This window comes from Pseudocercospora fijiensis, assembly GCF_000340215.1.
Source record: "Pseudocercospora fijiensis CIRAD86 unplaced genomic scaffold MYCFIscaffold_10, whole genome shotgun sequence".
Taxonomy (NCBI): domain Eukaryota; kingdom Fungi; phylum Ascomycota; class Dothideomycetes; order Mycosphaerellales; family Mycosphaerellaceae; genus Pseudocercospora; species Pseudocercospora fijiensis.
The window spans coordinates 935,888-1,007,976 of record NW_006921541.1 but is presented as its reverse complement, the minus strand read 5'-3'; the positions used below and the strand labels follow the sequence as shown (position 1 = coordinate 1,007,976).

Here is a 72,089-nt window from a genome sequence, read left to right as displayed (position 1 = left end):
TGTTCGTAGTTTCGCTAGCCCTAATTAGTTAGGTTTAGTAGCCTTTAATTGTTAATTAATCTTATCTTTTTAAAAACGTAGTTCGTCTAGTTTCTATAGGTAAAGGCTATTATAAGTATAATAGTTAAGGTTCGCCTCGCTTAAAGGGTCGGAAAGATCGAGGAGTAACCTATTATCCGCAAGATCTACCCTAGCTAGCTTAGCTCTATATTTTTGCCCTTAGTTAGTCTATTAGTCGCTTAATCTTTTAACTTAGTTAGCGTAGTATAGGTGAGATTGTTTTTATAGGTATAGTAGCGATAAACAAGTAAGATTAGCAACAGTAGCGAGTAGGTAATATTAATAATAGCGGCGCTAGCCGTCTTAGCGCTAACTTTACCTTATTCCTCGTTTCCTTTCTTAACTAGCAATACACTCCGTAATACCGTTACTAATATAGCCGCGCCGGCCGCGCCGTCCTTTAGTACAAGCGCTAGCCGTCTTTATTATTATTATTACTATTTACGCGTACGCGCGCCGCCCTCGCCGATCGCCTAGGCCTCGAGGGCCGAGGCCTCGGTAGAATAAAGGAATAAGAGGGGGACCTAAATACTAAGAGGAGGGCCTTATAGGGCGTATTAGTAAAGAGGTAGAATCCTTAAAAGAGTAGGCGATTAGTTAATAGTTATAGCGCGCTCGTTAACACTCGGTATGTATTCGCTATAGTAGTATAGTCTTATTGTCCCTTACTAACAATTGTCTTACCTCTAATTAGTTAGCTAATAGCACCCTAGGGATAGCATTGTTCCTAGGCCCTAATAGTAACATTATAGGCCCTTAGCCTTCTTCTTATTCTTTATACTAGTCTAATACTCGTCTAACAACTTAGCTATATCCTTAAAAGCGGCTTTAGCTTCCTATAAGTCCTATTTAGGTAAATAGCCTTGCTACCTTAATAGGTATTCCTTCTTGCCTTACCTAGTTCGGTACTTTAGGATGCGTTCTATAGACTATAGCTCTTCGCCGTCGGTTAGTATCTCTTTATATTCCGTAGGGGCTTCTTTAGGGCCTCCGCGGTAGTAGTATAGTTTAAGGAGGGAGATATAGAAGGTATTATAGATAGTGTAGTATAGTAGGAGCTATAACCGATAGGCCTAACTATTACCCTTCGGTTCTCGGATACAGAATAGACTAATAAACCGTAGTGCTAGTTTAGGGCGTGTTTTGCTATTAGGCGACGGGTGTTTACGGATACGGAGGTTCTTAGTGCTTAGTATAACTATATCGCCTTACTTAAAGGCTATTAGCGTATAGTACTTGTCGTAATAGGTCTTTTAGTATTCTTAAGCCTTTGTTAGCTTCTCGGCTATCTTAGCGTAGATTTCCCGCATCTTTTAAACCCTCTTAATAGCCGCTAGTGTTTTAGGGGCTTAACGCGCTTCCCTTTCCTTACGCTCGGCCTCGAGCGATAGGGGGTCTTATAGCAATATAGGGTTGCTACCTATTATGGCGAAATAAGGGGAGACCTTAGTAGATAAGTAGACGCTATTATTATATACGAATTCGGCTAGTTATAGGAGGTTAACCTATCTATCGGGGTCCTTATTAATATAGCTTCTTAAGTATTGTTATAGGGTAGCATTTTGCCTCTCGGTCTAACTATCTGTTTATAGATAAAATACTATAGATAGGCGATGCTTGAGTCTTGGCTGTAGGTATATCTTACTCTAATAGTAAGATATAAATGTCGAGCCCCGGTCGGAGACTATTCCCTTAGAGGTTCCCTAATAGCTATAGAAGATGTTGCTCTATAGCGCTTTAGCTATATTAATAGTATCCTAATCCGTCCGCGCCGGGATATATCGAGCGCCTTTAGTAAATCGGTCTACTATAATAAGGATAGCATTATGTGTATCCTTGCTACCCCTGCGCTTAGTAGGCGGAAGGCCTATAATAAAGTCTATTATTAGCTCTATAAATAGCTTCTTTAGAATAGGAAGTGAAGACAACTCGCCGAATAGTAGGTACCTTAGTGCTTTAACTCGTTAATATACGGCATACGGCGTGTTTACGTAGTCCTTTATATCCCGCTTACTATATAGCTAGTAGTATATACGCGATAGTAGCTCGTACGACCTCTCTATGCTATAGTAACCGGCAAGCTTCCTATTATAGTGTCGCTTAAGAAGTTCTTATCGGATTGAATACTCGGTAGGGATATACAATCTACCCTTATAGCGTAAATAGCTATCGGTATTAATTAACTAACTCTTGCTAGATCTAGTCTTACGGCTACTTCTAAGCTAATCTATACGAGTAGTAGCAAAGGCGTCCCTTTACTAAGCACGTAATAGCTTATCTATAAACGCTCGCCTATCTCCGTCTGCAAGTTCGCTTAATAGCACTCTCGCTATTTTGCGTAGTACGTACTATATATATCTAGTAGCACTAGTAGCTAGATTAACTATATTAGTGCTCTAATCGCTATTACTATATATAGCGATATCGACTAGGGAGTTATTATAGCTCTTCCTATTAGTATTATTAGCCCTTGCCTTAATACGTACTATTAATATAGTAAGAGCATTAACATGCTTTAAGCCGTCGCGGAGTCCGGTAAGCCGCTTATCCTACGCTTACTTATTAACAATACGGGCTATAGCAATCTTATACTATAGGGTTAGAAACAAAGAATTAATCTGCTGGGTCTCGCTATTGTAATTAGGTCGCCTCGATAGGCTATTAGTAGGGTTACTTACGCCTAGCCGATATAATATATTAAAATCGAACCCGGCGAGGTAGACGGCCTATCTAGCCTATCGACCTATAACCCTAGTAACCTTCGTAATTCTGCGGAGGTTGTTGTAGTCCGTATAGACCTAAATAGCGTGCTATATACTATCGAGATAGTAGCGCTAGTACTTAAAGGCTTTAACGATTGCTAAGAGCTCTTACTCGTAGGTCTCGTAGCGACGCTCTATATCGATTATCTTTCGTAAAAAGAAGGCAATCGGGTGCTAATAGTAGTCCTTGTCCGACTACTAAGACATTATAGCTAATATAGCGAACTGCGAGGCGTTAGTCTTAATACGAATCTGCTTGTTCGGTACGAAATAGTGTAACAAGGGGACTTTAGTAAAGCGTTGCTTTAAACCGTTAAAAGCGGCTTATGCTTTGTTAGTCTATTTGAACTCCCTAGTTAGGTTAGCCTCAGTTTTAGTAAGCTTAGTTAGTAGCATTACGTGCCGTAAATAACCCTCGTTAAATTGACGGTAGAAGTTAGCAAAACCTAGAAATAATTAAAGCTCCTTAATACTAGTAGGCGTTAGCTACTTAGTAGTAGTCTTAATCCGATTAGGATTAGCCTTAACACCCTTAGTTAATACGAGGAGGCTACCTCCTTAGTAGTAAAGGTATATTTAGAAGGCTTGTAATATAGTCTATAGGCCCGTAGGCGGTCGAGCACCTTGCGTACTATAGCCTAGTATTCTGCAATATTAGGTAAATAGATATAAACTAGGATGTTATCTAGGTAAACTATATAGAGGTAGTCTAATAGGCCTAAAAGGGCCCGATTAATATAGGACTAGAATATAGCAGGGGCATTAGCTAGGCCGAATAGCATAACTAAGTACTTAAAATAGCTATAACGAGTGCGGAAGGCTGTTTTCTATTCGTCGCCCTTACGAATGCAGATACGGTAGTAGGCATCCTTAATGTCTAGTATAGTATAAAAGTAGGCGCTAGAAAGGCGATCGAGGGTCTTACTAATAAGCAGAAGTAGATAGCGGTCTTTAATAGTAACAGCGTTAGGTCTACGGTAATTAACGTATAAACGCAGGCTACTATCCTTCTTTAGAACAAATAGGATTAGTATACTAGTAGGGCTATTACTATACTAAATTCGACTATTAGCTAGGTTCTTATCTAGGTACTTACGTAGTATAGCAAGCTCGCGTTTACTAAGGTTATAGAGGGGCCTAAAAGGAACCTCCTTGCCCTATATAATATCGATCTTATAATCTGTCTCTTTAAATATAGGCAATATCGATGCTAGGTAGTGTTTAAATATATTAATATAGGCCTCTCGAATAGGCTATAGTATACGAGCAAGCTAATTAGGGTCTATGCTATTAGGGGGCATAGGTTTATCGTTATTACCTAATAGGTCGATTGTTAGGTTAGCTACGGCAGGTGTTAGGTTACCGATAAATAGGACCCTAATATCGTTAGGGCACTCGCTAACGTCGATATACTTAATATCCTCCTTCCTAGCAATCCTAAATCGCTACTATTAGAGGCCTAAGTCTATAGTTATAGCGTAGTACTTAAGGACAGGGTTGCTAATAATAATAGTAGCTCCCCTATATAGGTTGTCTATATCTACTACGTAGGCAGTAAAGTCTAGTAGGCGCTTATTTCCGAGGTCGTCTCTTAGTACTATATAAACATAGTAGGCTCTATAGGTTAGGTGCCGAGCGTTATTAAACCAAGCAAGGACTAGCATATTAGTCTTAGGCAATTTTCGAAGGTCTAATTGCTTAGCTAGTCGATAGTTAATAAGGGCGCTAACTAAATTTCCTAGATCTAATATAACCTTAGCTTTATAGTTAGTATCGTGCCTAGATATAAGACAGGTACGTATAATAGCTAGCACAATATCGATAGTTTTACGCTGCACTAGGCTAATAGTTAGTACGGCGCTTATTCTTTTTTCGAAGGTTAGCCTATAGGGGTAGCGTTAGCTACTAAGAGGTGCTTTCGGTGCTCGGTAGTAGCACGGTCGATTCGGGCCTAATCCCTAGGTTTGTTATATTAGCCTAGTAGATAGCTAGTGCTATTATAGTTAAAGCACTTCAATCCGGTTAGGAGGTTGCTATATCCGCTCGGATTAGCGCTAGAATTAGAGGAACGATTAGGGGTATATAGAAATAAGCCCCTTCCTTATCCTCTTCTTCGCTAGGGGTTTCTACCGCGGTATTAGCCCCTACCTCTTCTACGTTAGTCGTTACTGTTTCTATTATTACCAGTGTTAGTTTAGGGAGTACTTCCTTAGTTTCTACTACGGCTACGGTTGCTACGGTTAGTACTAGCTAGTCGGATCCTCGATTCTAGTCGTTACTAGAGCTAAACAGCTCGTTTAGCTGTTTCTACTTCGACTATAAATTAAATACATATTAGATTAGCCTATTCAAACATACAGCGGCGGTCTAATTTAAGGACTAATTCCTATCTCAATTTAGGGCGTATTTCGGAGATCTAGATAGAATTAGTCTTAGCTAGAAGGTTATCTTCGAGGGTCTTTAAATAGGCCTTAAATAAGCGAGCCGATTAATTAGTCTTTTATTTAGCTCGAAGGTACTAGTCCTAAGCGTATTATTGCCTTAGTATAGGGTTTCTAAGGGTATCTAGTATAATAGCTTTGTAGGTTTGCTACTAAATAGCGGTCTAATTATTAAGGGAGTTAAAATAGTTATCCTAGGTGCGCTTTAGGTCTCTATTAATGTACTATATAGCATAGACGACTAAGTAATAGTTATCTAGCAGCGCTCTCGGTATATTGCGCTCGTTAAGCTTATAGTTACGAATATAGTTATTATGTTACTTTCGACTAGAGCTATTAAACACGGTGCAATCCTTAAGTTTAGTATCCTTCTTTTAAATAGTTAGTAAGGAAGGCCCTACTATTAGCTTAGTATTAGTTGCTAGGGCTTCCTATAGGCGGTAAATTTCGAGGAGGTTGTCCTTTAGCTATTGTTCTTAACGTAAAGTGGCGAGCCTGTTTTAGGTAGCTTCTTAAAGTCTCGCTACTAGCTAGGGGCTAAAGGCTAGTTAGCTATATCGACGGTTAACAATATTGCTAAGAATGTCGTTAACGGGCAACGATAGGTTATCCCCTTCGATTATAGGTTCTTTAGTAGGCCCTCTAGTAGGCTCTTTAGCGGGCACTTTAGTAGGCACTATACTACTAGCGTTGTTATTGCTAGCGCTACTAGCGGCGCCGCGATTGTTGTTACTTCGTAATAAGCCGGCTATTATAAGGGGTAATACTAATAATGTATTATAGGCCCCTATAGTACGGATATAGCGGAATTAGTAGGTATTAGCTTAGTACGATTCATTTAGTATAATAGGCCGTATAGAAGGCCTTGCTTAATAATTGGTACGGTTGTTTTAAATAGAATAGTACGTATAGGTCCCGTTCTTCGGGCGTAATATAGTTAAATCGATAGTTTTCGTAGCTATACCGCTAAAAGCTTGAAATAAGGACTATCTAGCTACTGCCCTTAAAGGGTAGATCGAATACTATATAAGAAGGGTTATATTAGTAGGTAGATAGGGTAGTAGTAGGTATAAGTAGTATTCGATAAGGATCTAGGAGGAGAGAGAGGAAGGTAGGCTAGTTAGCCTAACGCTAAGCGCTAAGCCCTGCCTAAGGCACTAAGACCCTAGCTTTACTCGGCCTAATTATATACTAATTACGTATAGCCTCTTTAGCCCTAATACTAGCTAATAAATAGATAGCCCTCCTCTCCTCCCTCCTTTAGAGATATATAGCTACAATGCTCTACTACTAATAGAACGCGATAATAGCATAGTTAATTAGGGACCTTAGCGACTGCCTACGAAAACAGAAACCTTCCTATAGAGGCTAGTAGCTAGTATCTTAGGTATAGGTTGCCCTTTAGGCTAGTTGCCCCCCTCCCCCTTCTAGCCTAGATCCCTCCTATAGGAGGTATATATAGTATATATAAGAGTAGGGGATACCTTAAATAAGGAAAGGACTCTTAATAAGAGCAATATAGAACTCTTAAAGGAGATAGGAGACCCTAGAGTAATTAGGGTTAGGAAACTATATAGTATAGATACTACTATATTTGCAATATTATAGATTGTAAAGGCTTAGCTCTAGGGGAGTAGGGAATAGATATAAGAGATTTTCCTAGGAGGAGAGATATTATAGGTAGCCTACTAGATACTAGTTTATAGGGTATATATAAGAGACTATAGCTCTAAAAAGAAGGTAACTATAGAAAGACTCTAGGAAGACAATACTAGATAGTGCCCTAACCTTAAAGTAGGAAGAGCTTTCTAGCTAAAAAGCCCTAAGGCTAGGGAAGGACAAGTATACTCCTTATATAGAGCGCTAGCTAGGTAGAAGAAATTATAAGGAAGGGACTACTAGTCTAAGTAACTATCCTCCTTATAGAACCCTTTACCTAGCAATAAAGGATAGTATAATACCTTAACTGCTATAGGGTTAGATATATAGCAAAATACTATAATAAGAGCTAGGTATACGGAAAATACGTAGCGGGATATAGAATAGACAAATGCCCTAGTAGTAAATATACGTACTATAAAGGCAACTAAGTCTAAGATATATAGTATAAGGCTAGCTATCTAAGTAAAGGTAAGAGGATTCGGTAACGCAATAGTAGAGAAGTCTAGACTCTAGAGGGATACAGAGGAGCTAAGAAGACTAGATACTAGTATAAAGTAGAAAGAGGCGAGCCGAGTCCCTAGGAGAGTAGAGGAGAGAGACCTATTAGGATACCTAAGAGAGAAGACCCCTAGGGAGACTAATAATACTCTACCTAGATATCTTAGGAGGCTTTAATAATATATTATACTAGAGACTCCTCTATAATATTAAACTAAAGGGATTCCTAGAAGAAATCTACCTCTTTATATAGTCTTTCTTCTAGGATAGAAGGATAAAGCTTAAAATGGGATAGTTTCTAGATAGAGAAAGACTATTTAAGATAGGATCCCCTAGGGCTCTACCCTCTTACCTATACTATTCCTTATATTTACCTCTGTACTCCTCCCTAAACTAGAAGGCCCTTAGACGGTAGTAATAGGATTCGTTAATAATCCTAATGTTATTATATATAGTAATTCTATAGAGCAAAACTATAAGGGACTTAAGGAAGCCTATAAAGAGTATATAGGGCAGGCAAGGAGGGGTAGAGTAGTATTTGTCCTATAGAAGTACTAACTTATCTACTTTATAAGAAGTAGGAGGAAATATAGCCTATAGGCTACTATCTAGATCCTAGGATACAAAGTATAACTAGAACTAGATATTAGACTCCTAGGGGTCTAGCTAGATAGCAAGCTTAAATAGGGGCTATATATTAGAAAGGCCTAGGAGAGGGGCCTTACTAATACATAGTCCCTCTAGGGACTATATAAGTTAATATAGAGTACTAGCTTCTAGAGAGTAAAGCACCTATTACGATATAACACTATTGCATATACGATAGTAGGCAGCGGTTACTATCAACCGCTACGGTCGCTATTGCTACTAATAGTAGGACTATTATGTAGATAGCTTGCCTCGCGGCACCTTAGAGAATCTATTAACTTTTATACCGCACAACCGTTACGATACCTTCGTACTATAACCGTGTGCCTAGCAACTTAGTAGCTTCGCTTAATACTTAGTTGGCTTCTATACTAACTACTAGTCCTCTACCCGAATCGACCCTGGTCGTTACGGCTACGACGAGAATCGACGCGATTAGCTACGGGTCCTACCGATCTTCCGCCGATTACTACGATTTAACTCCTACCCGTTACGACGGTACCTATTCGATTTACTACCCTTCCGTACTATACCCTACCGACGCGCGAGCGCCTTATCGGCGATCCTGTTAGTACCCCGAGGAGACAGTAGTAGTAGTTTCTACCTTTAGTAGCAATTGCCTACTATACCTAGGTCTAGGGGCAGCCGCTTTCCCTAGGAGGACCTGCCCGATAAGCTACGTTCCTCTACCTTTAGTCGGTTCTCCGTTATTGTCCTCCGTTTAGAGACTATCTCGCCTCTACCCTCTTACTAATAGTTTACCCGCTTACCGTAGCTCCTTCGGACTCGCTTCTAACTCTAGTAGAAGCCTCGAAATTAGCTAAGCTAGCGGTTTAACCGCTGCCCTAGTACTACAATCTCGGATTGCCGGATATAGAGCCCTATATCCTACGTATCTGTTCCTACATTTAGAACTACGTCGATTATAGCGAGAACTTCGCGACCTAGCTTAGGGCAAAGTACGGCCGAATCGACTTACTTACCTTATACGTTCTATATTATTACCCGCTCGTAGGAAATCCGCCGCCTCTATAAGCTAAAATCGAGGAACTCTACCTAGACGCCCTTAACGGTTACAACTTCCTAGGATAGTAGGTAGCAGATAAAGGAATCCTAACTAAATCGGTTAAGGAGCTTAAAGCCGCGCTCCTAACGGTGCGCGATTTACGCTATTACCGTTAATTCTACCTAGAGATCTATCTACTACCTATAGTAGAGTAGCGCCTACTAGCCCGACTGCCTTAAGTCCTACCGCGGCCTACGGTTTCGCCTATTACTACGGTAGAAACAACCGTACCGCCGGAATAGCGTCCCGGTTCGCCTAATAGCTCGCTTAAATCGGTTTTCTTACGAAGGCTACTTAAGCTACGATACCCGGCGGACGAGAATCCTTAGAAGCTAAGAGGGCCTCTACCTAAGACTTCCCCTAAGGAACCGTTAACCGGGCCTTCCGATCTGTCGACGTCGCCGTTCTAGGACATCGGTCGCGGCTAATTGCCTCTAATAAACGACGGCCTCGCCGACCCGTAGGCTAACGAGCCGCGTAGTCGTTTCTAATATCGTACCCCGGTAGATGCCTTATAGACAACCGAGGAGATCGATAGGGCGAATATCGCTATATAGCAAAACCGTTAGCGTCGTAATTATCTTCGCGAATTAGCTAGACGGAGAGGAGTCTATTTTAACGAAGTCGTATTAGACTTTCTAATAGAACAGGCGATTTTACCGCTATCGGCTACGCGTAAGCTAAGTCCGCCCTAGCCGAACCTAGGTTAATACGATTACTAGTAGAGGGCAGACGTATATATAAATGCCTATAGGCATAGCTGCTTACGTCGGGGCGGGTTTACGCTAGGCGATCCGCCTAGTAATCCGCCTAGTAATCCTCCTAGTAATCTACCCGGAAATCCTCCTAACGATCCTCTACTACCGCTACCTAGTAACTTCGATCTGGGTAATTCCTCTCGTAAGCCGACGTAGGGTTAGCCTTTGCCCTTTCCGCTATTAGACTTATAGGGTCTACTACGGGAAGGCAAGAAGCAACGCCGGAAACACCGTCGGTATAGGGATAATCCGAGTAAGGATAGATCTTTATCTAATAGTAAGGATTCGGACGACTCCGATTAATCCTCGTCGGATAACGATAGCTCCTTAGATAGTAGTTATTATAGACACGCCCGCCGTCGCAGACACTATTAGCATTATCGGGACTACGTCGCGGAAGCGCTAGTTTCTAAAGCGAGTTATATCTAGGGGCACTACGCCCGCCCCTAGCGGCTACGGTTCGATCTAGCGTATCTTAGGTTCTTCGATCCTCTGCTTAGCGTTACGGATTACGGCGAGAGAGACTACGCCTTAGTCGGGAATAAGATAATATACTGTTCGGTATATGCTTTTATCGAAGCGGCTAAGGATTATACTTATATTATAGGGCGAGAGACGGTTCGTCTTAACCTCTCCCTTTGCTTTCGAGGGGTAGCGCTTAGTTAGTATTATAGTTACCTTTCTAGCCGTAACCGAGCAAAGCTCCGCGGCGGATATAGTCTAAAGCGCTAGGGACGTTGTCTTAGTAAGAAATAGAAGGTCCCTCCGATAAAGGCGATAGATCTCCTCGATAAGTAACGCTACGACCGGTAGGATATCGCTTTAGGGCGTTTAGTAACGGACTTTATTATTAAGACGGTACGACTCGCTAAGGATGCCGGCGTGCGGAAATCGAACCGGCTCTTAGAAGCTTACTATCGAATAGACCCGCGCCTCTAATTAAATATAAACGAGCTAAATCGTTGTATAAAGGTCGACAAGTAGGTTACGTACTACGAGAAGCAGGTATTAATCTAGGAGTATATACTTTCGTCCTCGTCTAATCGTCGCTAAGACGCTACGACTAGGAACAATAGCCGCGCTAGTAAGGCTGCCTAGTAGAACCGATACGAAGGGAACGCCTCTTATACTCTAGCGAGCTTCGCTCTAGTAAGAGTATCCCCTAACTACTAGAACCGCGATACCGACCGACCGAACCTACTACGCCTTACTAACGCCTATTAGTAGAATCGCCTGCCTAACGCCCCTTAGTAGAATCGCCTGCCGCCGGCAGGAAATAGTAAAGGACCGTCGAAGGGTAGTAGCCCTACCTTCCTCCCGAAAGACCTAAAGCGAGTCGATTCGCGCTTATTTAATCGATAGGATAGAAAGCGTAACGATCGAGCTCGTAAGTAGGCTAACTTTGCCGATAATAGTAAGAAAGCAGGCGATACTGTAAATAATGCTAACTAAGCCGACGACGTCTATCGGGAGGATAGTTAGGAAGGTAATAGGAGAACCGACGCGGATAATTATAGCTATTTTAGTAACGCTAGAGAAGACGCCGACTACTTTACCGACCCTTACGACTCCGATCTAGGCTTAGGAGCTTACTTTACGGGCGTAGGCGATCGCTCGCTATTAGCGTTAAACTCGGTACTATAGGCTAAAGCGTCCCTACTAGCGGCGATCTAACTATTTACCTCTACGAAGTACGCTTATAAGATCTATAGGCGGCGATTTAAGTTAGGCAACCTTCTATACTAGTATGTTTGTAAGGAGTACGTAGGGGCGACGACGCCTTCTACTATTATCGAACGCGTATCGGCAAACCTAGAAGTAATTTAGTCTAAGGCGCCTCCGTTAGCTTAGTAAGGTTACGTATTCTAGAATTAGCAATATATAACTTTCTCCCTTTAGTTGTTACTATCCGGTATATCTATATAGGTCTGCCTAGATACCGGCTATACGCTTACTATTGCGGAAAAAGACTTCGTTTTAAGCTATCGCCCGGACGTAGAGGTATATAAGCTACGCGAACCGATCGAAATCGGCGGCATCGCCGGCGCGTATTGCTCTAAGGAATACGTCGTATTAGATATGTTTATCCTAGTAGCGAAGACGGACGGTGCAGTCTCCCTAGTGCGAATAACTCGTAAGGTTTACCTAGTTCCTAAACTAAAGGCAAAAATCCTAGTCGGTATAGATACGATTACTCTAGAGGGAATAAAGATCGATATTCCCGTACGGACGGTTACCGTAGCTAGTTAGGACAACGCCCGCTTTAAAGTAGCCGTTAAGCGTAAGAAAGGGAAGTCGGTTTAGCGCCCTATAAGGCTAGCGGAGGACGTAATATTAGCGCCGCGCACGGTCGCCCTCGCGCTAGTTAAGTACGGCGGTAACCTCCCTAGGGGCCGGGATTTCATTCTTAACGCCGGTTTCTTAGTCTAGCTAACTAGTAATATATAGGGATTGTCGTTATAAGCTCCGCCTTTAGTAACGGCGTATAATTAGGTCGTAGACGCTAATTTTTCTTATATATACATTCGTAACGATGCGACTACTCTAGTAACGATTCGAGCCGGATAGCTACTCGGTTCGTTAAGTAATAGGACTATTACTAGGGCCTACTATATCGACGTAGCCGACTATAGACTAGTAGGATTAAGTCCTAACGCTTTTACGGCTATACGGGATATACTAAATGCATAGCGGGAACACTAGCACGCGTTAGGCGTAACGATCTACGGTAACGATAACTAAGTAGACCAAATTGCTATAGCAGTCGAGCGGTACCCGGAGCTCTTTACTAATCGCTAGACGGTCGTTAATATTCCCGAGTACGATTATATGCCTATCCTAACCGTACTAAATTACCTAGATCTGTTGCCGCCCCCTCGTATAATTAACCTAGGCAAGAGGGATCGTAAAGTAGTAGACAAGATATATAACGACCTACACTGCTAAGGGAAGATGTAGTACACAACCGAGCCTACGCCCTTCGGCTTTCTAGTATTTATCGTATAGAAGCGCGTTACTAACGGTAAAGGTAGCATAATTAATAAGCTGCGGGCGGTAGTCGATATACGCGCCTTAAATAAGGTAACGATCCCCGACAGCTATTAGATACCGCTCTAGGCGGACCTCTTTATATAGTTAGTAGGGTGCTAGTATATTAGCACTATAGACTGCCTAACCTTCTTCTACTAATAGGGCGTAAAGCCGGAGGATCGTTACAAATTAACGATTAATACTTATCGTAGCTAGGAACAGTACAAGGTCGCTATTATAGGATATTCGAATAGTGTCTAATTCGTATAGCGGAAGCTAGATTAGATCCTTCGCGACTGTCGCAGCTTTGCGCGGGCTTATATCGACGATATCGTAGTGTTTTCGAAAACGTTACCTAAGTATCTCGATTATCTAGAAGCGGTCTTCTAGAGATTAGACGCCGTAAGGATTAGTATTAGTCCGAAGAAGACTTTCTTAGGCTTCCCCTCTGCGACCCTTTTAGGTTAGTACGTTAGCGGCCTCGGTCTAGCTACGAGTAAAGAGAAAATCGCAGCGATTACCTTACTTTAGTTCCCGGAGAACGTATAGAAGCTAGAGCATTATCTCGGTCTAACTAATTGGTTGCGGCAATACATTCTATACTACGCGCAGATAGCGGCGCCTCTATAGGCGGAGAAAATACGCTTATTAAAAGGGGCGCTAGTTACTAGCAATAGTCGTCGCTAGTACGTCGCCGTTACGACGCTAGGTAAGAACGATTAGCACCGTAACGAGCTAGTAAAAGCGTTTCGCTTATTGCAATCGATATTCTACGAGCCCTCCTTCCTATACTATTTCGACCCTAACCGTCGCTTATACGCTAATATAGATTCCTTAAAAGAGTTTAGCTATAGCGCGGTGCTCTACTATATCGATAGGGACCTAGACCCTATTCTGTCTAAGGGAAAGGCGCAGTTGTTTCCTTACTACAAGGTTCAGCCTATTTTGTTCTTAAGCCGAGGCCTAACTTAGGCGGAGATACGATATTAGCCGATAGAGCTCGAATACTCGGGAATCGTATAGATAGTAAAGAAGGTAGGCTATTTAATACATACTTTATCGAGGCCGACAACTATCTTTATAGACTACTATACCGCGGTCGGTCTTACTAACTCGGTGTCGATAACTACGACTACCGATATAGGCAAGCAGAACCTAAAATTAGTAAGAGCATCGATATTCCTTTCCTAATATCGAGTTAATATAGTTTACTGTCTAGGGCGGATATACCTAGTTCTAGACGCCCTTAGTCGACTTCTAGGGGATACGGAGTCGCCTAAGTTAACGCCGGACGAGGAGAACTTAGACCCGCTCTCTTACTATACCGACGTTATACCCTCTTCGGCTAATCTAGAGGAAGTAGCCTACTTCTATGCGATGTTAGTAGAGCTAGATCCGGATTTTCGACGTCGGTTAAACCGAGCGTACGATAACGACGAACATTAGTCTAGGGTTTTGCGACTAGTTCGATAAGCGTAGGCGCGGAATGCTTTAGAGCGTCTCTATTCGGAGAGAGCTAATATGCCTTCGGTAACGAAAACGCTAGTTCGGTATAAGGGTAGCAAAAATCCGGACCTATTCGCAGGTAATAAGTTTAATAGTCCGCTAGGCATTCGATTCTTCGAGAGGGATAGCCTCTTATATTTCCGTAACTAATCTTTAGGGCGCGAGCGGCTCTATATCCCTCGGGCCTTAATAGGCGAGATCTTCGAGTAGGCTTACGATAACCGTTACTACTAAGGCTTTTAGCGCGTCTTCGACCGCATTTAGGCTTCCTTCTTTATATATCGACTCGCTCGCTACCTTCGCCTCTATTTAGATTATTATTACTAGTATCTCCTTTTACGTACCCCCCGGCACGCTCCTTACGGCGAACTTTACCCGATCTAGAATACGGAGGGCCTATACTATACTATAACGATAGATCTCGTAACCGCCTTGCCGGTTACGACCGATAGTTTTAATACACTATATACGATTACTTATAAGACGTCTAAGCGGGTAGTAGTCGTCCTAGGCAAAGAGGACTAGAAGGCCTACGACTAGGGTATCGCTCTAATCGATAGGCTTTGCTTAATAGATATAAGTATACCGGCAGTGCTTATCGCTAATCGTAACCCTCGCTAGCTAAGCGACTTCTTTAAGGGCGTTTTCTCCCGCCTACGTACGAAGCTAGCTACGTCTACGGCCTACTACCCTTAAACCGATAGTTAATCCGAGCGGACTAACTAAACGGTCGAGACGGCAATTCGTTACTAGTTAGCGGATTATCCTAGCGAGGATTAGACGACGTTTATCCTATAGCTATAGGCTACGCTTAATAACTCCTGCAATACGACTACCGGTTAGTCGCCGAACGAGGTTGCTATAGGCGTAAGGACGAATCTCGACTCGCTCGATATACTATACGACTACCCGTATAATAGGGCGGTAGCGCGTAGTCGTATCTAGAAGGAAGTCTAGGACGCGATTGCTTAGGCGAACGTAAAAATAAAAGAACGGTATAATAGCAAGTATAAGCCCCTATTCCTTAAGCTAGGCGACCGTATTATACTTCGCCTATACCGTAGTTACGAAGTGCTAGGTTAGTCGTACAAGTTTAGCTACCGTTTTAAAGGGCCTTTTACGGTTCTCGAGAAGGTCGGACGACTAGCCTACTATCTCGAGTTGCCGCTATTAATGCGTATCTATCCGGTAATATCGGTTTCGTAGTTAGAAAAAGCTCCTAAAGACCTAGATCCTTTCGAGAGAACTGTTAATTACGAGCCCCCGCCCGTCGTAGCTAAGGACGGTCTAGGTTCTAGCGACGAGGGCGATTCTTACGAAATTAAGCGCTTTCTCGGGCGACGGACCGTCGTCCGAAGAGGCCGGCCCGTTCTCTAATACCTAGTAAAGTAGAAGGGCTATAGGAGCGCCTATAATATATAGTATAATATCGACGACTTAACAGGCGCGGACGATCTACGTAAAATCTACGATAACGTATACTCCCTAGAGGAGGCACCGCTATCCCGTACCCTCCGTAGGGTAGTAAAGCGGACGAGAGCTCGCTAGCCTTTTTTAGAGGTTACTAGCTCCGCCGATAAAGGCGAGGCCGGGTAATCCCTCGCGGTTCGTCGCAAATCGATACGACTCCGCGGCGCGACTCCTCCTTCGGAGTCGTAATCCGCCTAGGCGTGCCCTTATATCGTTATCGTAACTACGTTACTTAGGCAACCGTTATACGTAGACGCGGGCTATCCCTTATTTAGTATCGATCTTTCCGGTATCCTACGATAAGAGAGCTTTCTATTAATTACCGACGACTAATAGAAACGGCCCTTAAGCGCGATAACCGCGTCCGTCGCGGAGAACGTAAAGCAGTAGCTTTTTAGCAAAAATTTCTATAGTACCGATTACGATATAAGCGCCTAAACGTTATATTATTCGAGGCAGATTTACAACGCGCGTCTCGCCTATACCGTAAGGCCGATACGTTCGACCTCCTCTAAGGAACGATAGCTAAGGAATATCGTAGAGGCGAGGATCGAGACCCTTAGGATACCGCGATAGGGAATAGTAAGATTAACGCTCCTCGCGGGGAATCGCTACTATTAGACGATCTAGGATCGGCCGGATAGTCCTTGTTTGTTACCGGCTTAACGCCTACGCCTAAGCTAGAGGACCTAACGGACAAGGCGGATATAGTATTAGATACTACGGTCGAGAGTCGCACGGCCGCGCCGGAGCTAGAGAATATAACGGATAAGGAAGATACGGTATTAGACGAAACGGTCGAGAATCGTATAGCCGCGCCGGAGCCTAAGGACGTAACGAGTAGGAAGGAGGTAGCCTTAGATACCCTAATCGAGATTCCTACGATCGCGGCTAGGGCTAAGGATATAATAAGTAGAGAGGAGGTAGACGTAGACCCTTCGATCGAGGTTCCTACGCTCGCGGCTAAGCTTAAGAATATAGTAAACAGAAAGGATATAGCGCCTAGCGCTACGGTCGAGACACGTACGGCTACGCCTAAGCTAGAGGATATAGAAAACTCGATAAAGGATTTAGTAGGCAAAGAAGATACGATAGCGGATTAGATCGGCGAGCATCGTAGAGAGATAGATAACGCCGCGCTCGACCCGTAATAACCGCGGCTAGAGGAAAACGGTACTAACCTAACGTAGACGCTAGAAGGATTTGTAATTCTCGCTATAGTAGAAGGTAATATCCGATAGATCTTTCGTAGGGCGCTATAGCTTATTTCTACCGACGGCAGCTTAAGTACTAGCGAGGTTTAGACGGTATTAAGCTATACCGCCGAGGATAGGTATATACGGCCTTTCCTAATATTTACCGAGGACGGATCCGATATAGAGCTATACTACGCATTAACGGACGCCGGCCGGCAACTATTGTAACGATACGTACCGTTATTCCTAGGTCGTAGTCGCATTAACGAAACGCTAATAGCAAGCTTAGCACTATTACCCCTAGCTAATAAGGCAGACGCGTCCGATTAGGAATCGCTCGATATAATAGCTCGGCCGCAATCGTAGGGAACGCCGGGTAGTAAGTTTAGTATAGCGCAGCGTTAGACTATCGCTAACCTATCGATAGTGCTTCCGAATCTAGACTATCCGCTCTCCGATATTAGACGGTTTTTATTTCTAAAATATTGCGTACTAGCGGTTATCGCGGCGGTTAATCTAGACTACGTTTTCGATAGTAAGTCGTTTATATAGGCGGTTACAGCGCTTACTACGAAGAAGAAATAGTTAACGGAATTAGCGAAGGTGTTATTAGGCAAGGGCCGACAGACAGGTCGAGCACTCTATAAGGCTATAGCCGACTATTTTATTAACAACGGCGACCCGCCGCCGTACTATTTAGGTAAATAGGAGTTTGTTTAGAAGGGCAAAGCGTTAGAGGTTAGGATTCCGGAGGCCGAGAAGCTATAGGACGCTATACCTAGCTTCTTTGCCCTCTACCGTAACGCTACGGCCTACGCGTCTAGTAGCCCGGTTAACGGTACGGAAAGCGGCCCGACTAATCCCGTCGGCGCGTAGCCTCTTTATGCGCCTTCGGCTTCAGAATCGGCACTACCCTTAATAACACCCGCAAACCGACCGGCTTCGCTAAAATTGCTATCTTTACTAGCGTATACCCTTCCTAATTTACCGCTATTATAGGTACTAGCCTCCCTAACGTAGGCGCCGAGTAACGGCTCGCTATAAGCGCCCGTACTAGCTCCCCCTAAGCTGCTTACTACTCCGATCGAGTCGGTATACGAAGAATACCTAGACTCTTCCCCTAAAGAACTTAAGTTCGAGCGACGGCGGCTCCGAGGGTAGCGCTCGCGCTAGACTTTAATTAATAAGCGTCTTCTTCGTACTAACGAGACACCCGAACAAGCGGCAATCCGGTAGTACGTAGAATACGAGGACTATAATAAGAAAGTCGATACACTAATCGCCGCTAATCCTATAGAGCGTAATAAGGCTAAAGATATACGCTTTATCTAGGCTACGAAACTCGTACGTAACGCATACGCCGAGGACGTAGACGGTCGACTACCTAACCTCTTTCGCCTACGCCTATACAAGCGACTCGTCGAACACTATCTAGTAAGGCTTTAGTATTACCTATACTATCTGTACCTTACCGCAGGCGATCGGCGCTTCTAGATTCTACGCGAATTGCATTAGTATATAGGTAAGCTAGTTACCGATTTTGAAAGCCTACTCTTTACGTAACCGTACTCCTTCTAAATCGTAAACGACGATTACGCCCGTAAATACTCTATCTTTAGGACCGACCTCTACTCGGACGGTTACGATACGTAGTAGGAGATTTATGCGATACGCTTTAGCGAGTATATAGCGCTTACAACTACGGGCGAATTAAAGGAGCTTCCTAACCTAGCTAACCTCGATACGAATTTTCTACTAACTATTACTTTCTACTACGCGAAGTTATAGTACCGACTCCTAGTAAACATTACCCGCTTACGCGAGAACTTCCTTAGCTTAAGCACCTATACCGGCGACCTACGATTCTAGCTAGCACTATCTCTAATCTGCAATAGAGCCGTCGGTCTTATAGTACGCGCTATCCTATACTTCCTATAGACGGTCGACCTCGTATAAGAGTAGTTCTACCGCTTCGTCTCGAAGGAACATTAGGATAGTATTATAGTAGGCGGTTACCCGGTCCTATATAAGCGTAGCGAGAACGGTAAGGATATATCCTACCGCGACTACGGTAAGGAATACTAGAAGACAGGCAAGCGACCTATTAGCGAATACGTCGGAGCGACGAAGTATTACGAGATCGACCTAACTACCTACGGCGAAGTCTAGTTCTTATAGATAGTAGCTATCGGACGACTCTCTATAGTGCGCCTGCCTCTACTAGACTCCTAGCTTAAGGATTACACCGTTTAGCTACTACTAATCGGTATAGAGCTTAGTACCTAGTCGGCTATATAGCTCTATAAGTAGTACGAGTCCTCCCTTAACTCTAGTAGCCTATCCTACCTATACCGTCGCAACCTAGGTCGCCTAGCTATTACCTAGGACGTCGTCGCTTACACCTAGCGGTATGTTACAGTCTGTAACGTATACACGCTTCGCGGCGAGGGCTATATATCTGCCCTCTATACTAATAAGGCGCTTGCGGATACTAAGGCTACTAATGCGTCGCGTACGGAACAGTACACTTAGCTTACTAGTAGCGGTCGCTACTAGAACGGTACCTATGCTGCTAACAAGGGTAAAGGCATACCTCTACTACTCCTTAACTATTAATGCCCGGTAGACTTTAGCCTAGTCTACTAGCTAACTTAGATCGATCCGGTATACGCCTTATCTACCTTTATCGCCTATATCTAGACGCTTAAGGACGGCGCTATCCCTAATAGATTAGAGCCTACGCTAACGCTACAGTTCTATAATTTACCGAAGACGGCCTCTACCGATCTAGTCTTCGATCCTTTAGGCGTCTAGGAGCGTATTATATAGGGCAATACTATTTTCAAGTACGATAAGATAGTAACGAATAAGAATTACTAGTAGTACAATATCGACTATACTTAGGATCCTATAGGTGCATTCCTAGTGCCGTTACCCGACTACTCGCTAGACGAGACCGACCTTACTAACGCGCACCTTTTCGGTAAAATTATCCCTCTAGAGCTCGCGACTCGGGCTAAGCCGGTTGCCCCGCTAACTAAGGCGATCTAGCTAAATTCCTCGCGCGCGTTACTATCGACTAAGTTAAACACTCGCTAGAAGCCGACCGCTAGCCCGTTCTTAGCGCCTCGCCTACCGTCGAAGATGCCGCTACCGTCTAACCTATTCTCTACGCCTACGAAGGCTCTAGTTACGGCTTAGCTACTACCGCCTAACAATACGGTTGCGTAGCTATAGCACAAGCTCCTATCGCTTCCGATACGCTTGCTACCTTTGCCCGCCCTATAGGAAAACACTATAGGCGCCTACGGACAATACTAATACAATGCGACGGCAATTAGTATACGTACGCTTAATTTATAAGCTCTCTACTATATGCGCTAGTCCGAGTTAGCAGTAATCGAGGTATACTAGCTATAACAGATACTAGCTAAGGTATAGATCTGCGAAGCAACTAAGCGCTAGATAGCCTAGCAGTGTCGTCTTTCCGCTATAGTCTTAAAGGAGTCGCTTACGCTATCGCTAACCTATCTTTACTACGATTTCTTACGCGTCGCGTTGTAATAGGCAATCCCTATACTATACCTAATTAACGAGGACGCTTTTAAGCTACTCGGCGGCGTATAAGGCAATGCTACTAAGGATAAGATCGCAAAGCTTAACGTATAGATAACCGACTACTTTAAGCTATACGGTGCTATATGCGACGCCGATACGCTACTATTGCTAGGTGCCGACTTCCCTAATATCCCTATCGATTAGTTAGACCGCGCTGCTACTATAGCGGACGCAGTTAATACCTCGCTATCCGATAACAAGACTATAAAGACCGTCGCGCCTTAGCCGTAGCTAAAGGCGGTTTAGACTATACCGACTAGCTTACGCGACGCCCTTCGTAACTATCGCAACAAGCAAGTATAAGACCGACGCAGTTATTACTAGAGAGACACGATTCTGTACCTAGTATTACCGTTCTAGCATACTGTTTAGGCTTAGCCTTTGTGCGACGCTATTACGCTCTTTTGCCTTAAACCTTCCTACGGTGCGGCCTACTAAGGACCTTTGTTTTAGGACACTATAGACAGTGCCGACCTTTTTTATAGGGAGGGAGGCTGTTACGATATAACACTATTGCATATACGATAGTAGGCAGCGGTTACTATCGACCGCTGCGGTCGCTATTACTACTAATAGTAGGACTATTATATAGATAGCTTACCTCGCGGCACCTTAAAGAATCTATTAACTTTTGTACCGTATAACCGTTACGATACCTTCGTACTGTAACCGTGTGCCTAGCAGCACCTATATAGTATAATAGTTAGACTAGCCCTAATATATAGTTACTAAACCTAGGTAGTACTAGAAGGGATCTAGGGATACTAGAAGCACCTTTAGAAGCCCCCTAAGAAAGTATAAAACACTAGGCTAAGATATATCCTAAGAGCCTATAAGAGTATACCTAAAGCTATCCTCTAGAAGAAAGCTAATTACCCCCCTAACTCCCTTAAACTCTAAGCCTAAGATATAGTAAGGCTCTTAGTAGTAAAGAGGGATAATCTCCCTATATAATAGTATATAAGGAAAAAGTATAGAGAAATAGAGAATAGGATTAGGGGCTCTAGGGGACAGAACCTAAAAAGAAGAGCTACTACCTAAGAATAGGTTGCTAAGTTAGTTAGCTAAGAGGCAGGAATATAGGGAAGAGTAGCCCTACTCTACTTAGGAAAGATATAGTAGAGTATAAATACTTAGATAGAAAGATAGGAAAAGGAGAGGATAAGAAGAGAGGCCCTATAATAGGGTTAGAGTAGACTAGTAGTCTAGTAGATAGGGCACTAGGAGAGAGGAATCTATCTCTACTTAGAATACCTAAGACTAGTTACCTTAGAAGTTATACAAATTAGGACAGAGTATATTAGCCTAGGGTAGTGCCCTATAGAGAGGAGAGTCCTAGGGATTACCCTAGAATACTAGTATAGCTAGCCTAAGGTCCCGTTCTATTATCCGGATATCGTAGCCTACTTTATTATAATATAGGCTCTTAACACCACATATCGCTACTGTTCTATTCTTGTCTATATCGTAGCTCTATAATCGTTATAGATATCGTCTCTTATACTAGGCAGAGTAGATACTTATTAAACCCTCGCTTCTATGCCTTTATCTAGTATAGCGTACGATATCGACTAGATCTCGCACTCTAGCGTACGGCCTTCCTACTATATATAATATTGTCTTCTGTTTAGCCCTATTAAGAGCGCTAGTATGCCGCAAGACCGCGAAGAGGTAAGGCGTAGTAAGGAGGTAGATATAGCGGCGGTTAACGTCGTATCTCGAGCGTAGAAGATAGCGAGGCGGAATGTAATACTTCTCGTAGTAATAATATCGCTGCTAGTAAAGCAGTACGTAGAAGCAATACCGAGCGGTATAAAGACGGTTTATATAGATAAGACGAAGGGTAAGGACCTTCTATACGACTTACTAGATAGCGACGAGGTACGAATATATCGATATTACTAGTTTACGCCTTCTTAATTCCTAGACCTATATAATATAGTTTAAGCCTACGAGCCTAGCATTAAAGACGGCTATAGCATTAGCGCTATATAGAAGTTCTTAATGTTTCTTAATCTCGTAGCGAAGGGCAGGCCTTATCGTAACCTCGCTAAAGACTTCTATTATATACCTTCGAAGATATCGTCTATTATCTACGAAGTGCTAAACGCGTTAATGCTACTATACCGGAAATTAGTAGTGCCTACGAGGGTAGAGGACTCGCGCGGTATAAAGGCAAGAGGGCCTAAATATTAGCCCTTCTTTAAGGACTATATCTGCGCTCTTAATAGTACGAAGATTAAGGCCTTTATTAGTATAGAAGAACAGCATCGCTATCGAGATTATAAGGGCTAAATCTACTAGAATATACTCGCTATCGTCAACTTCGATAGGCTCTTTATATTCGTATTGCCTAGACAGGAGGGCTCTACGTACGATAGTATAGTATTCGACGATACGGTAGAGAGATACGGCTTCGGTACGCCTAAAGGGAAATATTATCTCGCTAATACCGGTTATAGGTATACTAATATAATACTCGTGCTATATCGTAGCGTACGCTATTACCTTCGTAAGTAATACGAGGCTCTCGATAAGCCGTAGAACGAGTACGAGTTATATAACCTTCGATACTCGTCGCTTCGCAATATTATTAAGCGAACGTTTAGTATCTTTAAGCGGCGGTTTATAATCTTCTAGTAGGCGCCTAAGTTCTCGATTGATATATAGATTAAGTTAGTATACGTCTATACTATACTCTATAACTTCCTTACAAAGAGTAGTAGTCTAGATTAATAGCTAAGGGCTCCTACGCCGGAGAGAGATAGGACAAACTATTTCGAAGGGCGTAGCGAGAGTATTAATAGATACGACGTTAATCGCTAGAAGAATAAGATAGAAACGTTTAGAGACAATATAGCGGAAGATATATTCTTGAAATATCGTAGGTATATCGAGGTCGAGGGCGAGAGTAACTACGAGAGCGAGTAATAGAGTAGGCGGAGGAGGAATATATAGATTTATTAGTAGTTTTGTTAGGCTAAGTCTCTAATTATCCTCCTTCTACCCGATTAGTCGCTCTCTCGAGTATATTAATCGTTGCCGTCGCTTACCTCGAAATTCTATACGTTATATTTCTTAGCGTTTTAGTATAATCTCGAAGAGGAGTTAGAAGCTTAGGTAGAGCGAGAGGGTAGTTTAAAGGAGGATTTAAAGCGAGTTTAACGTAGTTTCTATACTATAATCTCCTCTGTTCTACGATCCTACTACTCCGCTATAGCTTTAACCTCCTCGAGGTTATTATCTCGTCTAAATATCTTTACGATTATCTCTTTAATCTACTCTATCTATTTATCTCTCGTACTACTAAGGAATAACCACACTTCGCTACGGTTAATTAACTTCCTTGCCGCCGCTCTACGCTCTCGCATCTTCGGCTATCGTTCTATAAAGGCCTTCGTTACTAATAGCAATCCGAGTCGCTCTTATATATCCGTAGGCTATACCGCTAACAGCTCGTTTGTCTTATTAAGAACACTAATAATACCGTCTATAGACTCGCTTATTTACGCCTATAAGGTCTTCCGCTTCTTTTCTTTCTCTTTACGCGCTAGATTAATAGCAGTACGCTTTCTTAACGATAAGTTAAGCGCGCCTTCTATAGCCGGATCGATATCCTAACGACTTTCGAAAGTAGCTAAGCCGCGTACGTACTTACCTATAGTAGTAGTCTCTTTAAATAGGTCTTCTAACTGCTTCCTATACTATAGCGGTTTATATCTAAACTTGCTATACTTCCTAGCGTAAGCAGGTGCAGTATAGAACGCTTCTATAGTAGCAGGCGTAGTAATTAGAAGGCTAGTCGCTTTATCTTCTTCCTATCCGGATATCTCGCAGATCGACTTCTACGCCTTCTAATCCGCCTATAAAGCGTTCTTCTTAGTTATTATCTTCTCTTTGCTAACCTTTACTTTCCGATCTTTAGGCGATACCTTTAATACCTTATCTACCGTACGCGTTATAGCCGCTAGCTTAAAGCCGCCCTCGAGGTCCCTCTACGAGTTAGCTAAACTCTAAATAAGCGAGTTAAGAAGCGCTATTATTATCGGTTCCGTCTATACGAGAGTATTGCTATTCGGATCCGGAGTCGCTAATCTACTACTTCTTCGACCTACGCTATTAAACGAGACAGTCGATATAGGTAAAGCCGCGCCTAGCGATATAGGTTTACCCTACGGCGTACCTATTCGAGAGCCGACTCGAGGGAGAGGTAACGATATATTAGTTGCTATAGGAGACGATAATCCTACTAGACTAGAAGGCTATTACTAAGCGTTAAACGGTATAGAGTTAGCCTAGAATTGCGCTAACTCGCGCTAGAAGAGAGCGTTATTAAGAAGGCTATTATCTTCGATTAAGAGATTAGATAGGTCTATAGCTATATACTATACTATAGAGATAGCAACAATACTCGAAAAGCCTTTAATCGCTATATTCTAGCCTCTAAGCTAGGCTCCGTAGAGGCTTATATAACCGGCCTTATAACACGAGATAATAGATACAGAACAGGCTTAATATATCGTACGATAAGAGCGCCGAGTCTAATACGATATATTGTAGACACTAGACACGAAAGTACGGCGCTATAATAACATAATCTATAATACGATATTCGGACAACAGAACGGGACCTAAGAGAACCTAGTTACTAAAATATATTGCTATCTTCTACCCCTTAAGAAAGGGTAGGTAGGAGATATATAGAAAGGTAGGAACAAGTAACTAGAATGCTCTTACTACTATAGAGAAAGGTCTCTTAGTAATAGTAAGGTAGCTAATATAGGAAGGGGTACTTAACTAGTTCTTACTAGTAAAGGGAGAGATGCTAGTATAGTATTAGGATAAAGAGAGGGGAGGTAAGGAGGGGGCCGAGGAGAGAGAAGGCTAAAACCTACCTAGTAAGAGGAGCAGGTTAGGGTAACTAATATTATATAAAGTAATACAAGTAGGAACTAAGCCCTATAGAGGATACTACTTAGCAAAAGAGGAGTATTTATACTACTAGCTTTTCTCCTTAGATATATAGAGTAAGGCTACTTATCCTAGTTAGGAGTAGACTAGTAATAAAAAACTTTAATATATATAAGATAGGAGGAGGCTAAAATAGTATAGACCTAACCCTATTAGATAGAGGTTTTAGTATAGACTACTAATTATATCTATACGCGTCTAGAAAAGTATAACGTCGATAAGGTCGATAGAACCGACTTTATTAACTCTATCGACTTTATTGCCTTTATTGCTTTCTTATTAAGTTTTTCTATTAATAGAATAACTAATAAAATATAGTAGAAAAGGGATGTTTGTTAATATATTATATAAGTATAACACACCCTACTAATTAGCTAATAGCTTGTCTATAGCCTTTGTATATTTACTACTGCTTTGTAAGGCATCTAGGATCTAGGTCTAAGTATTAGCTTTAGGTATTAACAACTAGCTAGCAAACTATAGCTACAAATAGCGGCTAGTACGGCTATACGTAGAATCTTAGGTTTAGTAAGTCTAAAGTTATTCAAATTTAAAAAACGTTAAGGTTTCGTCGAGTATAGCCTATATTCGCTTAATTCTAAGCGTTAGTAACTTAGATTTGTAAGCAGACTACTAAAATATCTAAGAAATGCTTTAGTATAACACAAAACAGAATCTGTTGCATTCTCTACTATACTAGGGTTATTAATAGGACTATTATGCTCAAACACAATTAACTAGTTATATTCTCTAAAAATAGATGATTATATAGTTAAGCTAGTAGTAAGTAGCAAACAATAAGGATACAAAACATGTCTTTATAGAAAGAATTTTAAAATTTACAGGGCCTACTCTCTAAAAACAGCAATATAAATCTATTTTTAGATACTTATAGTCTACTTATAGCACAAACCAATATTACTAGCCATTCCTCCCTATACTAATAGAGTAATCTATTTTTATTTTTTTCAACTAAACAAATTTACTAGATACTTTTAGTAGCTATATACTAAAATCAGACTGTCTGCTATCTTCTTAAGATAGTACTAGATGCTATAGTAATGTGTGTTGAGAGCTAGGACTAGTATAGCTATATATATATACATATAGGAAAAATTGAATAAACTTAAAATTGTAGCTATATAAATTCTATAGATACAACAACGATCTAGAAAAACCGATATATATCTAACAATAGCGATATATATCTAACAAAGTAAAGATAAAGTTAATAGAGTAAGAAAGCGATTCTATTACTCTATCGTCTTTATACTTTTAAGTTTCTAGACGCGATATATAACCGGATAGTATAGCGGAGTAAGAGCTATATCTTACGAATATTTTTAGCGATAATTAGCGTATTTTAATAAGATATAAAGATAGTATATAAGGTTTGTTTTAAGAAAGTATAGGTATACTTAGTAGTATTACTATTCTATAGCGATATAGTAAAGGGAAGCGGAGTAAGTTACTAGTATAAATATTTGGCCTATTAGTGTTTCGATAGTTATATACTAAGGGGTAATGTACTTCTTTAGTTCCTTTCCTTAGTTATTAACTATAGTTAGTAAGCTACGAATTCTCGTCTCTAATATCGTTTACTACTAGTAGAAGGAGGCAGACCTAAGCGGCTTTATAGTGTCTTAGGAAACTAAAAGCCAAACTTAGTAGTAGACTTCTAGCTATTGTTAAAGCGACTGTGTAGTTCTTACATCCCTATAGACTAGTAAAGAAAAAGAGTCTTAGCTGCTACTCTCGCGTTCTTTATTCTATATAGACTAACGCTAGTTTCTTTAAATATTAATAGCGGACTATTGCTAGCTTTACTCTCTTATTTCTTCTATAATCCGCTCGCTTGCTACTATATATCTTCTTCTAATTGTCGAGCTTCTTAGATTATTATAGGGTTATATCGTCTAGGTAGACCTCGATTTCTATATAGCTATAGTCTTTTAAATAAGGCATCCTCGGCTATCTCTTACGCTTATTTCCTTATATATTAAAGTTCCCTTCGCCTATAATAACACGCTTTAGACAAGCCGGCAAGGTATAGATAGTAAAATAGCGACTCTAGTACCTAATACCTTTTACTAAAATTCTGTCTAATACTGCGTCTCCTGTCCTCTATTAACTATAAGAGGGTGCATTCTCGCCGGTATATAATCGAATGTATTATTTATTTGTTAAGGAAGAGTTTCTTTAAACGGTTTAGTAGTATTAGCGTAGTATAGGCAAATAAAGATTGCGACGAGGGCTCGGCGTACGGGAGTCGCTATTTTACTATCCGGCGGATAGCCGGTATCGATAGATTTAGCGTACGCCTAATCTCGACGCTAAGATACGCGAAAGAACCTAGCTAGTATCTCTTCCTCGAGACTAAACCGAGCCCTAGCTACCCGCCCGAGCCCTAGCATAACCCGAGATTACGAGATCGGCTGTTCTATATAAAATCGCGTATAGAAGCGGATAATCGCGTCGCTGCAGCCCCTCCGACCGGGCAACTACTACTATACTGCTGCTAGCAGCTATGAAGCTAAAGTTTGTTAGCAAATTAGTAGTATAGCAAAATTTAAGGTGTTGTTAGTTATTAGCTATCTACTTAGGTCTAAGCGGATTGCGACCTGCCGCCTTATAACTACGCGAAGCTATATATGCTAGCTTATATTAGTCTCTTAGTTGCTAACTAGCCTGCTGCTGTATATAATACTACTACTAAGTAAACTGATAGTGCTGTTGCTACAGCACCTAGCAATAAAGTAGCCGCCCTATCAGCTACACAAGCGACTATTATTGTTAGTGCTAGTGTTGTTGCTAAGCAGCCTATCGTTGTTTTTGCTTATATAATGCCGCCTGCTAGCGGCTACTGTTAGCTTGTTGCCTCGCTCGCTCTTCTTCCGCCTATAGACGTTAATTCTTACGTACTCGTAGGTCTTCAATCTCTCGGCGAAGTAGATCTAGCTTAGAAGGTAGCTCCGGAGCGACTAGAAGTAATAATAAAGGCTTAACTCGTAGATTATAACACTTAAAGCCGGCTAGATAGCAAGCGGAGCTATACGGTCGATTAGCCTTCTAGCAAGGGTATTATTAAGTGCGGCATTGGCTCTTTACGTACTTATAATAGTCAGTAACCGTAGTACGAAGTTGTATAAGAGACACGCCTAGTTCTAAGGTAAAGTCGACTGTTCTAGCCGCTAGAGTCTTCCGCTTCTTAGTTACTATAACCTTATTCAAGTCGTCCAATTCTCGAGCCGTTACTACACGCTTTATAGTATATAATGTCGCTCCGCTAGTAAGAGGTTTGCGGTTGCTACAGATTACTTCCGGTTCTCGTAGATTGTACGTTCTACGGAAGTTAATTAACTAGTGCTTATAGAAGTAGCTCGGTAATAGTATAGCGCGGCTTCTACCTGTTTCGAGAAGCTTTATAATATCGTGTTTATAAGGATAACTATACGTCTTACGAAGGTAGTCGTTACAGCGGCATTGTAAGTAGGGGTACGAGTACGCCGAGTGCTTAATCTCGTTGCCGTTGTCGTTAGTTGTAGTCCGTAGAAGGTCGTTAGTACGTTAGTATAGATCCTTAACCTCGAGAAGGCAGTAATCGCTTACAACTCGAGAAACGCTCGCCTAAAATAGTCTAGTAAGTGCTTTATTATACCTCTTTAGGTTCTTAGCAAGGCGGATACGACGGCGATTATACCCTTCATTCTACTAGTTAAGAAGGCTCTTAAATAAGGTAAAGATATCGTAGCGGCTACTATAGTTAAGCTAGACTTTGATACGTCTATACGTAGCTTCAACTCGCGAGGTTGTTTTGTAGCTAAAGTATAGAACTTCGTTAGTCTAGTAGTCGATAATATAAGTCTTATAGCACTACTAGTTGTTGTTAAGATAGGCCTTAAATATAGGATAGACGTTGTCTAGTTTCCGAGCGTTCTCGTTAAACTCGGCTTTAGTTTAACTATAGATAGTATAAGCGAACAACCGTAGAAACTTGCTAGTTTGAGGACTGTTAGTCTAAGAGCCGTCGGTGCCCTTTACCTAACCAAATTCGCTACGCTCCTTGCGGACACGAGTTAATATATCTTGCTATAGATGCTAGTCGCAGACGATATTTAATAAGCCTAGATAGACCTCCTTAATCGCTAGCATTAAGGCGACTTCTCGATTAGTAGCAATAACGAGAGGTAGCGGACAACTAGCCTGTTTAAGACCCTTCCGCAGTAACTATAACAAAGTAGTAAAATCGGCTTAATTAGGCTTCGGTCGAATGAGTCTAACGCCGAGCTTAATAGTGTTATTTATCGGTCTAGCAGCGACAATATCTAGAAGCTCGAGGTTATAGATATTAGTTGAATACGTCGTGTTAATAATAAGGGTATATAGCGTATTCTTAAAGGCCTCGAGGGACTTAGGGTAGAGCGCAACTATACTTCGAATAGCACCGTTCTCGGGGTTCTCGTAAATGTCGTAGAATATGCTATTCTCGTCTAATAACCTAACTATCCGCTAAGCCTAGTTTATCTATTATCGAGCGTCTATATTGCGAGCCTATACGACATTCCGTACGTCCTTCGGCTTAAGAATAATACTATAGCCGCGGAAGTAGGCTATAATCTTCGAGGTTAGTATACGAGACTGCTATAAGCGCTCTAGTTGTTTAAGGAACTCCGCGGATCTCGAGCGGCGCCTATACGTAGTAAGAGCGACGATATCGTCCTTCTTATAGTTATAGAAGCAGTAATCTTCTTTAGTAGAATGCCGGATAACCTATTAACCTTTAGGCTAGCTCGGGTCGATAGCAATAGCGTAGAAGTAGAATTTATAACCTATCTTCTTCGAGGTTGACTTCCGCTTTATTACTTCCTTCTAGGTACGCTTATCTAGTAAGCCGAAGTAACTATATACCTAGCGGTAGCGATATTTAATACTATTCTTGTTCTTCTACGGCTTATACTGCTTGAACTCGTATCTAGTCGCCTTTCCGAAGGTATAGACGTACGACTCGAGGGCTCGATAAGACGGAAACTGCGACTCGCGCGGTATTAGACTACGAGAGCGCTCCTTTAGTAAGAATAGGTACTTCTAAGGGCGTAGTAACACTAATCGATAGTTAGGAAGCGATATACGTTCTCGAGGTACGTTTAGTAAGCGACTGCGACCTCGAATACGTGTTTCCTACGACTTAATAACTACCGCCGAGAGCGCGCCTTCTACCGCTATTTCTACCTCTTCCTACGACTTAATAACTACCGCCGAGAGCGCGCCTTCTACCGCTATTTCTACCTCTTCCTACGACTTAACTACTACTACCGCCGCCGCCGCCGCCGCCGCCGCGCCGTTACCGCCGCCGGCGATAACTTTATCGAGAAACTCGTCGTAGGATAGAGATTTAGCTATTTTCGGTAGTTACTAGGCAATCTACTACAAAAGGGGGAAGAAATGCGAACTTTGGGTCTACGGTAGAATTCGAGGCGCGACTTCCTAGGTAATACGCTACGCGCCTATTAACAATACTAACTAGGAATAGAAACAGCCTATATTAGGCGGAAAGAGTACGTAATTTAATATAGAGGCGATTCTATAATAGTGCTAGTACCGGGTTATGCTAGGGCTCGGGCGGGTAGCTAGGGCTCGGTTTAGTCTCGAGGGTATCTCTTCGAAGAAGTGCCGATAGAAGCACTTTACTAATTATAGCATAGTAAGGCAGGCAGTCGTATTCTATTCTATATAGGTATACTAGACCTAGAATCTACTATTGCAATCCTTCTACGTCTACTTAAAATCTTTAAGAATAGCTTTTAACCTACCCTTATTAATACTATTGTTTAACTATTTACTACCTAGTTCTATTTCTTTATAAATCTAGCTCCGAATAGCCCTTTCTACTACCTCTTCCTACTAGCAATAAAGGGCGTCTATAGCTCTTACCCTAGTATAGTTCAAACATGTTGCTAACTCTACTAGCTCGATATAGACTATAGAGGCTACTAGCTCTACTAACTTAATTAATAGCACCCGGTATACGCCTATTATAGCGATTGTGTACTATAAGGCGAAGAACATAGCGCTAGTAAAGAGGTAATTACCTAAGAGCTAACCTAAGAGCTAGGTCTTATAAAGACGTTACTATATAGCGGCGGTCGGCTATCGAACTATATAGTAATAGCTACGCCCTCGTCCTAATCAGTCTCTCTTATACTAAGGTTAGAATTAGTCTAAGAATAGCCTACGTAGTTATCTAAACAACTAATTAAATAGATTGAGTTTCAAAAACGACCCTATAGGGTTAAGTAGCAACCTAGAGCCAGATATACTATCTATGCTAGGCTATACGACTAATAACTAACATTTAGCTAGTAACGAGCCGTTAGACTGTTTTATAAGACGGCGTTTGATCTTCGTAATAAAATACTTAGATAATAGGCGCTCCGATCGCTTATACTCTTTAATTCGCTAGATTAGTACGCAAATAATCTGACTAACTTATTAGATAGAGTAGACTCGGATCTACATTCGCTTAAGAATAAGAGGCTCGCTTATATACTAAGAGATTTACTAAAGCTACGATTTAATATAGTATACAATTAACGTAACTAAGAGGGAAGAAAACAGTTGAATTATTTTAGATAATATATAGATACTCGAGAGCTCTCGTATCTAGAGATTCTGTCTAAGACTAGAGAAAGTCGCTAAAAGATATATTATCTATAGGTAGTACTATCTAGCGCTTGTACCTATAGATAAAGATTATTAAAATGTATACCTAGAGATAGGTAGATAGCTAGATAATCGTATCTATAAAAGGTACTCTCTAATATATATCCGTTCTTATATATATTCAGATCTTTAGACTCTGCTTTTTAGTAATTTATAAGGAGTGTAGGTCCTAAAAGGATAGTTTGCTGCTAGTGAGTCCTAGAGGTCTATAATTACGTTTTTAGGTTCTTCTAGCTAACTGTAGGCCTCCCTCTCCTAAGGGCATAGCGCTATAGGGACTACGAGCGCTATAGGTTACCTTCCTAACCTAGGAGTTAGTAAGCCGTTTAGAATCGTTCGAATAGGTTCGTCTATCGTTCAAATCGTTCGTATCGTTTAATACTAACGTTCGCTACCGAAGGCATATCGTTCGTTTTGTCTAGATAAGTCGATAGGGTAGTTTACTATTAAGATTTATCGAAAATATAGATAGATATAGATAGGGACATATCTATAGATATCTATTATCTTTAGTCTCTAAGTAATTACGAGTTGTATAGGCGCATAACCTATGCGAAGGTATAATATATAGTCGAACTAAAGTTATAGAGAGTATCGAAAGTCGTAGCAGTAGTTATAGAGCAGATAGTAGTCTAATTGCCTATCTAGCCAACTAGCGATGATTATCGCCTTATTATATTAGCTAGAAAGGTCCTAGAACATTCTCCGTACGCGGAAGAAATAGCTTACGTATACACTAGGTATTTACAGTTCTTGCTTTCTAGCCGGATCTCTAGAACTAATTATTCTAGAAGTAATCGAACCTATTAGAGTTGCCTCTCGAAATGCGTCTATACTAGCAAAGACCTATAAATCGGTTATCTAAATATAAAGTAATAGATGCTAGAAGATTCTAGCGACTTGGGATATCTGTAGTCGTTTTTATTCGAGGGTATAGAATATAGTCGAGCGGAAGTTATAGGAAGTGTCGGAAGTCGTCGTCGTAGTAGTCGAGTAGATAATAGTTAAGATGCCTATCTAGGTAGGTATCGACATTCGTTGCCTTACTAAGGGCCTAGAACGTTCTATAGACTCGTAGCAGCTTATGCGTACTACTAGGTATCCCTAGTTTTTATCTCGTAATTAGATCCCTAGAACTAGTTATTCTAAAGGCGATCGAACCTATAAGAGTTCTCTCTCTAGGTACGAATCCTAACCGATTTTCAGATCCTTATTTGAATTATAAGTTACTTAGGGCTTCTTAATTACTAACCTAAATACTAAGCAATAGATTCTAGAAGGTTCTATTAATATAGGATATCCCTAGTCGATAATAGACGATTCTAGAGGTTAGTAGAACTCTATAGAGAATGCCTTTATTAGAATACTAAAGTCGATAGCTACTACTAGTATACTATATCTAACTAGGGAATAGAATATAGTTAAACTCGCCTTACTTAGAGTATCTTCTAAATACCTTAGTTAATATTTAGTAATCCTTAGTTATCGCTAACTAAGTCGAGGTAGTACTCGCTACCTAACATAGCTGATATCTTACCTAGGTACGCTATATTCGCGTTATATTCCCGATTAGGAAGGCACTAGGCCTTAATAGGCAATCTGCGCTAGGGCCTAGGTCTTTTAGCTTCTATTCGTCCCCTATTAGTATCTATCGCTATTAGGACTTATAGTATCGATATTAATTAAAAGATAGTACTATACTCTAATATAAAATAGAGCTAGCTACTAATATACTAACTTTTATTATTCTACTAAATAAATTCAAGTACTACGAGATGCTATAGCCGAAGAGCCTTGTTTAATAGTACTGCCTATCTAGGTAGGCTACTTTTTAGTAGAATATATATAGCATTTGCTATAGCTCTACCTTATGTCTTATAGAGTAGAAGTATAGTATGTCTAGATCTAGTTGTAGCTTAGATAGCTAGACGATCTACGCTTAGGCAAACTAAATATTCTAGCGGCATATCTCGTCGTCTGCCTAGTTAAGACAGTATAAGAAGTACGTAGGTCTAAATAAAGTACGAGTTTAGGTATTCTTACATAGCGCTATATAATAATCTAGTATAGGAACTCGTATTTAAAGCCTCCGAACTCTAAATCGGTATATAGAAGTCTTTTTGTTTATCTTTAAGATGCCCCTTATAATATAATAGTAGCAACATACCTTTATTTAATACTAAAGTAGAAATCTAGACATATAGTTTTATCTATACTATACTCGTTATTACACTAATTATATATATTTAGATCTTACTAAGAGGAGTCAACTTTCTTCTAACTATATAATCTAGGTATCCTTTACTATATCTAGTTTTAGATACTTTTAGCGATAACTTAGTCTAGTTAGAAGTAGAGGATTAGGGACTTAAAACTATAATAGAAGGTTTAGATACTAAAACACTAGGCTATCTAGTTCTTATATCTATAGAAAGATAGATATTTAGATAATCGTATCTATAATACATTATCTCTACTATATATACGTTCCTATACATATTAAGACATTTAGTCTCTATTTTTATAGCATCTTCTAAGAAGGATAGGTGCGATGCTCTAGATAGTTTCAAATTTCCTAGTTTTTGTTCTTAAGCGATAGTATACCCCTAGGCTTTCTAAGAGACTATTAAGTAGGTTTTCCTATTACTTTAAGTAACTTTATGTCTCCTTTTTCGCAGGTATAGCGTAGTAGGGACTATAAGCTCTATAGGCCTCTTTTATAAATCTAGAGTTAATATAGCGCTTAGAATAGTTCGAATCGGTTCGTATATTAAGCAACTCGATTCGTATAGTACCCTAAGACTATTTGTTTTCAACAGTATACCGTTTGTTTCGTTTAAAAGATCGATAGGATTATTTATTATTAAGATTTATCGAAGGTATAGATAGCTATATATAGAGATTCATTTATAGGTATCTATTGTCTTTCTATTCTAAGCTATTACTAGTTAAATATACGTATAATCCCTTTAAGAATATTATATATAGTTCAAGTAGAGTTATAGAGACTATTAGAAGTTGTAGTAGTAGTCGTAGAGTAGATAGTAGTTGAATTACTTATTTAGCTAATTCACGATATTCGTCGCCTTATTCTCGGCTACTTATAAAAGATCGATCTTCCTATTAGGATTCTTATTAATATAGCTTTATTAATAGCATATTAGCGAGGTATTCTATCTCTATGTCTAACTATTAATCTATAGATAGAAGGCTAAAAATGGCTTATAATTTAGTCTTAGCTATACGTATATTTCATTCTAATAGTAAAATATAAATATCGAGCTATAGTCGAATACTATCTTTTTAGAAGTCCTCTAATAAGTACAGAAGGTATTAGACTATTAGGCTTCTACTAGGGTAAAAGTAGTCTAACCTTTACGTACGAATACTAGTATTTAGTAGATACTCTTAGTAAAGCGTTTAATAGATATTCTCACTACTATTCTATCTAGTAACTAGAAGATCTATAGTAGGGTCTAATATAAGCTCTATAGAGAGCTTCTATAAAATAGAAAGTAAAAATAACTTACTAAATAGTAGATACTCTAGTGCTTTAATACGCTAATAAATAGTATATCTATCTATATACTAATTTATATGCTCCTTACTATTAAGCTAGTAGTATATACGTAATAGTAGCTTATAACACCTCTCTATACTATAGCAACTAGCAAGCTTACTACGGTTATAGTGCTTAAGACTCTCTTTTAAATTAATTACCTAGCGGCTATATATAGTCTAATTTTGCAGCGTACTAGTAGGAAACTCCACCTATTAATTAACTAGTAAATTTTAGTCTTGTCAGATCAAGTCTTGCGCTAAGTTGTAGGGTAATTAACGCGGTTAATAGTAAAGCCTTGCCTCTACTAATTCTATAACAGCTTACTTATGAAATTAAAGGCTTAACTATTACCTTTAATATAGTCGCTAAACGGTATACTTACTATCTTATATCGTACGTACTGTATATATCTAATAGCGCTAGTAGCTAGATCGAATATACTAGTACTATTATCGCGCCTACTATAAATAGCAGTATTAATTACAAGAGCTCTATAGCCTATAGCAGTATATTTCTTTATCTATGCTATTCCTATATTGTAAGTATTTCTATACTAAGTTATCGTAGTATCTAGAAGTCTGCTTATTCTAATACTACTGCATCGCAATATCTATCGTAACTTTATAGTATAGGATTAGGAATAGCAGATTAGTAGATCAGATCTCGCTATCATAATTAGATCGCATCGGCAGACTATTAGTCGAGTTACTAATATCTGCTTAATACTATATGCTACTAAATTTAAGCCTAGTAAGTTAGATAGCCTATTAACTCTATCTATCTATAATACTAGTAAGGCTAGTAATACTATAAAGGTTATTATAGTCTCTATAGATCTAGAAAGTACACTATATACTGTCGAGATAGTACCGGTAGTACTTACTACTAATAGCCTCTACGATTACTAATAATTCCCATTTATAGATCTTATATTAGTACTTAGTATCAACTATCTTATATAGGAAAAAAATGATTATATGCTAGTACCTATCTGCAGTTAGTTGCTATAATAACATAGCGAATACAGTATACTACAAAGCACTAGTCTCTTTTTCTAATAGCTTGTTAAGTTTCACATAGCATAGTAAAGGAATAGATATAAAGTGCTATTTTAAATTGTTTTATATTCTATTAGTATATTAGATTGTTTTTAGTTCTGCTAACCTTCTTAGGCAATGCAACTGCTTATAGGTAGTCTTTAATAAAGCGAGGGCAAAAGTTAGTAAAACTAAGGAAGGATTAAAGCTCCTAAGCTATAGTAGACGTTAGCTACCTAGCAATCGTTTAAATACAGTTAGTACTAGCCCTAAGATCTTTAGTCGAAATAGAGAAATCTTAAAAAAATAACTCCTTAGCGGCAAACACATTTAAAAAAAGACTTAGTATATAGACTATAGGCCTATAGGTAATCGAGGACTTTATATACAGTAATAATCTAATAGTAAACAATATCCGACGAATAGATATTAGTATATTATCGAGTTAGACTATATATAGATAGTCTAATAGGCTATATAGAGCTTAGTTAGTATAGGATTAGGAAATAGTAGAGGTATTAGCTAGCCTAGAAGATATAACTAGGTATTTAAAGTAGCTATAGTATATATAGAACATTGTCTTCTATTTATTACCTCTATATATATAAATACAATACTAGGCATCTTTAAAACCTTATATAGCATATAAATAGTCGCTAGCTAGACAGCTTAAGCTCTTTTTAGCAAGCGGAAGTAGGTTACAGTCCCTAATAGTAATAGTATCTAGTTTATAATAGATAATATATAGGCATAGGCTATTGTTTTTCTTTAGCGTCTACCTAGTAATAATAGCGATCGCTATACTTCTATAGAGCCTTTAGTTTTTATCGACGCGAGTTATCGTAAAGTCTTAGAACGCGACTAGCTGCGAATATACGAGAGCGTCTAGAACTCTAAACGTCCTAAGAGGAAGTACGGCGAGGTTTCGTACTAGATTAGGTATAATCGGCGATAGCGAAGGATCTAACGAGGTTCCTTTCTAGAAGCATTAACGAGCCGGGACCTAGCATATACCTAGTAAAGGTAGATAGGATTATCTTCCTAGTGTATAGATAATTCTACGTAGTTCTCTAGAAGTGCGCTATAGTTACTAACCTGCAAGAATTATTCTCCCGGTATATAGGCTTATATCGAGCTAAATCTACGAGTAGCTAAGTACGGTAGTCCTAAGTTAGGATATCGTAGTAGTATAAGCAGTTAAGATCTAGAGAGAATTAAGAGAGCTTGTCTTAAAAGCTTATTACTATCCGTAGCTTCCGCCCCTACTACTACCTTATAATTTCTACTTTCTTAATAGGTTATATTATAATATTACTATATAACTATTATATCTACTATTTCGCTTTCCTAATCGCTTCTACGTATATCTATCGAATTTCTAATAATGTCTCGAGCCCTTAATACCGCTATTGCGCGTACTCGTCGCCCTATCGCGAAAATAACGCCCTACGCGTATAAAGAGAACCGGATTTAGGCAGTTTTAGACTAGATAATGTCCTTCTACTAAGACTACGACGATTACGTACCTAATATCAAATAGTAGTCTACCGACGAGCACGTTAACTATTAGAAGCCTCGCTTCTAATATCTAAGCGCTATAAGTCGTCGTAGTAGTCGTAGTGCGCTTAGATAGCAATAGGCACTAGACTTAAAGATAAAGCCTACTTAGCAAATAGCCCTTCTCGAATACTACTATAGGCGCGAGCTAAAAGGCCTAGATATTTCTATACGCCTATTATACGTTATTACTAATAATATCCTTCTTCGTAACGTACTAGATCTACTAAATCTACCTTTAGTAGATAGGCGTAAGACTAAGTAGTTTATACTAGGTACTATTAAAGCCTATTAAAATAGCAAGGAAGGAGGCCTATAAACCTAAACGGATAATGCGATAGTATATACGGTTACGAGAGACAATAGTATACTATAAGATTATAGATCTACGTCTTATTTAGAACTTCGACGAGACTAGTCTCCGTATTAGAATTAGTAGTAAGGAATACGTCGTTATAATAGATCTAAAGCGTCTTTCTTAGAGCGCTTTTGAGACTAATAGGAAGCATATAACTTTAGTTAAATCGGTTAACGCTATAGTTAACTATATACCCCTAATACTAATTGCTGCTAGTAAGGTACTAGAGGAAAGGTAGTTTACTAGCCTATCCGGATCTACGCTAGTTAACGTAAGGGAAAGTAGTTATATAGGCGACAACTCGGCCTATTACTATATCTAGCACTTCTATAAATACTTGAAACGATATATAACTACCTAGGACTAATAGCGTATACTAATATACGATAATTATAGCTTATACGACTTCTAAGAGTTCCAAGAATTTGTATAGTCTTATAGGATCGTACTATTCGGTCTACTAGTATATACTTTATACTTCCTTAGCTATTAGATATAGTTCTATTCTAGCTATTAAAACACTACTATAACTAGGCTATAGTAGACGTAGCACGTACTAGTTATACTCAATTAAGCGTAACTAAGTTTATAGCTACTACTAATTCTATTAGATCTAATAGGTTAAACCTAGTAGTATTAAGTCCTCTTTCCGTAAGAGTAGTATCTTTCTATACGATCCGGAGCGCGCTATATTGTTTCTTAGACTCGAATACAATACAGGCAGTACTATATAATACTAGTAACAACGCGAAGACTTCGACGCGCTTACTATCTATTACATAGATCGAGCTATTGCCTTAGCCGGCAACCTAGAATACCTTTAAGGCAAGAGCTCGCTAGCTATTCTACGACGCCTATATAACCTCGAGGTGCCTATACTAGCAACAGAGAACTAGACTAGACTAACAAGTACAAAGACTAGTATAAAGCATAGAAGGCTTCTAGCTATAACGCACGCTTAGCCTTAGCGCACGCTTTCTACGGTTTAGCTTATATACCTTCTTTACGGTCGCATTCTATTAATACAACGTCTATACTATTAACGCTTTCGTCTATTTACATTTCGACTACGCGCTTTCGATTGGGAAACCTCCTAGACCGTTACGGGCAATATTATAATCAGTGTGCGTCGCTTTAGCTGTAAAGCCCGATTTCCGGCTTTCTTGCTTAGAGTGTATACAATATCTTCTTCCTACGGCTGTTCAAATACAATACGCCTAAGAGGGTTCTTAGCCTTCTTTATACTCTCCTAAAGGTTATTATTCAGTTGTCTCGAAGCCGCAACTGTCTGTTTCTTTGCTTCCTTCTTAAGGGCCTGTTTAGCTAATTTCTCCTTCCTTTCTTTAGTAGTAGCCTATCTCTGCTATACCTTTAACTCCTTTACTTGTATAGTATATTGCTTATTTAGTTGCTGCTAGACCTTCTTAGCCTCCTTCTAAGCAGCCTCTTCTTGTTTCTCTCTCTCCTTCCTAGTAAGAATGTCTCTTGCCTACTAAATCTTAGTAGGTGAGTGGAATATAGTAGTAGAGCCGTCTTCTACCCTTACCTCTTTAAACAACTTATTGCCTCGCTTTCTACGCTTCTTCTTATTACTAAGAGTAGCTATTAATCTACTTACTTAAGTTGAGAGCTACGTATTCTAAGCCTACAAGCTACTAACCTAATCCCTTAGATTTAGTACTTTCTTCGAGTTCTTTGCATCTACTATAGTCTTAATAAGATACTCAATCTTCTTCTAGTTAGCTCTCTTAATATTAGACCTAGTTGAAGCCTTTAAGGATAGTCTACTAGATTGCTTACTAGAACTTAGCTCTATGTCCTTTAGCTTCTTTAGCTTAAATAGCACTGCCTATAGATCAAATAGATAGATGCCTGTCTTCTAGAAGCTACTATCTATGTTCTTCTTCACTATTGCCTTAGTCTAGGCCTACTAGAACAAGCTAAAGAATACCCGCTTTGTTATACCCTAGATACCTATAGATCTATAGATAAACTAGTTCAAAGCCGTTAAGTACTAGCTTGCAAGAGGTGCGAATAAGGACATATCTAGAGGCTGTAATCTATAGGTTAAATAAGGTAGATAAACGCCTACTAAGATCTGTCTTTCTAGAGCCTAGTTAAGGAACTTTATGTTCAAGTGAGAGCCGTGTCTATCTAGCATTAGTAGGCGCTAGGATCTGCTATTGCGAGCCTTCTGCTTAGTACAGCGATTAAATACTTAAGTTAACTACACGAAGCTAAGCTTATCGTTTGTCTAGCTAGAGGGTAACTTAGTAAAGAAGGCTAAATGCTATTCTAGGTCCACATCTTCTACCTAAGTGTCTTAGAACTAGCTAGGCTAAGCCTTATATATTAAGGCAGGTAGCAGTGCTATACTATTAGTATAGATACAGCTAACAACTATTATCTATTTACGGTTGCTATCCTGCGTATATCCCTTTAACTAGCTACTTGTTATTGCCTCCTTTATAAAGATTCTTTTGGCTTTACTAAGTACCCCTATTATAAAGCCCTTCTTATCTATATTGTATACATTCTTAGGCTCGATATTGTACTTCTTTATCTTGGCTCTTAACTTGTCAAAGTACTTAGTATATAAGCTCTATAAATCAGCCTTCTTCCGTGCTTTATCTAGGTTGCTAAGGTACTTAGAAGACAGAATATCTGAGTGCCTCTTAGTAAACTTAGTAGGCTAGTTCTTATTAGGCTCCTTGCTATACACCTGCTTAGCAAAATTGCGTACCATTTGGGCTGTTAGTAGTAGGCCTAAGTTAGTTAACTTATTAATATATCTGTATTAATATATCTGACCAACTCTGCCTCTTCTAGATTATTTAGTAATCGCTTGTCTTCGTACTAGGCCTATTTGCTACCCTAGACACCCCTCTAGCGCTTAGAAAGCGTTAAACGCTTGACTCTATAGGTCCTAGCAGTCGCATTAATATTAGGCCTCTCCTAGCTGTTTAGATTATTAATCGCCTTCTTAATCGGGTCTATAGTTATAGAGTTATTTACTTGCAAAGAGAGTCTGCGGAAGTGCTAAATACCGTGCGCTAAGGCTAACCGTACGCTATAGCTAGAAACCTTCTACTAACTTCCTCTAGTATTAGCTCGAAGGCCTCTTATTATTACTATTCGCCGGGGTTGTAAGGCGACTACTTATCTATAACGAAGTTAATACCTAGCTAGCCGCTTAAGCAACGTACGATCTAGCCTAGACTAAGGTAGCGACTTATATACGCAGACGACGAGAAGAAGCTTTTTTAAGGCCTACTATAGTAGGTAGACTATTATATATAAAGCAAGCAAGGAAGGCTATCGGAAGGCCCTTAATATAAGCATTAAGAGCCGTGCTAATACGAAGGTTAAGGTCTAACTACTACGCTAGATAGGCCGCAACCTATAGTCTACTAATAGCTAGTTATCTAAGATATATACGCCTATAGAAGGGACCCCGCAGTAGTTCGGTTTCCGAACTACTAAACGTATATAGTTTGGTTTCTTAGCGGCGAACTAGCTCCCTAGTTCCGGTTTGGTTTTTTCGAACTATATAGATTCCTAGTTTGAACTAGAGACTGTATTAGTTTTACTATAAGGACACTCTTATTCGACTGCCGGCTACGATTGCCGGCTATAATAGTAACTCTGTTACATTTACTACGCTCTTTTGCCGTTACTAGGGCGTAGTTGTCGTTGCTAGGGCGTAGTTGCCGTTACTAGGGCGTGGTTTTGCTATAAGGACACTCTTATTCGACTACCGGCTACGATTGCCGGCTATAATAGTAACTCTGTTACATTTACTACGCTCTTTTGCCGTTGCTAGGGCGTAGTTGTCGTTGCTAGGGCGTAGTTGCCGTTGCTAGGGCGTAGTTTTACTATAAGGACACTCTTATTCGACTGCCGGCTACGATTACCGGCTATAATAGTTACTAGGTTGTATTTACTACGCTCTATTACCGTTGCTAGGGCTTAGTTGCCGTTGCTAGGGCGTAGTTACTATTGCCGGGGCGTAGTTGCCGTAGTTGCGAAAGCTTACCTATATAACATTACGTAGGCGGTAATAATTAGGGCTTCGCGATATTCTTATACTTTTAACTTCTTCCTCTATACCTATACCGACAACAACTACTATACGCTACGCCCCCGCCTCTTTCCCTTACAATAGTAAGAGAGAAGCGCGCCGCGCGCTAAACAGAAGATAGAACTAAAGACCGCGAGTTTGTTTTACCTAAGCGTCTAACTAAAAAGCGTAAGACTAAAAAGGAGTACTCTACGAAGAAGAATTCCGTACGAGACCGCGAGAGAAAGGAGAAGATAAATAAGGATAAAAGAGCTAAGGATAAGAGAAGAAAGGCGCGGAATAAGGCATTCTATCGATAGCTAGCGCCTATAGAAAAAAGTGAAGGTTAGAATAAGAAGATAACCTAAGAGAAGGCTAAGAGGAGGAAAGAATTACGGCTAGTTTTCGAGCGTAAAGTTCTAGTAGCGTAAGTTAATCTAGCTAGCGGCCGTAGCTAGCAGCTATAGCCGGTAGCCGTAGCCGGCAGCTATAGCCGGCATATTTTTCTTTAACACGTTAACTAATAGCATTTAGACCTATAGCCGCTACCTCTATCGATACGACCGATAGTAACGGAGATATTCAGATAGCCGAGAACAATAATACTAGAGTTTAGGATACCGCGACAGAGCTTAATACTACGAATAAAGGAACTGAAAAAAGCGAGGAGATACTATACGTCGATCTAGTAATAGGTGCAGTCTTAGGGCCTAACGCTATAGACGATAAGCGCTAGGAGTAGATCGAGTATAGTTAAAGAGACGAGATACTAGTAAAGGGCTAAGGCATAAGTCCTATTAATCTAGAAAATTATAGTTAAAGCTACTACGAAAAGCTAGTAAGGATTAGAATCGAGACTAGTCGTCTTTATATCCTCGATATAGAGTAGAAGTTTCTTTATTAGTATTAGAGCGAAGCCTTTGCGTCTATAAAGGCAAAGTAGCTTGCGATTAATACGATCGGGGCTAGGTATCTAGGGACGGCAGAAGTGTTACTATAGGAGGAAGGGGTATAGGTAATTATTCTATACTTAGCATATATAGCCGGCGTTCGTAGCCGGTAGATACTAACAGTTAAATAGAAAGCGTTTCTCGAAGGCAGAGTACTACTACTATATAAAATCTTTACTAAGGCAGAGAGGGCTTATATCCGGAATCTAAGCTACTAGTAGGATAGGTTAGCGTTAGAATTCTCTAAATCTCTATATAAGCTTCCGAAGGATTACCTATTTTAGCGATACGGCTTTATCTCGACTACTCCGTAGGCACCCGAAGAAGCTTAAGCGCTCTTTAAGGTCTTTACTAAGAAGCGGAATGCTAGGCACACGGTTATAGTACGAAGGTATCGTAACGGTTGTGCGGTACAAAAGTTAATGCATTCTCTAAGGTGCCGCGAGGCAAGCTATCTATATAATAGTCCTACTATTGGTAGTAATAGCGACCGTAGCGGTCGATAGTAACCGCTGCCTACTATCGTATATGCAATAGTGTTATATCGTAATAGCCTCTCCCCCTATAAAAAAGGTCGGCACTATCTATAGTATCCTAAAACAAAGGTCCTTAGTAGGCCGCACTATAGGAAGGTTTAAGGCAAAAGAGCGTAATAGCGTCGCACAAAGGCTAAGCCTAAACAGTATACTAGAACGGTAATACTAGATACAGAATCGTGTCTCTCTAGTAATAACTGCGTCGGTTTTATCCTTGCTTGTTGCGACGGTTACAAAGGGCGTCGCGTAAGCTAGTTAGTATAGTCTAAACCGCCTTTAGCTACGGCTAAGGCGCGACGGTCTTTATAGTCTTATTATTAGACAGCGAGGTATTAACTACGTCCGCTATAGTAGTAGCGCGGTCTAACTAATCGATAGGGATATTAGGGAAGTCGGCACCTAGCAATAGTAGCGTATCGGCGTCGCGTATAGCACCGTATAGCTTAAAGTAGTCGGCTATCTATACGTTAAGCTTCGCGATCTTATCCTTAGTAGTATTGCCTTATACGCCGCCGAGCAGCTTAAAAGCGTCCTCGTTAATTAGGTATAGTATAGGGATTGCCTATTGCGGCGCGACGCGTAAGAAATCGTAGTAAAGATAGGTTAGCGATAGCGTAAGCGACTCCTTTAAGACTGTAGCGGAAAGACGATACTACTAGGCTATCTAGCGCTTAGTTGCTTCGCGGATCTATACCTTAGCTAGTATCTATTAAAGCTAGTATACCTCGGTTGCTGCTAACTCGGACTAGCGCATATAGTAGAGAGCTTGTAAGTTAAGCGTACGTATACTAATTGCCGTCGTATTATATTAGTATTATCCGTAGGCGCCCGTAGTATTTTCCTATAGGGCAGGCAAAGGTAGTAAGCGTATCGGAAGCGATAGGAGCTTGTGCTACAACTGCGTACCCGTATTGTTAGGCGGTAGTAGCTAAGCCGTAACTAGAGCCTTCGTAGGCGTAGAGAATAGGTTAGATAGTAGCGGTATCTTCGACGGTAGGCGAGGCGCTAAGAACGGGCTAGCGGTTAGCTTCTAGCGAGTATTTAACTTAGTCGATAGTAATACGCGCGAGGAATTTAGCTAGATCGCCTTAGTTAGCGGGGTAACGGCCGGAGGTTGCGGCTTAGCCCGAGTCGCGAGCTTAGGAGGGATAATTTTACTAAAGAGACGCGCGTTAGTAAGGTCGGTCTCGTCTAGCGAGTAGTCGGGTAACAGTACTAGGAATGCGCCTATAGGATCCTAAGGATAGTCGATATTGTACTACTAGTAATTCTTATTCGTTACTATCTTATCGTACTTAAAAATAGTATTGCCCTATATAATACGCTCCTAGACGCCTAAAGGATCGAAGACTAGATCGGTAGCGGCCGTCTACGGCAAATTATAGAACTGTAGCGTTAGCGCGGGCTGCAATCTATTAGGGATAGCGCTGTCCTTAAGCGTCTAGATATAGGCAATAAAGGTAGATAAGGCGTATACCGGATCGATCTACGTTAGCTAGCAGACTAGGCTAAAGTCTACTAGGTACTAACGGTTAAGGAGCAGTAGAGGTATACCTTTACCTTTATTAGCGGTATAGGTACCGTTCTAGTAGCGACCGCTACCTATAAGCTAAGCGTACTATTCCGTACGCGACGTATTAGTAGCCTTCGTATCCGCAAGCGCCTTATTAGTATAGAGGGCGGATATATAGCCCTCGCCGCGAAGCATATAGGCGTTACGGACCGTAACATACCGCTAGGTGTAAGCGACGACGTCCTAGGTAATAGCTAGGCGACCTAGGTTACGACGGTATAGGTAGGGCAGACTACTAGAGTTTAGGGAGGACTTATACTACTTATAGAGCTATATAGCCGACTAGGTACTAAGCTCTATACCGATTAGTAGCAGCTAAACGGTATAGTCCTTAAGCTAAGAGTCTAGTAGAGGTAGGCGCACTATTAAGAGTCGTCCGGTAGCTACTATCTATAAGAATTAGACTTCGCCGTAGGTAGTTAGGTCGATCTTATAATACTTAGTCGCTCCGACGTATTTACTAATAGGTCGCTTGCCTGTCTTTTAGTATTCCTTACCGTAATCGCAGTAGGAGACATCCTTACCGTTCTCGCTACGCTTATATAGGACCGGGTAACCGCCTACTATAATACTATCGCGATGTTCTTTTAGGACGAAGCGGTAGAACTACTCTTATACGAGGTCGACCGTCTATAGGAAGTATAAGATAGCGCGTACTATAAGACCGACGGCTCTATTACGGATTAGAGACAGTGCTAGCTAGAATCGTAAGTCGCCGGTATAGGTACTTAAGCCGAGGAAGTTCTCGCGTAAGCGGGTAATATTTGCTAAGAGTCGGTGCTATAACTTCGCGTAGTAGAAAGTAATAGTTAGTAGAAAATTCGTATCGAGGTTAGCTAGGTTAGGAAGCTCCTTTAATTCGCCCGCCGTTATAAGCGCTACGTACTCGCTAAAGCGTATCGCGTAAATCTCCTACTATATATCGTAACCGTCCGAGTAGAGGTCGGTCCTAAAGATAGAGTATTTACGAGCGAGATCGTCGTTTACGATTTAGAAGGAGTATAGTTGCGTAAAGAGTAGGTTTTTAAAATCGGTAACTAGCTTGCCTATATACTAATACAATTCGCGTAGAATCTAGAAGCGCCGATCGCTAGCTATAAGGTATAGATAATATAGGTAATACTAAAGCCTTACTAAATAGTGTTCGACTATTCGCTTATATAGGCGTAGGCGAAAGAGATTAGGTAGCCGACCGTTAGCGTCCTTAGCGTACGTGTTACATACGAGCTTCGCGGCCTAGATAAAGCGTACGTCTCTATTCTTATTACGCTCTATAGGATTAGCGGCGATTAGCGCATCGACTTTCTTATTATAGTCCTCGTACTCTACGTACTACCGGATTGCAGCTTGTTCGGACGTCTCGTTAGCGCGAAGAAGACGCTTATTAATCAAAGTCTAGCGCGCCCGCTAGCCTCGAAGCCGCTACTACTCGAACTTAAGTTCTTTAGAGGATAGGACCGGAGGTTCCTTAAAAACCGACTCGATCGGAGTAGCTAGGAGCTTAGGAGGAGCTAGTATAGGCGCTTATAGCGAGCCGTTACTCGGCGCCTACGTTAGGGAGGCGGGTACCTATAGTAGCGGTAAATTAGGAAGTGTACGCGCTAGCGGAGATAGTAATTCTAGTAAAGCCGGTCGATTTGCGGGTATTATTAACGGTAGTACCGATTCTAAAGCCGAAGGCGCGTTAAGAAGCTACGCGCTAACAGGATTAATCGGGCCGCTTTCCGTACTATTAACCGGGCTACTAGACGCGTAGGTAGCGGCGTCTCGGTAAAGGATAAAGAAGCCCGGCACGATATCCTATAGCTTCTCGGCCTCTAGAATCTCGACCTATAACGCTTTACCCTTCTAAACAAACTCCTATTTACCTAAATAGTACGGCGGAGGGTCGTCCTTATCGATAAAGTAGTCGGCTATAGCCTTATAGAGCGTTCGGCCCGTCTATCGGCCCTCGCCTAGTAACGCCTTCGCTAGCTCCGTTAACTATTTCTTCTTCGTAGTAAGCGCCGTAACCGCCTATATAAACGACTTCCTATCGAAAACGTACTCTAGATTAACCGCTATAATAACCGCCGGTACGTAATATTTTAGAAAGGAGAACCGTCTAATATTAGAGAGCGGATAGTCTAGATTCGGAAGCACTATCGATAGGCTAGCAATAGTCTAACGCTATATAGTACTAAACTCGCTACCTAGCGTCCCCTACGATTGCGGGCGAGCTATTACCTCGAGTAATTCTAAATCGGATTCGTCTGCATTATTAGCCGGGGGCAACGGTACTAAGCTCGCTATTAGTATATCGTTAATGCGACTACGGCCTAAGAATAACGGTACGTATCGCTATAATAGTTGTCGACCGGAGTCCGTTAATATATAGTATAGTTCTATATCTAATCCGTCCTTAGTAAATATTAGGAAAGGCCGTATATATCTATTCTTAGTAGCGTAGCTTAATACCGCCTAAACCTCGCCGGTGCTTAAACTACTATCGGTAGAAATAAGCGATAGCGCCTTACGAAAGGTCTATCGAAGATTGCCTTCCGCTATAGCGAGGATCGTAAAGCCCTCTAGCGTCTACGCTAGATTAGTACTATGTTCCTCTAGACGCGTTTATTGCGGGTTAAGCGTAGCGTTATCTATCTCTCTACGATGCTCGCCGATCTAATCCGCTATTGCGTCTTCTCTACCTACTAAATCCTTTGCCGGGCCCTTTAAATTCTCTAGCTTAGGCGTAGCCGGGCGTTCCTCGACCGTAGTATTAAGCGTTATATCCTTCTCGTTCGTTATATACTTAAGCTTAGACGCGAGCGTAGGAGCCTCGATCGAAGGGTCTAAGGCTATATCCTCTCTACTCGTTACGTCCTTAGGCTCCGGCGCGGCTATACGATTCTCGACCGTTTCGTCTAATATTATATCTTCTTTATCCGTTATATTATCTGCCTCTAGCGCGGCCGTACGACTTTCGACTATAGTGTCTAATACTATAACCTCCTTATCCGTTATATTATCTAGCTTAGGCGCGGCCGTATACCTCTCGACTGTAGTATCTAATACTATATCCTTATTGCTTGCCCTACTCTCTAGCTTAGGTATAGGCGTTAAGCCGGTAATAAACAAGGACTATCCGGCCGATCCTAGACCGTCTAATAGTAGCGGTTCTCCGCGAGGAGCGTTAACCTTACTGTCCCCTATCGCGGTGTCCTAGGGTTCTCGATCCTCGCTTCTACGATATTCCTTAGCTATCGCTTCTTAGAGGAGGTCGAACGTATCGGCCTTATAGTATAGGTAAGACGCGTACTATAAATCCGCCTCGAATAATATAACGTTTAGGCGCTTATATCGCAATCGGTATTATAGAAATTTTTTCTAAAAAGCTGCTAGTTTACGTTCCCCGTAACGGACGTAGTTATTGCGCTCGAGGGCTATTTCTATTCGTCGTCGGTAATTAATAGAAAGCTTTCTTATCGTCCGGAAAGATCGATACTAGGTAGGGGATAGCCCGCGTCTACGTATAACGGTTGCCTAAGTAACGTAGTTATAATAACGATATAAGGGTACGCCTAGGCGGATTACGACTCCGAAGGAGGAGTCGCGCCGTAGAGTCGTATCGATTTGCGACGAACCGCGAGGGATTGTCCGGCCTCGCCTTTATCGGCGGAGCTAGCAATCTCTAAAAAAGGCTAGCGCGCTCTCGTCCGCTTTACTACCCTACGGAGGGTACGGGATAGCGGGGCCTCCTCTAGAGGGTAGGTATTATCGTAGATTTTGCGTAGATCGTCTGCGCCTGTTAAGTCGTCGATATTATACTATATATTGTAGGCGCTCCTATACCCCTTCTACTTTACTAAGTATTAGAGAACGGGCTAGCCCCTCCGGACGACGGTCCTTCGCCCTAGAAAGCGCTCGATTTCGTAAGAATCGCCCTCGTTACTAGAACCTAGACCGTCCTTAGCTACGATAGGCGGGGGCTTATAATTAATAGTTCTCTTAAAAGGATCTAGGTCTTTAGGAGCTTTTTCTAACTACGAAACCGATATTACCGGATAGATACGCATTAATAGCGGCAACTTAAGACAGTAGGCTAGCTATCCGACCTTCTCGAGAACCGTAAAAGGCCCTTTAAAACGGTAGCTAAACTTGTACGACTAACTAGGCACTTCGTAACTATAGTATAGGCGAAGTATAATACGGTTACCCGGCTTAAGGAATAGGGGCTTATACTTGCTATTATACCGTTCTTTTATTTTTACGTTCGCCTAAGCAATTGCGTCCTAGACTTCCTTCTAGATACGACTACGCGCTGCCGCCCTATTATACGGATAGTCGTATAGTATATCGAGCGAGTCGAGATTCGTCCTTACGCCCGTAGCAACCTCGTTCGGCGACTAACTAGTAGTCGTATTGCGGGAGTTGTTAAGCGTAGCTTATAGCTATAGGATAAACGTCGTCTAATCCTCGCTAGGATAATCCGCTAACTAGTAACGAATTGCCGTCTCGACCGTTTAGTTAGTTCGCTCGGATTAACTATCGGTTTAAGAGTAGTAGGCTATAGACGTAGCTAGCTTTATACGTAGGCGCGAGAAAACGCCCTTAAAGAAGTCGCTTAGCTAGCGAGGATTACGATTAGCGATAAGTACTACCGGTATACTTATATCTATTAAGTAAAGCCTATCGATTAGAGCGATACCTTAGTCGTAGGCCTTCTAGTCCTCTTTGCCTAGGACGACTGCTACCCGCTTAGACGTCTTATAAGTAATCGTATATAGTATATTAAATCTATTAGTCGTAACCGGCAAGGCGGTTACGAGATCTATCGTTATAGTATAGTATAGGCCCTCTGTATTCTAGATCGGGTAAAGTTCGCCGTAAGGAGCGTATCGAGGGATGCGTAAAAGGAGATACTAGTAACAATAATCTAAATAGAGGCGAAGGTAGCGAGCGAGTCGATATATAAAGAAGGAAGCTTAAATACGGTCGAAGACGCGCTAAAAGCCTTAGTAGTAACGGTTATCGTAAGCCTACTCGAAGATCTCGCCTATTAAGGCTCGAGGGATATAGAGTCGCTCGCGCCCTAAAGATTAGTTATAGAAATATAAGAGGCCGTCCCTCTCGAAGAATCGAATGCCTAGCGGACTATTAAACTTATTACCTACGAATAGGTCCGGATTTTTGCTACCCTTATACCGAACTAGCGTTTTCGTTACCGAAGGTATATTAGCTCCCTCCGAATAGAGATACTCTAAAGCATTCCGAGCCTACGCTTATCGAACTAGTCGTAAAACCCTAGACTAATATTCGTCGTTATCGTACGCTCGGTTTAACCGACGTCGGAAATCCGGATCTAGCTCTACTAATATCGTATAGAAGTAGGCTACTTCCTCTAGATCGGCCGAAGAGGGCGTAGCGTCGGTATAGTAAGAGAGCGGGTCTAAGTTCTCCTCGTCCGGCGTTAACTTAGGCGACTCCGTATCCCCTAGAAGTCGACTAAGGGCGTCTAGAACTAGGTATATCCGCCCTAGATAGTAAACTATATCGACTCGATATTAGGAAAGGAATATCGATACCCTTACTAATTTTAGGTTCTACTTACCTATATCGGTAGTCGTAGTTATCGATACCGAGTTAGTAAGACCGACCGTAGTATAGTAGTCTATAAAGATAGTCGTCGGCCTCGATAAAGTATGTATTAAATAGCCTACCTTCTTTACTATCTATACGATTCCCGAGTATTCGAGCTCTATCGGCTAATATCGTATCTCTACCTAAGTTAGGCCTCGGCTTAAGAACAAAATAGGCTAAACCTTGTAATAAGGAAACAACTGCGCCTTTCCCTTAGATAGAATAGGGTCTAGGTCCCTATTAATATAGTAGAGTACCGCGCTATAGCTAAACTCTTTAGAGGAATCTATATTAGCGTATAAGCGATAGTTAGGGTCGAAATAGTATAGGAAGGAGGGCTCGTAGAATATCGATTATAACAAGCGAAACGCTTTTACTAGCTCGTCGCGGTGCTAATCGTTCTTACCTAGTGTCGTAACGGCGACGTGCCGGCGACGACTATTGCCGGTAACTAGCGCCCCTTTTAATAAGCGTATCTTCTCCGCCTATAGAGGCGCCGCTATCTGCGCGTAGTATAGGATGTGTTGCCGTAACTAGTTAGTTAGACCGAGATAATACTCTAGCTTCTATACGTTCTCCGGGAACTAAAGTAAGGTAATCGCTGCGATTTTCTCTTTACTCGTAGCTAGACCGAGGCCGCTAACGTACTAATCTAAAAGGGTCGTAGAGGGGAAGCCTAAGAAAGTCTTCTTCGGACTAATACTAATCCTTACGGCGTCTAATCTCTAGAAGACCGCTTCTAGATAATCGAGATACTTAGGCAACGTCTTCGAAAACACTACGATATCGTCGATATAAGCTCGCGTAAAGCTGCGATAGTCGCGAAGGATCTAATCTAGCTTCCGCTATACGAATTAGATACTGTTCGAATATCCTATAATAGCGACCTTATACTATTCCTAGCTACGATAAGTATTAATCGTCAATTTGTAACGATCCTCCGGCTTTACGCCCTATTAGTAGAAGAAGGTTAGATAGTCTATAGTGCTAATATACTAGCACCCTACTAACTATGCAAAGAGGTCCGCCTAGAGCGGTATCTAATAGCTATCGGGGATCGTTACCTTATTTAAGGCGCGTATATCGACTACCGCCCGCGGCTTATTAATTATACCGCCTTTACCGTTAGTAACCCGCTTCTAAACTACGAATACCGGGAAGCCGAAGGGGGTAGGCTCGGTCGTATATTGCATTTTCCCTTAGCGGTGCAAGTCGTTATATATCTTGTCTACTACCTTACGGTCCCTCTTACCTAGGTTAATTATACGGGGAGGCAGTAACAGATCTAAGTAATTCGGTACTATAGGGATAGGCATATAATCGTGCTTAGGAATATCGACTACCGTTTAGCGATCCGTAAAAAGCTCTAGGTACCGCTCGACCGCTATAGCGATTTAGTCTGCCTAGTTATCGTTACCGTAGATCGTTACGCCTAACGCGTACCGGTGTTCCCGCTATGCATTTAGTATATCCCGCGTAGCCGTAAAAGCGTTAGAACTTAATCCCGCTAGTCTATAGTCGGCTACGTCGATATAGTAGGCCCTAGCAATAGTCCTATTACTTAACGAACCGAGTAGCTATCCGGCTCGAATCGTTACTAGAGTCGTTATATCGTTACGAATATATATATAAGAAAAATTAGCGTCTACGACCTAATTATACGCCGTTACTAAAGGCGGAGCTTGTAACGATAATCCCTATATATTGCTAGTTAGCTAGACTAAGAAACCGGCGTTAAGAATAAAATCCCGGCCCTTAGGGAGGTTACCGCTATACTTAACTAGCGCGAGGGCGACCGTACGCGGCGCTAATGTTACGTCCTCCGCTAGCCTTACGGGGCGCTAAACCGACTTCCCTTTCTTACGCTTAACGGCTACTTTAAAGCGGGCGTTGTCCTAACTAGCTACGGTAACCGTCCGTATAGGAATATCGATCTTTATTCCCTCTAGAGCAATTATATCTATACCGACTAGGATTTTTGCCTTTAGTTTAGGAACTAGGTAAACCTTACGAGTTATTCGTACTAAGGAGACTATACCGTCCGTCTTCGCTACTAGGATAAACATATCTAATACGACGTATTCCCCGGAGCGATGCGCGCCGGTAATGCCGCCGATTTCGATCGGTTCGCGTAGCTTATATACCTCTACGTCCGGGCGATAGCTTAAAACGAAGTCTCTTTCTATAATAGTAAGCGTATAGCCGGTATCTAGGCAGACCTATACAGATGCACCGGATAGTAACAACCGAAGAGGGAAAGTTATATATTGCTAATTCCGGAATACGTAACCTTACTAAGCTAATAGAGGCGCCTTCGACTAAATTACTTCTAGGTTTGCCGATACGCGTTCGATAATAGTAGAAGGCGTCGTCGCCTCTATATACTCCTTACGAACATACTAGTATAGAAGGTTGCCTAACTTAAATCGCCGCCTATAGACCTTGTAAGCGTACTTCGTAGAGGTAAATAGTTAGATCGCCGCTAGTAGGGACGCTTTAGCCTATAGTACCGAGTTTAACGCTAATAGCGAGCGATCGCCTACGCTTATAAAGTAAGCTCCTAAGCCCGGATCGGAGTCGTATAGGTCGGTAAAGTAGTCGGCGTCTTCTCTGGCGTTACTAAAATAGCTATAATCGTCTACGTCGGTTCTCCTATTATTCTCCTAACTATCCTCCTAGTAGCCGTCGTCGGCTTAGTTAGCATTATTTACGATATCGCCTACTCTCTTACTATTATCGGCAAAGTTAGCCTACTTACGAGCTCGATCGTTGCGCTTTCTATCCTATCGATTAAATAGGCGCGAATCGACTCGCTTTAGGTCTTTTAGGAAGAAGGTAGGGCTACTGCCCTTCGACGGTCTTTTACTATTTCCTGCTAGCGGTAGGCGATTCTGCTAAGGGGCGTTAGGTAGGCGATTCTACTAATAGGCGTTAGTAAGGCGTAGCGGGTTCCGTCGGTCGATATCGCGGTTCTAGTAGTTAGGGAACGCTCTTACTAGAGCGAAGCTCGCTAGGGTATAAGAGGCGTTCCCTTCGTATCGGTTCTACTAGGCAGCCTTACTAGCGTAGCTAATATTCCTAGTCGAAGCGTCTAGGCGACGATTAGACGAGAACGAAAGCATATACTCCTAGATTAATACCTACTTCTCGTAGTACGTAACCTACTTATCGACCTTTATACGACGATTTAGCTCGTCTATATTTAATTAGAGGCGCGGATCTATTCGACAATAAGCTTCTAAGAGCCGGTTCGATTTCCGTATACTAGTATCCTTAGCGAGTCGTACCGTCTTAATAATAAAGTCCGTTACTAAACGCCCTAAAGCGATATCCTACTAGTCGTAGCGTTACTTATCGAGGAGATCTATCGCCTTTATCGAAGGGACCTTCTATTTCTTGCTAAGACAACGTTCCTAGCGTTTTAGACCGTGTCCGCCGCGGAGCTTTGCTCGGTTGCGGCTAGAAAGGTAACTATAATACTAACTAAGCGCTACCCCTCGAAAGCAAAGAAAGAGGTTAAAACGAACTGTCTCTCGCCCTACGATATAAGTATAATCCTTAGCCGCTTCGATAAAAGCATATACCGAACGGTATATTATCTTGTTCCCGACTAAAGCGTAGTCTCCCTCGCTATAATCTATAACGCTAAGTAGAGGATCGAAGAACCTAAGATACGCTAGGTCGAACCGTAGCCGCTAGGGGCGGGCGTAGTGCCCCTAGATATAACTCGCTTTAGAAACTTGCGATTCCGCGACGTAGTCCCGATAATACTAATAGTATCTGCGATAGCGGGCGTATCTATAATAACTAGCATCTAAGGAACTATCGTTATCCGACGAGGATTAATCGGAGTCGTCCGAATCCTTACTATCTAATAAGGATCTATCCTTACTCGGGTTATCCCTATACTAACGGTGCTTCCGGCGTTGCTTCTTGCCTTCCCGTAGTAGACCCTATAAGTCTAATAGCGGAAAGGGCAAAGGCTAACCCTACGTCGGCTTACGAGAGGAAATACCCGGATCGAAGTTACTAGGTAGCGGTAGTAGGGGATCGTTAGGAGGATTACCGGGTAGATTGCTAGGAGGATTACTAGGCGGATTGCTAGGCGGATCGCCTAGCGCAAACCCGCCCCGACGTAAGCGGCTATACCTACGGGCATTTATATATACGTCTACCCTCTACTAGTAATCGTATTAACCTAGGTTCGGCTAAGGCGGACTTAGCTTACGCGTAGCCGATAGCGGTAAAATCGCCTATTCTATTAGAAAGTCTAATACGACTTCGTTAAGATAGACTCCTCTCCGTCTAGCTAATTCGCGAAGATAATTACGACGCTAACGGTTCTATTATACGGCGATATTCGCCCTATCGATCTCCTCGGTTGTTTATAAGGCATCTACCGGGGTACGATATTAGAAACGACTACGCGGCTCGTTAGCCTACGGGTCGGCGAGGCCGTCGTTTATTAGAGGCAATTAGCCGCGACCGATATCCTAGAACGGCGACGTCGACAGATCGGAAGGCCCGGTTAACGGTTCCTTAGGGGAAGTCTTAGGTAGAGGCCCCCTTAGCTTCTAAGGATTCTCGTCCGCCGGGTATCGTAGCTTAAGTAGCCTCCGTAAGAAAACCGATTTAAGCGAGCTATTAGGCGAACTAGGACGCTATTCCGGCGGCACGGTTGTTTCTACCGTAGTAATAGGCGAAACCGTAGGCTACGGTAGAACTTAAGCCGGTCGGGCCGGTAGGCGCTACTCTACTATAGGTAGTAGATAGATATCCGGGTAGAATTAACGGTAATAGCGTAAATCGCGCACCGTTAGGAGCGCGGCTTTAAGCTCCTTAACCGATTTAGTTAGAATTCCTTTATCTACTACCTACTACCCTAGGAAGTTATAACCGTTAAGGGCGTCTAGGTAGAGTTCCTCGATCTTAGCCTATAGAGGCGGCGGATTTCCTACGAGTAGGTAATAGTATAGAACGTATAAGGCAAGCAAGTCGATTCGGCCGTACTTTGCCCTAAGCTAGGTCGCGAAGTTCTCGCTATAATCGACGTAGTTCTAAATATAGGAATAGATGCGTAGGATATAGGGCTCTATATCTAGCAATCCGAGATTATAGTACTAGGGCAGCGGTTAAACCGCTAGCTTAGCTGATTTCGAGGCTTCTACCGGAGTTAGAAGCGAGTCCGAAGGAGCTACGGCAAGCGGGTAAACTATTAGTAAGAGGGTAGAGGCGAGATAGTCTCTAAACGGAGGATAATAACGGAGAACCGACTAAAGGCGGAGGAGCGTAGCTTATCGGAGTAGGTCCTCCTAGGGAAAGCGGCTACCCCTAGACCTAGGTATAGTAGGCAATTGCTACTAAAGGTAGAAACTACTACTACTATCTCCTCGGGGTACTAATAGGATCGCCGATAAGGCGCTCGCGCGTCGGTAGGGTATAGTACGGAAGGGTAGTAAATCGAATAGGTACCGTCGTAACGGGTAGGAGTTAAATCGTAGTAATCGGCGGAAGATCGGTAGGACCCGTAGCTAATCGCGTCGATTCTCGTCGTAGCCGTAACAACCGGGGTCGATTCGGGTAGAGGACTAGTAGTTAGTATAGAAGCTAACTAAGTGTTAAGCGAAGCTACTAAGTTACTAGGCATACGGTTATAGTACGAAGGTATCGTAACGGTTATACGGTACAAAAGTTAATGCATTCTCTAAGGTGCCGCAAGGCAAGCTATCTATATAATAGTCCTACTATTAGTAGCAATAGCGACCGCAGCGGTCGATAGTAACCGCTGCCTGCTATCGTACATACAATAGTATTATATCGTAATACGGAAGGAGTTCGAGGATTAGGATTAGTTAATAGAGCTATTAGTTAGTCTTAGGTTTCGTAGTTAGACTCGGCCTAAGCATTTACTTATCGAGTATCTTATACCGAAAGAGGATAGATTAAGACTAAAAACGAGCTTAGATTCGTTAGATATAGTAGCTCGGTTCCGTTAGTAGGAGAGAGCCGCTATATAGAAGGTAAAATTCAGGTAGTTAGGGTAGCTAGGAAAGAAATTCTAGTAGTTAGGCTAGCTAGGGTAGCTAGGAAAAAAAATCTAGTAGTTAGGTAGCTAGGAAACAAAAAAAAAGGTAGCTAGCTATTTACTACCTAGCTGTTCCTAACGATACGATACTATAAAAGAAAGGGTGTTTCCCTATAGCTACTAGTATATATCTACTACTCCTAAGTCCTTACCTTACCGTACGAAACCTTAAAACATGCCGACCGACATTGTATATATACTAGGCGCTATACTAGGAAGGGTAATAACGAGACGATAGTCGAAATAGTCTAGTATACGAGCGAGATTGCGACAACGTCGAGAGGAGGTCGTATACTCACCTTCGAGCCTATCGAGTCCTAGACGACGATTAGGGCTAGATTTATCCTCTCCGAATCCTAGTAGTAGGAATTTATTATAGGGTACTACTACCTAGTCCTTACCTTTACAGAGTCTAAGTAGAAGGTTATTCGGAGACATAAGAATATCGAGTATTAACCCGGAAATCTTCGAAAAGGCTAGCTAGGCGTATCTTTAGAAACCCGAGTATATAGAGTAGTTCAATTAATAGGTCTATAAGATATAGTTCCCTTTATACTAAAGGACGGAAACTAAAACCACTACTACTACTAGCAGTAACAGTATAGGCTACCGAGGGTAATATAACCTATAGCAATATAGGCAGCTATGTTTAGTATAATAGGATAACAAGACGGTTACTTAGGCTAATAACTAGAGCTCTGCAATATAGGCATTATAGAAGTATAACGTAAACAATGTGCTATACGAGGTTAGTGCTCTATCTATAATATAGAAGGAGGCCTCTTATATAGGCTTAAAACTTAGCCTAGGTGTGTAGGGCCGGTTACTAGCTAATATCCCTCCCTTTCTTCGTATCTAACTAGACACGCTTTACATTGCGCTAAAAACAAACAGGTATGCAGTTGCCTTAGGCATCTTTAGCTAGGCCATTTTTCAGAAACTCCTAATAACACCCCCGGGGTAGCATTGTTCCTAGAATCTATTAATATACAAAAACAATCCTAAGCAATTAGTCTACTATGCCGACTTACTGCTGCTTTAACATACCGTAATCCTTACTAGCAATAACCTTATTAGCTAGGCGGTTCTCTAAAACTCCTCCGTAGGTATTAAAGCTATTAGTACTAAAGTACTCGGCCTCGTAGTAAGCTTAAGTAACGAGGAGGTTAGTAGCCTTCTCCTATATAGCGTTCTCCTACTCGCGTAGATAGTCCTTAAGCTCCTCCTTACTAAACTAGAGGATTTGTTTAACTTCGTTCTAAACAACGTAACTTAACTAAGGAATTCTGCCGACTAGGGTATCGGAAATGCAACTAAGGCCTTCGACTAAGATAGCGGCAGGGAAGGCGAATAGTACGAAGGTGTTAGAACCTAGAAGGGCGGTCAGATTGCGGTGCGCCTTAGCAACCTTAGAGACGGTTAAGTTGTCGTAGCCTTTAATCTTAGTACCGTCGATAATATAAGAGTAGCCTAGGTCGATTAATATACAGTCGCTCTCGGGCTTTAGATTACTATACGGAAGGTATAGTATCTAAATAGAGACTTCGCATTCCTTTAGAGGGTTAAGGATCTACTAAGCTACCTCGCCTTCGTTAGGCTAACTATCGAACATGTAGCCGAGGTCGTCGTTAGTAAGGTGCTTGTTAGTAAGCTTGCTAATCTTGTTTAGTAGAACTAAGTTACGGCCTATAAGCTTCTTAACCTAGTTGTCGAAGACCTCTAGTTCGTGCATGCCCTCGACAACTATTAAATAGGAGGTCTTATCTTTAGATATAAGAGAAACCTTAATGCGTAGATAGCTAGCACCCTTACTAGCTACGAGCTTAACTATATCTTGTCCGAGACGAGAAGTCTCCTTAGTAGGGCAGTTCTTATAACCGCTATTACCTACCTTAAAGTACTTAGTAGGCTTAGGGACGGAGATAAGCTCGTATACGTAATTAGGTCGAAGGGTAACGGCTAAGAGCTATAAGGCGGGATACTAACGGACGATTTAGTTGCTTACTCTATAGGTCTAAAGGGCATTACAGCCTTCCTGCTTAGACTTAGGCAGTTTACGCATATACTAAAAGAATATACGAAACTCCTCCTATATTAGGTCGACGATAAGAGGAAGGTGCGCTCTACGAGGCGACTATATCTAACCGAAGACTCGAGGGAAGATAGCATTACTAGTCTAACGAAAACGGTCGAAGGAGGTACCTTAGCCGAGAATGCTAGTAATTAACTTGCACCGACGCTTAGTTAGCGTAAGATCGCGAGTAATAGTGCTAGTAGGGTTGAATGCGTAGAGTCCTAGGGAGGTCGGGGCGGCAGTAGGACGTCTAGGAAACTAGTTAGCGTAGTTGTCCTTAAGGGTAGTAAAGGCATCCTAATTAGTAACCTTACGCCTAATTTTTACTAGATAGCCGATAAGGACAACCGTCTTAGCACTAGTATAAAGACTATAGACCTTAGCGGCTTTTTTAATATAGTTAGTATATATAGTAAACCGCTCTTTACCTAGCTTACTAAGGTCGTCGAGCTACTAACAGACAGATAGGGCGGTAGGAGCTTTGCCTATATCGGCTTTAGGAACTATATCGATCTTAGTAATAAGGTGCGTAATAGAGTCGCCCTTGCAAGAACTATAGATGTTCTTAGTTAATAGGATCGGCGAGAGCCCTCTATCTCTACGCTCGCTAAAGGAGCCTTCGGAGGAGATATCTTCTAGTAGTATATCTAGTATATTAATATCCGAGTTACTATAGTTAGTACTATAGTTAGTCCTAGAAGGGGCGCTATACTTCTTAGTAGCCTTGCGGAGGGCCTAGCGAGTATGCAATGCCTTCTTACGCGCTACTTCGGCCTTAGCGCGCTCGTCCTTAACTTCCTAAGGGACCTTGCGGTTACAGGTCGAGCGACGGTCTTAAGCCTACATCTCCGTAGCGAGCGCGAGACTAGTAGCCGTATCGGCCTCTGTTTCTAGGCGAAGAGCCTTACGTTTAAGGACATTAACGATAGGAGCCTCTTAACCTTTAATAATAAAACCTATACTATTAATACAATAGTCCTTCTCTTTTAGTAGATCCTTAGTTGTCTATATATTAAGATCGATCTAGACAATTGCATCGTAGTGCCGCTTCTAGTAGGATATCGTAAAGTCGTTAAGCGTAAAGGATAAGTTAAGTAACTACTTGCCTACCTTCTTACTAGCGGTAGATATACGATAGATTATAGTACGGGAAAGGTGCTCGGCGCCTTAACGACGGACCTTGTACTTATTAACGAACGAAGAGACCTGCTTTGTACGCTCTTGTCTACCGTAGGCGAAGTTAATAAGGCTCTTAGGAAGACTGCTTAGTCCTCCCTAATATTCGAAGGCCTAGTCGAGGGTCTTAAAGCGTAAACGAATCTAGGTGCTAGTAGTCTCGAGGCTATAGACAATAGGAAAGGCTTGTTTAATATCTATATCGTTAAGAACCTCGCGCTTAAAGATACGCTTACCGATAGACTAACGCAAGTTGTTTATACTATACGCAACTAAGATAGTAGCCTTCTTAATGTTCCTATTAATAACGCGTAGCAGGGTGCGAGCGTTCTAGATCTTCTCTTAAGGGTCTTTAAGAGCGGTAACGATCTAGAAGCAGTGCTCGAGGCTAGTTGCAGTAGCTAAGGCGCTATCGGATAGGGCTTCGATCGGAACTAGGGCGGCTAGGCTTAGGTTAATAGGGGCAGGTAGGTCGTTACTACTACTAGCGCCTAGCGGATTCGGGGCGCCGGAAGACATAGTCGACCGAGGCGGTTTAGAAACGAGTTTGCAAAGTGTGTTCGTTACTTAATAATCGAAGGGTTTAGATAGAAGAGGGAGGGGGTAGTTAGGCGGTAGCGAGTTAGTTAGTAATCGAGTAGAAGAAGGAGCTTAGGGAGCTCGCTTTAAATATAGTACGAAGGTAACGTAGTCCGTATGTTCCGCGCTAGTAAAGCAAACGGATAACGGCTATATATAAAAGTAAAGCTATATACGAGACTTCTTTGTTATTAGGGTAGGCTAAAGTTTAACAATCGATCTAGCTAATTGCTAGTAGCGACTATGCGCCTTTATTAACCTTTAGCTATCGTAGATCCTCGCGTACTCGAAATGTAACTAGTTAGTTCGAGTTCTTAGCAGAAATCTATAGTAGCGAAGCTAGCGGGACTAATAATACCCCCGGGATAGTATTAGCTTTTCTCTAGAGATGCTTAGTAACGAGGAGTAAGTCGCCTAGGCCTAGCGTAGCTAATTCGTCGGTATATTAGCCTATAGCACTGCCGTTATAGATGCAGTATCACCTTTTATATTAGTAAGCACGTAAAGGTAGTCTATACGTTTACCTTCTTCCTTCTTCTAAATACTAAGCTTAATAGCCTAAGGTCCCTATTCTTAGAGGCTATAGGCCTAGGTTACTATGTCTATCTAAGAGCTAGGAAGGGAGAGGGATCCTCCCTTTCTTAGTGTCCTACGTAGCTAGTGCTAATTAGGGCAGGAACATCCTCTAGTAGAGTATCTTGTTATCGTTGTTACTTAAGGAAGGTTGCTAGAGTCTAGGAATCTAGAGGGAAGTAGTCCTAGAAGGGTAGAGGGGTTAGGTTCGGCTATCTTCCTAATACTACCCCCGGGGTATTATTAGGAAAACACGCCTCGTACAGTTCTATCTAAGGAAAAACATTAATCGAAGGTAAAGGCAAAAGCAAAAGATAATAATAGGATAAACTAAAAGCAACAAACGAGAGTATAAACATTAGTAGAAACAGACAATAGGTAAGGACTAAAGGTATAGGGCGGCACTGCATTAATAACGCGGAGAACGATCGACAAGAGTAAGGAAGCAACGTAGTAGAGGTAGGTAGAGGTAAGGAAGAGCAAGCAATTATTTAGTCTTAGGATCTAGCTATAATTCTAGGCGGTCTTCGTCGCTAGACTAGTCGAGGAGCTCCTCCTCGGAGTTAGAGTTAGATAGCTAGAAGTCTAGTTCACTATCGGAATTAATATCGGAAATGCTCTACGCGCAATTTATACGTATATAACCCTCCCTTTGTTTATAAGTTATTCCTAATAGCTTACTAAGACGTATCTAGGGATACGTATAGTTATTAGGTAGAATAGGATCTATAATCGCGGTAGGATCCTCCTCTCGATAGGTATCTAAGGTCGGTAGAGGGTCCGTAGAGGCATTAACTTCCTCCTCGGTCGGGGGAGGGTAGGTAGGTTCTCTTAACTCGACGACCTTCTTTAGGTTAGCCCGGGGGTACGAGTGCTTTAAGGTAGCACTATTAAGTTCCTTAAGCCGATACGTAGAACTATCGTAAAGGACCTCCTATACTCTATAAGGCCCTTTCTATTTAAAGGCTAGCTTATAGGAGTAACTATATTCTAGCTCCGACCGGTATAGGAGGACTATATCGCTAACCTTTAGAGGCTCCTAATTAATAGTATTATAGTTATCGAAATACTGCTTAGCCTCTTTACGAAGGCGCCGTTGTCGAGTAAGACCCTCCTAAGAAGTCGTAGTTATGTCCTTAAGAGCCTTAGCCTATAGGGTAAGAAGATCTGCCCTAGTACGAATAGACCCCTAATCGTAAACGCTATGCGTGCGATAGGACAACTTAATAGGAAGAACGGCGTCCCTCCTAATTATAAGCTCTACCGGCGTAAATCTAGTAGTGTCGATAATAGTAGTTCGATCCGCCTAGAGAAGGGCTAGGACCCGGGTAGAGATAGGAACCGACCTATCCCCTCTATTAGTTATCTTAGATAGGGCATTAATTAAAGACCGATAGCTACGTTTAATAATAGCATTCGACTAGGGATAGTACGGGGAGATGCGAACGTTTTTCGCCCTATACGAAACAAGCAGTACTTAAACTTCTTTAGCTATATTGTTCGTAGCGTTGTCTAAGATAATCTCGTAAAGTGTTCCCTAGCGGCAAAACAGATCTTTAAATAGGAAGGTAGCTATATTACGAGCATTAATAGCGCCGCAGCCCTTATAGAAATAATAGGCCTCTAGCTATCGAGAAAGACCCTCCCGAATAATATACAAGCTATTATTGCGACTAAGATAGACCCTATCGCTATACTATCGCTCTCCGACTAATTAGGTAGTAGGAATACGCAGTTCTCCTAGACGTCGGTAGCTATTCCTAAAATTGCACTTAGGACAGCTCTTATAGTAGCGGGAGACATTAGCCTATACGCCGTCCTACTAGTAGCGCCGACGAAGGACATCGAAGGTGCCCTCCGCCGCCCGGTAGCCGAGCTTATCGTAAACGGAACGAAGGATCTCTTATCGGGCTACTAGGTCGTTAATAACACGCTAGAGAGGTGTATTAACTATCGCTTATCGCGAAAGGATTCGATCTTTAACTAGGAATCGTCGAGAATAGCGAATAACCCGACGGTATTAACTCTTTAATAGGCTAGGCGCTTTCTTCGTATAGGTTAGGAAGTAGGCGATATAATAGGAGTCGTCGGAGTAGACCCTATTAAGGATATTATCCCTCTCTAGTTTATCCGCCTTAGCTTTAGCCTAGTCGTTATCGTTAGTAGTAGGGCTCCCGTCGGGCTAGTTACCTAGTTAGTCGCTAGGTTAGTCGTCGGCAGTAGGCCTAGTAATCGCTAGTATAGCATTAATATAAAAGGTAGCGAAGAAAGTGCGGTTAATTACCGTATCGACATCCTCTTCTTCTATTATCTCGGCGATATCCTCTTCTATAGCGAGCCTTCTAGAAAGGCTATCCGGTCTAGTATACTTCTTACTAGGAACGTAGAAGACGTCGAAATCAAATAAATAGATCTAGGCAACCTACCGAGCTATCGTAGAGTTTGGTAGGTCGGAGGCTATACGGTTAAGCTAATAGACTAGCGTCTAAGCATCGATTTCTAAGCGAAAGAATATACTAAAGAGCTATAGTCGGAACTTCTTTAGAGCCTTATAGACTCTAAGGCACTCTCGCTTACCTATATCGTACCGGGCCTCGATCGGTTTCTATAGCCCTAAGTCGTACCGGATAGGGTATCGCAAAGATAGTTCTTTACGGTTATACTATATTAGTATCTCGCTATAGCCTTCCCCGCTCGAGTCGATAGCAACAATTATTAAACCCGCACCCTCTAAGTAGTTAATAGACGTAAGTGCAGGTGCGCTAACGAGTGCCTTAGTTACCTTGTCCTTAGCCGCTTAGTAAACGGGGGTCTATTCGAACTTAGTATCCTTCTTAAGCAAGGCGTATAAGGGCTTATATACTAATGCAAAGTTCTCGACCTAGATACGGAAGTAGGAGACTACTCTAAGCTAGGTTCGGATATCCTTCTAATAGGTAGGATCCGGCTAGGATACTATCTTTAGGACCCGTGTATTATTAGGATAGCGGCCGTTTTCATCGGTTACAAACCCGACAATGTTTATTCGTTTGTATAGGAGCTAAAGCTTCTCCCTATACACCGTTAGATTAGCTCGCTCTAGGTCGTAGAGGACGCTATCGAGGTTCTAGATATACTCGAGAAAGAACCTACGGATGCTAGGCTCTACTTCTTTATTATCGTACCTAGTTTTAGGCCCTTTAATACCGATGTCGTCTAGGAAAGGTATCGCTATATAGGAGATATAGGCCGCGAGGACTTAGTTTATAATGCGAACGAACTAGGCTACGGAGTTAGTTGCCCCTTAGGGAAGGGTAGTTTGTCTATATAGCCTAAGAGGTATCTCGAAACTAGTAAGGTCGCGGCTGTTAGGGTAAAGAGGAATCTAGTCGTAGCCCGAGAAAACGTTAACTAGTAAGGCTACAACACAGTTAGCAAAGGCTTCCGAGAACCTATTAGTCTCCGGAGGCAGGTTAGTATCTCTAATCGTAACTGCGTTAAACTTTTGTATAGCGTTAATTAGACGGTACTTCTTTAGTTCCCTAGGAGCTGTCTTCTTTTAAACTAGGAAGTATAGATTGCGATACGAGGCATAGGAAGGCTCTAGTATGCCGGCCTTTATGCGCTGCCGTATTATATCCTTAACTACACCTCGTAGGCTTAGGTTTAGCTTGAAACCTAGATAGGCCTAAGGCTTATATTCGATTGTTCGGATCTTCTACGGAGAGGCAACCTCCGGGTTAATTCTACCTAGGTAAGTGAAATCATATACTAATACCGCTTCGCGATTATATAGAAGCTTATATAGTAGGTTAAGTTCAAGATCCGAAAGCTCTATACTAGGTTTAATTTTCGCAAGCCTCTCCGGTATTAGCCTTAAACCCCTAGGAATAGTAGAGAACTTCTTAGTAATGTATCTCTAATCGTACGGACTATCCCTAGGTAGTAATGTTGCTTCCTAATTAAGACACTTTTGTCGCTAGTTAGGATTCCCGCTAGGATTAGACCTATCGGTAATATGCACGCTACCCTTTACGGGCTTAATCTTATCGGCTACCCTCTTATATAGGGTATAGACACTAATCGATTATTGGACCCGAGCTCTCTCTCTTTGTCGTTAGGCTTAGAGATTAGCGTAACAAAATAGCGCGTAAACTTCCTTAGAAGTCTCCTTAAGTCGATAGGTATACAACTAGTAGTCCTAATTTATAACGCCGGCGAAAACGTTAGATTCGTAATAACACCCCTAGGGTAGCATTAGACTCGCGCTCTAATTAGTTAGTTCGGGTAGACCCGCGTCCGGTAGTAATACCTCTAGCGACGACGTATAAGATAGCATTATTACCTTAACTCGTATAGTAGGAGTAGGTAGTCGTTGTGTTATACTCGCTATCGCTTCGAGCACTCGTCTTCTTAGTATAGAACCTAGAAACTTGCCTTAACGTACGGAGCGGCGCACTTCTAGAAATAACCTATTTAAGCTATACTAACTTATAGCGCAGATTGCCGGTCTTATAACCGCGCCGTAGCGTTTCCCGAAGACCGTTTAGAAGCAGTAAGGATATCCTCGTAGGACTTGTAGCTAGTATTGCCGACATAACTAGTAAATACGACTCGGTTGCCCTTCTAGTTAGTAATAGTTCCCTCCTAGGAGCTATCGTCGCAGTTGCGCTAGATACCTCGGGTTATGCGAGACTATAGTCGACCTAGAATAATTAGCGTATTTAGGTCGGCGGCAATCTAGAAGGTAAAGGAAAAGCATATACCGAAGGTGTCTACTATAACATTATAGCAAGCACCTACTAGCGCAACCTCCCTATTTACTCCCTATATACCGAGGGAAATGTCTCTATTTATTAGTAGCCTAAGTTGTTTAGCCTAACGCTTACTTATAATAAGTAACTCCGAACTATTATTAAGCATTGCTAGCATCTATTAACTATAGCTCCCGATAGTAACCTAAATATAGATAGCGGGAACGACGGCGAAGGAACGGGTAACTACGGAAAGGTCTATATTATTAGGGATAGAGTAAAGTTCTTTAGGTCGAGGAGGTCCTACTCGACCGATTTGTTAGCTAGTAAATCGGACAGCCTTAATAGAAACTGAAACTAGAGTAGGGTCGGGATTATTACTATCCCCTCGGCCTATCTCCTTAACTCCCTCTTCGTTAGCATTATCGATAGTCTCTTAGTTCTCGTAGGTTACCGATTCGCCTTCTACTAACTCTTAGGTACCTAAAAATTTAGGAAGGAACTATAGAGAAGAGACGTCGATGTAGTCTTCTCGTCCCTGTTTCCTTTAGAGGGTAGCGAGGTCTTTTATAAAGGTAGCATCGTTAGGGATTCGGCTCTAGAACAGGTTAGTAGGCAAACCGTATGCTAGTAGCTCTCCTATAGACATATTAGACTTAAGGTCTAGGAACTATAAAGCCTAGAAGAGAGCGTTTGCCTTTGTGTCTAAGGAGTTAGCTAGGCTAGTACTATACTTTTTTATATACCTATTAAAGCGAAAGCTCTTTAGATCGGATAACTTTCGCTTATAGGCCGGTAGGTTAGCTAGCCCTAGGGTACTACTAATATCGGTAGCAATATCCTCTATATCGACCTCTAGAGTCTCTAGGACGACTAGGCTTTCTATAGGTAGGGTACTAGGTACGGTGCTAGGTACGGTGCTAGATCGGGCAGCACGGTCTATAGCTATCTAGAGAGTCTTAGTTTTAGCGGTTAACTCTCGCTATTGCTTAGCCTTATCGGCCGCCTTGTTCTTTAGTACCCTAGTAGGGGCTACCGTACTAGGGCGAGTAGGGTTCTAAGGGCTCTTACCCTTAGTTTAGGACTAGGTCTAAGACCGTATAGCAGCGTAGACGTCTATACTATTCTTAGTAACCGCGTAAACATTAGTAACTGCGTCCGGGTCCTAAGAAACAAAGTTAACTTTAACGGGCTCGGTAGTACCGTTACTACTTCGCTCCTTAACCTATTTTGCCCTAACCTTCTAAGTTTCTCGTTTAGTAATAGCGGCGAGGATACTGTTCCTAGTGTCCTTAAACTCGATCTTGCCGCTATACTTCTTTTCTAGAAGGGTCTTTAGCTAAGGCAGCTTCGGGGCTCTCCGATCCTATTCGAAATTAATCTTGTCGCCGGTGTCTATATAGTAGAATCGGCTATTTACTTGCATAATAAGCTTCCTTTTAAGAAGCTCTTTCTAGATAGGGCAGGACGATTAGATATGTTTAAACCCGCTATATATCTAGCACTTGCTATCTAAGTTAGAATAGATCTTCCGTATAGCGTAGATATCTACTAAAGGGGCCTTAGGGTAGTTAGGATCTGAAACCTAGTAGACTAGTAGTATATCGCCTAGTATAGTAGTATTAATAACCTCCCTAACTCGCTATAATGCTTTCGCATTTAGGTTTAGCTAGGCTAGGGATTTAGCTAAGTCCGCGATATCCTAAGAGTGCTTAGTAACCGTAGGAGTTACGGTCTTAGGACTACTTTGCGATTTAGGAAGGAACTTAGGTCCCTTGCTTACTAAGGCTTCTTTCCTAACCTACGCTAGGTTATTCCGGTCTTCGCCGTAGATAAACTTCCTTATATCGGCTATGCTATTAATGTCGGCCTTAATATATACTAGGACCTCTTTGTACTTCCTAAAGCTCTTAGGATCGGCCTCGCTAAGCTTATAGCGACGGAAGATACGCTAAGCTATAGGCTACGGCAACCCTTAGAGGAGCAGCCTCGTTCTCTAAGAGTTTTCGAGGTTACTCTATTCGATGCTATCCGCTAACTCGATAAACTCGCGGATATACCCCTTTAGGTCGTTATCCTTAGTGCGCCTTACTAAGCAGAGGGACTCGAGCTACGTACGACTGCCTTTAATACGACGGCTATCGCGCTCCCGATACTCCCTTATAAAGGCTATTTTAAAGGTCTCCTAGTTAGTATTAGACTTGTCGTCCTTTTCTAGGTAGCTAACTAGGGTTTTAAGGGTTCGGTAAAGCTTAGAGGAGGTAGTCCTCGTAAAGGACCGAATCTTATACTAGTCGGATTCTCTATCGAGCTCGTAATTAACTAAGCCTTCCTTAAAGCGCTTAATATATGCTATAGCGTTCCACCCTTCGAATAAGGGATTTGCACTACTCCCTAGTTCTAGCGGGCGACGCTTGCTCTAATAGAGAAGCTTAGTTTGCTTCTCTATTATCTTTATAAGGACAGTATAGAGCGCCTCTAGCGTAGAGGGCGTAGGAGGTTCGCTTATATTAACTAGTCGCCGCCTAATTTCTTCGTTAATAGGATTAGGGGCGTTTTTAGATTCAAAAGATTCCGCTAATTCTTAATGCTCGTTTTCGCTAGAGCTAGAGCTTATCCGATTATTGTAAAATAGTTGAAATAGAATACTATATAAAGTTGAAATAGAATGCTATAGAAATGTGTTTTTAGGTGTCTTTAGTTTGTTTGGTTTATTGTAATGTTGCTATGCGAGAGAGTAGTATATTAGGCTGTTTCTCCTAGTATTACCCCCGGGGTAGCATTAGGATTTAGCCTCCTAGGGGTCGCCTAACTACCTCTAGGAGCTTAGTTCGGTAAATTTCGGACAAAAGCCGCTCGGAGAGAGAGACTGCAATCTCTGTTTACACCTAGATCCTAGAAACTAGCTCGTATCTCCTTTAGCTAGGCAGGGGGGCGGTAGCCTTCTTTTCCTAGTAGAAGGCTAAGCACTATCTAAGCGAGGCTACGAATCTAGGAAAGCCCTATCCGATTAATAGGGGACTCCCCGGCTATCCGGCCTACAATCCGTATTTGCTATTAATTAATAGTCTTAGCAAACTAAGCAAGGCCGATAGGTAATTAATCTATCTCCTCCTTAGGCGGGCGGTAGCTTATCTCGAGCAAGCGGTACTAAATGGGTCTTCGACCCGGAGCCGAGTCCTTAGAAGCTAGCTATAGTCGCAGACTAGGCCCTAAGCTGTAACAGTCCTAAGGGTTTGCAGCTTTTCGGGTTAAAGCGATGCCCTCGTTAAGAGGTTTCTCTGCTTGTCGTAATAGCCCCTCGAGATACTTCTATATCGTCTATATCGTAGGCTCTTATCGTACCCTCGCTTCGGTTATAGCTATTCGTGCCTAGAGACTACCTTTAACACACCTAAACCTGTTAGATATAAAGAGATAGCCCTACCTTCGGCTCTAATAAAGGACGGAAACCAAAACTACTACTACTACTAGTAGTAATAGTATAGGCTACCGAGGGTAACATAACCTATAGTAATATAGGCAGCTATGTTTAGTATAATAGGATAACAAGACGGTTGCTTAGGCTAATAACTAGAGCCCTACAATATAGGCATTATAGAAGTGTAACGTAAACAATATGCTATACGAGGTTGGTGCTCTATCTGCAATATAGAAGGAGGCCTCTTATATAGGCTTAAAACTTAGCCTAGGTGTGTAGGGCCGGTTACTAGCTAATAATACTTACGTTCGAAGGCGTATAAACTCCGGAAGTACTCGATGCGATAGGGGAGTAAGGAGCGAACGGATATATTCTAGAAGTTCTTTATAGAGGGGGCATTATACCGTTATACGACTTCTCGACTTAAAGGTTAACTAGTAATTGTCTATAACTTCTACGGTTCAATCTTAAAATACCCGAAACTAAGGGATAGGAACTTATCGCCTACGAACTATCTCTATTCTAAACGGTGTCGGGAATCTTAAGGAGAGAGGAGAGTTAATATAGATATAGCGTTCTAGAAAGAGGTATGTCTTCTAAAATGCCGGCTATAGCTACCGGCTACAGATTCCGGCTACTTTAATTAACCGTAGAGATCTAGCTAATTATTATAGGCTACGCTTAAGGAAGCTCTAGGATTAAAGGCTACCGATTTCTCCCCCGAAGACTTTAAGCAACTAGCAAACGAAATGCTAGCTATAAACGGTCTTCCGGAAGACTTCTACGAAAGGGAGTCTATATAGAAGATATATCTATATCTTATAAACTACCCTCCCCTATTTCTCGGCGCGACAACCTAGCGTATTATATTCGAAAAGAACAAAGAGGCTACGTTAGACGATATTCGGGAGATCCTCCGTAATACTCGCCGAGTAGCTATTACTATCGATAGCTAGTTAAGCCGGACTATAAGAGCCTCCTTCCTCTCGATTATGCTATACTTTATTAATTCGGATTAGAAACTCTAGGAACTTATAATCGGATTCCCTAAAATTCTAGGTTCCTATACTAGTAAGGATATAGCGAAGCTTGTCTATACGGCAATAGATAGGGTTAGCGTAACAACGAAACTAATCTCGATTACTACGGACAACGCTAGTAATAATCGAATATTATATAAGGCGTTATATATACAATTCACTCGTATATGTCTTTAAAATTACTAATTGTATCGATAGGGTCGAGTACGTAGAGGAGATTACAAGGTCTATAATCTAGCTTAATCTTCCGAATATTAAGCTCGCTACGATTCCGGATACGTACGATAATACGTACGACGATAACGATAAAGAGGAGCCTAGTAATAGCCCTAGCCCTATTAAATCGGAGCCGACGTCGTTGCTAGTTGTATCCCTATAGAAGTTTCCCTACCTCGCTTATATAGTTCAAATCGCGATCCGAGCCCTCTTTAAGACGCTTAAAATTGCACTATTAAACGACGACTAATAGAAGATCCTAGATAAGGATAAGGCAAAGTCGAAAGTCGAGAAACTCGTTATAGCAATAAGATAGGATAAGGTAGAGAGCCTCGCTCTCGTTTTATATAAGGTATAACTTTTGTCTATAGCCGGTACCTATAGCTAGTAACCTAGTATAGTTCTAACTCTTTTTCTCTAGCTTCGTCGTCTAGCAATATATACGAACTCGAGCTTATAGAGATATAACCGATTCGAGGCTATTTAAAAGAACCTAATCGAGCGCCCTAAAACCGATACCTAGAATATCGTATA

At 41.6% G+C, this 72,089-nt stretch overlaps 2 protein-coding genes across 2 annotated transcripts; both read left to right on the top strand.

Annotated features, from left to right (window-relative positions):
- Positions 1 to 23,019: 23,019 nt before the first annotated feature.
- MYCFIDRAFT_145544 (uncharacterized protein) lies at positions 23,020 to 23,235 on the top strand (the record flags this gene model as incomplete). Its single annotated transcript, XM_007933275.1, has 1 exon — positions 23,020 to 23,235. A coding segment is annotated over one exon (216 nt), but the record flags the coding sequence as incomplete, so codon positions are not given.
- Positions 23,236 to 28,961: 5,726 nt separating this feature from the next.
- Positions 28,962 to 31,074, top strand: MYCFIDRAFT_84786 (uncharacterized protein; the record flags this gene model as incomplete). The annotated part of the gene is made up of 7 exons (XM_007933274.1): positions 28,962 to 28,975; positions 29,156 to 29,171; positions 29,205 to 29,208; positions 30,206 to 30,251; positions 30,560 to 30,572; positions 30,663 to 30,755; positions 30,892 to 31,074. 7 exons carry the CDS (start codon positions 28,962 to 28,964, stop codon positions 31,072 to 31,074), a joined length of 369 nt encoding a protein of 122 aa, XP_007931465.1.
- Positions 31,075 to 72,089: the final 41,015 nt, after the last annotated feature.